General features: G+C 36.9%; 7 protein-coding genes and 3 long non-coding RNA genes across 11 annotated transcripts; 5 read left to right on the top strand and 5 right to left on the bottom strand.

Moving 5' to 3' along the window:
- Positions 1 to 556: 556 nt before the first annotated feature.
- On the bottom strand, positions 557 to 2,109 carry LOC136283423 (uncharacterized). The gene is made up of 2 exons (XR_010718782.1): positions 1,700 to 2,109; positions 557 to 1,415 (listed from the first exon to the last, which is right to left on the bottom strand). It is a non-coding gene; the product is annotated as an uncharacterized lncRNA (long non-coding RNA).
- Positions 2,110 to 2,142: 33 nt separating this feature from the next.
- LOC131770285 (uncharacterized) lies at positions 2,143 to 4,254 on the top strand. The gene is made up of 3 exons (XM_059085999.2): positions 2,143 to 2,390; positions 2,482 to 2,704; positions 2,782 to 4,254. Exons 1-3 carry the CDS (start codon positions 2,175 to 2,177, stop codon positions 3,957 to 3,959), a joined length of 1,617 nt encoding a protein of 538 aa, XP_058941982.1. The 5' UTR covers positions 2,143 to 2,174; the 3' UTR covers positions 3,960 to 4,254.
- Positions 4,255 to 4,265: 11 nt separating this feature from the next.
- On the bottom strand, positions 4,266 to 6,718 carry LOC131770286 (uncharacterized). The gene is made up of 3 exons (XM_059086002.2): positions 6,544 to 6,718; positions 6,168 to 6,433; positions 4,266 to 5,972 (listed from the first exon to the last, which is right to left on the bottom strand). The coding sequence occupies exons 1-3, from the start codon at positions 6,716 to 6,718 to the stop codon at positions 4,914 to 4,916; spliced, it is 1,500 nt and encodes a 499-aa protein (XP_058941985.2). The 3' UTR covers positions 4,266 to 4,913.
- A 21-nt stretch (positions 6,719 to 6,739) lies between these two features.
- LOC136283361 (uncharacterized) lies at positions 6,740 to 8,597 on the top strand. Its single transcript, XR_010718717.1, has 2 exons — positions 6,740 to 6,898; positions 8,432 to 8,597. It is a non-coding gene; the product is annotated as an uncharacterized lncRNA (long non-coding RNA).
- LOC136283362 (uncharacterized) lies at positions 7,617 to 8,492 on the bottom strand. The gene is made up of 2 exons (XR_010718718.1): positions 8,411 to 8,492; positions 7,617 to 7,996 (listed from the first exon to the last, which is right to left on the bottom strand). It is a non-coding gene; the product is annotated as an uncharacterized lncRNA (long non-coding RNA).
- A 9,678-nt stretch (positions 8,598 to 18,275) lies between the features above and the next one.
- On the top strand, positions 18,276 to 22,789 carry LOC131793601 (mitochondrial pyruvate carrier 2). The gene is made up of 5 exons (XM_059111027.2): positions 18,276 to 18,432; positions 19,460 to 19,500; positions 19,973 to 20,057; positions 21,586 to 21,697; positions 22,111 to 22,789. The coding sequence occupies exons 1-5, from the start codon at positions 18,339 to 18,341 to the stop codon at positions 22,181 to 22,183; spliced, it is 405 nt and encodes a 134-aa protein (XP_058967010.2). The 5' UTR covers positions 18,276 to 18,338; the 3' UTR covers positions 22,184 to 22,789.
- Positions 22,790 to 22,923: 134 nt separating this feature from the next.
- Positions 22,924 to 25,188, bottom strand: LOC131793599 (transmembrane protein 242). The gene is made up of 2 exons (XM_059111026.2): positions 24,895 to 25,188; positions 22,924 to 23,730 (listed from the first exon to the last, which is right to left on the bottom strand). The coding sequence occupies exons 1-2, from the start codon at positions 25,186 to 25,188 to the stop codon at positions 23,569 to 23,571; spliced, it is 456 nt and encodes a 151-aa protein (XP_058967009.2). The 3' UTR covers positions 22,924 to 23,568.
- Positions 25,189 to 25,242: 54 nt separating this feature from the next.
- LOC131793699 (palmitoyltransferase ZDHHC14-like) lies at positions 25,243 to 33,652 on the top strand. The gene is made up of 10 exons (XM_059111163.2): positions 25,243 to 25,606; positions 27,890 to 28,050; positions 28,669 to 28,824; positions 29,197 to 29,222; positions 29,609 to 29,720; positions 30,236 to 30,290; positions 30,945 to 31,047; positions 31,550 to 31,659; positions 31,975 to 32,062; positions 32,425 to 33,652. The coding sequence occupies exons 1-10, from the start codon at positions 25,437 to 25,439 to the stop codon at positions 32,572 to 32,574; spliced, it is 1,131 nt and encodes a 376-aa protein (XP_058967146.1). The 5' UTR covers positions 25,243 to 25,436; the 3' UTR covers positions 32,575 to 33,652.
- Positions 33,653 to 34,808: 1,156 nt separating this feature from the next.
- On the bottom strand, positions 34,809 to 41,224 carry LOC131793592 (ornithine transcarbamylase, mitochondrial). The gene is made up of 11 exons (XM_059111016.2): positions 41,057 to 41,224; positions 40,270 to 40,393; positions 39,786 to 39,867; positions 39,618 to 39,705; positions 39,069 to 39,164; positions 38,016 to 38,073; positions 37,690 to 37,812; positions 36,989 to 37,042; positions 36,754 to 36,903; positions 36,381 to 36,518; positions 34,809 to 35,741 (listed from the first exon to the last, which is right to left on the bottom strand). The coding sequence occupies exons 1-11, from the start codon at positions 41,191 to 41,193 to the stop codon at positions 35,661 to 35,663; spliced, it is 1,131 nt and encodes a 376-aa protein (XP_058966999.2). The 5' UTR covers positions 41,194 to 41,224; the 3' UTR covers positions 34,809 to 35,660.
- Positions 41,225 to 41,235: 11 nt separating this feature from the next.
- Positions 41,236 to 50,482, top strand: LOC131793590 (X-linked retinitis pigmentosa GTPase regulator). 2 transcript variants are annotated; one of them, XM_059111015.2, is made up of 13 exons: positions 41,236 to 41,364; positions 41,501 to 41,617; positions 41,810 to 41,902; positions 43,047 to 43,109; positions 43,688 to 43,752; positions 44,623 to 44,713; positions 45,505 to 45,663; positions 45,764 to 46,422; positions 47,260 to 47,422; positions 47,546 to 47,607; positions 47,779 to 48,499; positions 49,082 to 49,218; positions 49,747 to 50,482. In XM_059111015.2, the coding sequence occupies exons 1-13, from the start codon at positions 41,337 to 41,339 to the stop codon at positions 49,939 to 49,941; spliced, it is 2,553 nt and encodes an 850-aa protein (XP_058966998.2). In that variant the 5' UTR covers positions 41,236 to 41,336; the 3' UTR covers positions 49,942 to 50,482. The 2 variants fall into 2 exon arrangements, with proteins under 2 accessions (XP_058966998.2, XP_058966997.2); XM_059111014.2 differs by having other exon boundaries at positions 47,543 to 47,607.
- Positions 50,483 to 56,744: the final 6,262 nt, after the last annotated feature.

Here is a 56,744-nt window from a genome sequence, read left to right as displayed (position 1 = left end):
ATTGGGATAACTTTACACGCCTGAAATCATGCATTTTAATCTCTGCAGACGAGACGCGTTTTTTATCGCACATTTCTTTTACTTTATGTCCTCTTTTTAACTCCAGCTTTATTTCAATGGGACAAAAAAAAAAGGAACCGCAAAGGTCTGTCAGTTGGGTGTACAAGGATAGATTTAAATGGCAGAGAGGTGTCAACTGCGTCCTGAAGTTCCATAATAAACTTGTAGAGTATTTCCCGACATGAAATAGTATTGAGGACCTCTGACCAGTCTTTCATTGTTAGCCGACGCCCAAACGTGCGCCATGCGCTGTACCTAAGGTCTCTAGCCGTCACTTTACGACACTGGGAAGGTGTACTTGTAGTCAAAGTTGGTTTCGCTCAAATTTGGGAGTTGAAAAAGTTGGAAGACTTAAGGCGGGGGTAAACCTGAAAAAATGCCCATTTTTCACTCATTTTTCACAGCTAGGACTTAATTCAAAACTTAGGCAAACTATATATCCCTGGAAAGCTTATGACTTGAAGATCATGAAAAAAAATATTTCAGACTCAACATGTCAATTGTAATAGGATACCACTCATTTAATTGAGCCACCTGCTGGGTTCTACCAGGGGTTACTTCAGAAAAGATAACTCCTTCTGGAATTAATGAAAAATAACGTTTTTAGTATCAATTCAAAGAAGACATGTTGCTTATTGTTATAAGCAGAGGGATTTCTAATATGTTGAAAACATTTTAAATGATGATCAATTAAATTTGACATGGAAAATCAGAGGGGTGTTTCACTTCATAACTTTAAGTACATACATCATATGGAAAATTGCTCTGCTTATAACACAAAACTTATCAAAAGGAACAAATGCTGAAAATTTCAGATCAATTGGATAAATTGTTGTCAAGATATCCTTTCTGGAAGACAAAATTATTGCATAATGAGAAAATGGCCTTTAAACTTACAGATAGCAATCAAACTTAATTTTTTACAATATGTAACCACTATAGTGGCCCAAGTGTCCATATTTTGTCCACAGGAGTATCTAAAAGTAATTTAAAAACATCCTGGTTCATAAGTAACTCCTTCAGCTTCTCGAAGGGCTTCCTCTCGACGAGTCCTCAGAAGTCGCTCCCCTTGACGCCGTCTCTTTTCCTTCTGCATAACCTGCAAATTGGACTTAGCCTATCTTTTACTGTCTTTTGCATGTGTTGCCACTCTTGTACAAACACCACCAGGGATACAAAGCCTCTCCATGATTTTTAGCCTACTAAAAGACTCGGTGGTTAATGTCATATGATTTCCCTAACTGGGTCACACCACTGGATGGTGGAAGTGGACTGGATTCCTCACAGGAACTACACTGAAGGGAAAACTGTAACCCCCACTCTTGCACTTTTATCTTCCTCAAGAGTTAAGGTGCCTAAAGACAAATCAAGTGAAAATTGTTAGATAAATCGGGCAATTTTGTTATAAGCAAAGTAAAGACCTCAAGTCAGAAATACACATTCTGTGATTTTTCCCCATAATTTTTTGTTTACAGTGTATATGCACAATACCTAAAAATCTTTCTCTTACCCAATCCAAGATTTAATAGATAAATCAGTGTATTTAGCAGGGAAAAACTGGAACTATGGGTCGATATGATATGGGAAATAAGTCATAATCGAGAACAGAGAAAGACAGAGATTTAAAAAAATTTCTCACCTTTCTCACACACGTGTGCCTTTGAGACGGCCGTGGATAAATTTTTCTCATTTATTAATCTAAATCCCTCGCTTTCCTCGGTATTGAAGGTATACTCTTCATCAGAGCTGTCTAAAAGAAGCGGCATATTTCATTTTCTTTCTGGAGGAACCAACGGTTTCTTTAGAGTCCGAGTCAGAGAGCTGATTTTCATCCAGCGAAGTGCTCGGAGTTGAGGCGGCGATTTCGTCAACATCGGGAGCTGTTTCTTCAGACTCTTGTTTTGTTTTCGCCTTTCAGAAAAACTTCTCTTTCTTTTCTTCCTGTAGACAGATCTACTTTTCTCTCCGACCATTTTCGATATAACTTTTCCTTTGATTATAACTTTTCCTTTGATTGCTCCGAGTACACTGAGTGTCACATTCGACCAAAACTGCCTCTAAATCTATCCCATAATTCGCCTTTGTCACGGTATCGCCATCTTGAAAATGACGTAATGCTTTTTGGCATGAAAACGAGGTCACGCGTGGTTCTTGACACACTGAACACTCGAGCGATCATGCGGAACAAAGATCACTGTTGTGTTCCTAAGTGCAATAACAATAGATCAAAAGTGCAGTCTAATATAACCTTTCATCAATTCCCGAAAGACAAAGACTTAAGAAGACAGTGGATTATAAAAATTAAGCGTGATGTCGGCCGGTCCTTCAAGGTAAATGGCCTTTTATATATCATAGTTCAGTTTAGCGTCGTTTCAGCGTTGTTTATATAGCAAACCTTATATTTTTTCCGATATCTTTCAGATAACCAACAGTACAAGAGTTTGCTCTGATCATTTTAAACCCACAGATATAAAAAAAACGCTAACAGGAAAAAGTGTACTCGTTAATGGTGCTGTACCATCCGTTTTTGAATGGACAACTTTATCAAAGAAACGAAAGTCACCAACGAAACGCGAATGCACAACACGTACTAACACAACCGAGATTGATGTCGTGGATAATATACAGCCAATCTCCTCTACAGGTATTTATTTTTTATGAAATCGTACTTTAGGCCCGCCCTAAATATTTCTAAACATGTTATTTTCTACATTCCCACAGTCGAAATTGGGCCCATCGAAGATTCAAGCGTAGACGAAAATGTCATCGATACTAGCAGCCACATGGAGGACTCCACCGTAACTACTGACACCACAATCATAACACCTACTGTCAACCTACATGATTATTTATTTACTGAACCCGAAAAGCCTGTAGAAGAGCTACTTGAGGCAGCGCAAGCTCGTATCGAACAATTAGAACAGCTGCTTTCAAAACAATCTTTTTACAGACAACTGAAAGGGATGTCAGACAAACGCGTTAGATTCCATACTGGCTTTTCGTCATTTGCTATTTTTGTGAGTACCTTCAATGCCCTTAGACCCACAGCTGAAAGTATGTTTTCATGGTCCCAAGTACAGAGAGCACGAGCAAAAAGTGGGAAAGATATAAGTAACATGAGAGACACTCTCAAGACATGCAAACTTAGCTTATTTGATCAGTTTTATTTATGCATTACTAAGCTGAGGCTGGGTACTTTTAATGAGAAACTAGCCAGTGAATTTGATATTTCTATTTCAACTGTGAGTAGAGTTTTTATTTCTTGGGTTAACTTTCTCTATTTTGTTTTGGGAACCATTCCTATATGGCCCTCTCGGGCAAAAATTGACAAACATATGCCTAAGTGTTTTAAATTGTTATATCCTAAATGCCGTGGTATTATTGATGCCTCAGAGATCAAGGTACAAGCACCATCTAGTATGGTTTTGAATAGCAATTGCTATTCATCATATAAGAGCCACACAACTTACAAAGGCAATGTTGTAATATCTCCATCTGGGGAAATTATTCATGTAAGTTCTCTTTTTGAAGGAAGTATTTCTGACAAGGAGCTTGTTAAGCAATCAGGTTTGTTGAATTTACTTGAGCCAGGTGATCAAATAATGGCTGATAAAGGATTTACTATAGAGGATCTATTAAAGCCAATAGGTTGTGGAGTAGCAATGCCTGCCTTTTTGTCAAGTAAGGGTCAATTTTCAAAGAAAGAACTTTCAACCAGTAAACAGATACATAATTTAAGAGTCCATGTGGAAAGGGCCATAAGAAGGGTGAAAGAGTTTCACTATTTTGATAAAGTTATACCTCTTACAGTAGCTGGAAGCATTAATCAAATATGGACAGTGGCATGTCTTATTACCAATTTCCAGGGGCCTTTGTTGCATGAAAAGCAATATATCTAAATATGTATACAATTGTTGTAAAATAGATGGAAGAGTAAGCATCATTTAAAGTAAAGTATGTAAGGATCTGTAATACAAATAGTACTAACAACTTTTAACAACTAAGAGTTAGTTGACATTGAGTGAGGGTACACTACGTATTAGGTCCAACCTAGGTAAGAACTATGCCATCTGTTAACATGTGATGTGGAAGGGTGAATAGTAGGGTGGCCCTATCCCCTAGGGGCACCCTTTTCGTATGTACATGGCATATTGGTTAGGCATTAAAATAAACAGTAAAATCAGTAAAAATTATATTGTTAGTACTTTTTGTTTTACAGATTCAATGCAAGCTTTCAAACTAGCTTTTTGGAAAAAAAAATTATGAATTTAATAACTTTACATTTATTCACAAATTTCATTATTGCCAAATATTATAAAAATGCCCTTTTGGGGTTTAAATACAAAACCTGTTGAAGTCATTCATGTATTTTTATTTATCATGTTTGTACAGAATGTTCTGTTTAATAACAGTAAAAAACTATTAAATGGCTTGAAATACACCCAACTTAGTCACAGTATTTGAATGCATGATAAACAATGAAATATGTACAGCTGTTTGTAAAAATTATGGCGCTTACAATATATTACAGACATATAGGCTTAAATGAAACTGAATTATCATAAGTATTGTATTTTTGGAAAAAATACAAAAACTATTAAATTACCAATCATGAACCCAATGTTTTTAAAGTTGTGGCAATAATTTCTGCAAACAGCTGTGTAATGATAATTACTAGAACAAGTTCTGAGTCTAATTAGGTTTGACTTGTTACATTTTAACATTTTAAGAATGCTGATTCAAATGTCTTTACTCCACTTCCCACCAAACTTTGTCACACACAATTAGCTTGTTACTTAGGCACGAAGTTATTTTGTATAAGAGACATACAATAAATTATTGAACACATGTATTCAGGTGATAATCAAAAAAAATAAATTCAGTTTGTCCAGCATTTCAGAAAAGAGAAGTTCATCAAAATATACTCGTTCACAGTGAAATTCGTCCTTGCAGTAAACAAAGAAATCGCACCACTGACTTCCTGTTAAACCAAGGCATCCCATAACTTGATAATAATACTTGTGTGTCTTCTTCAATGAATATGACCCATTTCGTTCATTAAACTTTAAATACTGAAGGTTATCCAGATGACTTGCTGGAGAGCACTTTATTTCTATCAGGCCCCATGGATGTTGTTCAGTGTCGTCAAACACTCTTCTGTCTGGGCTACAGCCTAGGTGTGGGAGACATGGGTTTATAAGAAAACCTACTAGGTGAGTGTCTCTGCCAAACTGTGTTTTGTACATATCAGCAGCTACCCCCTCATTTTGTATCCCATATTTCATGGCTGCAGTTTGGATTACTTTTCCCTTTAGTAAACGCGTAGAAAGGATTTCATGGTCTTTTCTTCTTGAGCATATATCTTTGAAATTTGAAGCTGTAAGCCTAAACTTCCTTAGTTCATGCCATGCTGTTGTAGTTGACTGTTCCCTTGTCTCCATTTCAAAGTCAATAGACTGTTGACCTGATATTGCAAGGGAGCTGAAGAAAAGGTCTTGTTTTTCATTGAGCACTGTATCTGGATAGCTTAAAGATGGAAAGTTGAATGCAGGTAGCTGTATGTTAATATTGCTCTTAACTTTCAATGGCTGTTGATAGCTTATGACACAGCCTTTTGGCACCTTTCCAAAGGCCGAGTCTACTAAAATTGGAGGCTCACTTTGTTCATCTTCCCATATTCTCATAAATCCAGGTTGATTGTTGAGATTTTCAAACTGTGGCGACAGCACACTAGTCAAGTCAAGGCTACTTAATGATTGCTGGAAGGGTTTGTAGATCGTGCTTGCCACACCACACACCTTTCTCTTCTTTTTAGGTTCATGCAATTTATCTTTTGGCTTTGACTTTTGTATAATCAAATCTGTCACTGGCCTTGCTTTAATGCCCTCTTTACGACTGGGGATATGCCATCTCTGCAAAAAAATAATATACAAATATACTATATGAATTCAAAATTGCTTATTGTGTTATGTTTAAAAACAGCAGTGTGATTAAAAGGAGTTTTTAAGGAAAAATATTGGTAAGATACAGTCAAATCTCTATACATTAATGACTGTTTTTTCTTATTGTTTATCATCAAATCTATTATTATTATTATTAAATTTTACCTGTGCCTTTGATGTTTTAGAAACCATTGGCGGGACACTTTTTAAGCCTAATAGCTGGAAATGGGCAAGAGTATAGAGCAATCCAAGAACATGATGGCAAAGACCTTGTCCAGCAGCACAACTACACATATACTTGTTGATGCTAGCCTCAATAGAGGAGCTCTCGAACACAACAGACAACTTGTGAGGATCTTCGTTCTTTTTCATACTTCTGAAGCATTTAGCCCGAGCCACTACTCCTGAATCCTCTTCCTTGCAAAGTTTTACTGTTAAAAACCGAGAAAAAAGAGTTAAAACTCAAAACACTGAGCACAGAAACAAAATATTGGAAAGACAGTCAAACAAAGAAAGCTACCACGAGGTCAACGAGGCTCACCTTCAATATCGTGAATATATTCTTCGTGAAAGAATTTATATCCTCTTGTTACAGTGGCTTTGATCGGTAGGTTCTTCTCAGCAAAATCCTCAACAAAAGAGTTCGTAACTTTGGGTATTTTTGTTATATTTTTGTGCCAAAATTCGAGTTCAACGCTATCGCTACTAGTCGCCATTTTGTTTGTGAACTTAGGTCAGCATTAGATTCCATCCACCAAAACCACCTTGGTCGAGAGGGACTGAGATGGAATGATGGAAAAAAATTACGAAGCTACGACAACATGCCGACTTATCCCGATGACCCAAGTGTATTATTTGTTTGGGAAATTGCGTCAAAACTTTTTACTAAAGAAATGGTAAGTATTAATTTATTGTTCGATTGTAGTATTATAAAACATTTTACGCAATTTTATGCAGATATTTCACGTATTTAAAAGGTGCTTAGATGTTACGTAGTTTTGGTGGATGTCATTAGGGAACATCCACCAAAACTTTGACCAAAACCATCAACAATATATTTTTTAAATTTTATCTATAGCCATTGTTAGATGTTCAGGGAGACAAAAGATTTATACCACTAATTAGCAGTTAGTGCTCTGGCTAATTATTTTTTATGGTGCACAATTGCTGACCGACCAAACGTTCATAATGATTATCATAACTCTTAACACATAGAATAAAGTGGTTTTGGTGGATGTTTCTCTCCATCCACCAAAACCACTACAGAAATTTCTGCTACTTCCTTACAGAAGACTGATGTGACCTGCTATTTGGAGTACATAACCACAATCTATTTCTTTGTATGTAGAGATATTTTGGAAAGTTCTTGAGTCAGCACCTTTTATTATTGAAACCATAATCATAACATGGTGCATAATATAGAATACAAAAGGTTCTGGTGTGGTAATCATGTAATCTTGAAACAGGAGAGTTTTTAACTGACTTAAACTGATTTAAACAAACATTTGCAACAAAATTCCAGGTCCAGAAATTTCTTCCACTATTTCCGCCAAAATCATAACCTTTAAGTACAACAAATCAGCACATTAGTAATTGTTATCAGGGGTCTGAAAATCCTATAAATCTTTCACATTTATTTCAAGTAACCTTTAATTTCACATGGATGAATAAGTATACACTCAACATGCAGAATGTCTTACAGTTTACAAACTATTTCCCTTTTTATGGATAGACAGTGAAAGGCCTTTGCCACATTGGTGAATCAAACCATTGTATACCATGCATTTTGTGATAATTGTTTGTTTTTGCTCACAATACCCAGAAAAATGGAGGGGATAAATTTAAATAGCAAATTCTATGGTTAAAATTAAATAACATTGGAAGATCAAATTAACTTTGTACTGTTTAAAATTCAGTTTTGGTTTCTTGCTTATTCCAGCCTCTTGATATTCAAAAGCATTCCTTGTCATTTTTGTGTTCTTCTGTGTACATAACTTGAAAAATAAACACAGAGAAAGGAAACCACAAAGGATTAAACTTGAAGCTAAAGCAAAGTTTAAGTTGAGCCATAGCTGATCCAAATACTGAGCACTTTGTATTGTAACCCATTTAGCAGTAAAGTTTATATATATGTCTGCCAGCTTGTCACAAGTCTTACCCCTCTCCTTCAAAAGTCTCTATAAATAAATTTTTCTTTGTGGTCCCTAATTGATGATTAGTATATTACAGCTCCTCAATTTTCCTCTCTCAAGTCAAGGTTACTCTAAATTTAACAAAGTAATGGACTTGATAAAACTCAAACTATAACTCAGCTGGCTGCTACTTGCAACCTTAATTTCTAGATATCAGTATACAATAATCAATATGTTATAAATAAGAACCCTAATGCTTAATTTTGCAGTGATCACCTTCCTCCTTTTCATTTGCAGACCAGACTGGAACCTCTATAGGTGTGTTTGCTTGTTTTGAGTGGGGATGGAAGAAAAGGAGTCATGCCGCATATCTGATTTATTAAATCGCATTTGTTCTGTTTATACATGAGTAGAACTACCTTGTTCTCTGAAAAAAATAAAATTTCTCGCATTTTTATCTGTGCTTCGCAGTCAAACTTCCTTGTGTCTTGGACAAGAAATCTTATTTTCTTGAAAACAAAATCTTTGTTTCCAGCCTTCTGTAATAGGTAAATATAACAGTGTAAGATGAGTGACAGTGTATTTCTCAAGTTATTTTTTGGAATGTGACAAAACGGAAGTGTCATAGCGTGATAAGGAGCAAAGATATGATTGCTTGATAGAATGCAAAAAATGCAGAATTACATATATTTTCTCCTTTGTCAGCAGCATATGTTAGTGAAAAGTTCTTACAATTGTTAACTTCTAAACCATCTTCAATTTAGCCAAGATTGAACTGTTATCACATTTGTCATAAAAGTATTCTGAGATCAATGTCATATGACCCATTCATGTATTTGACCTTTCAAATTAGCAAGCCATAGTTGACAGAAACACAAAGGTTGAGGATAAAAAGAAATTATTATATACAGTACTTCTTCTGTATCTTTTCGTTTCCTTTTCTCTCCAGCTGTTCAATCTATGCCGTGCTGGCAATTGAACACTTTCCTTCCCAAAATTAAGAAAGGCACACCAGTAAAAAACGAATTTTTGCTCCTTAAATATCTCATGCATCTTCCCCCAGTATTTTGTGACTTCTGTCCGAGGAAGGAGGTGTAAGCATTAAATTAACCCGAATGATTCCACGATTGTGGTATCATCCAAGCCATGCCAGAGGACTTGAACTAGACAAACTAGTGAGAATGCACAATAGCGATAGCAAAGCTTTGTAATGCTAAAGAGCTATATCAAATATATATATAAATATATGTTCCCGAAACCTTTGACAGCTTTAAAGAAAGAAAACTTCGTCGTCAATCCTGTTTCAAATTCCGCAATAAGTTTAAGCGCCTCATCAACAGAATTTACGTATCTTAAATTATCTGCATGTCTACGATCAATGGTTCGCGACTTAAAATTCTCGCTATGCTGTTTCTGTTTGTTCCTCAAGAATCATGGGATTTACAGCTTCGGATGTTCGGCTACATCACTTGCGGATTTCCGAGAATCTTCGGTTATGTTTTGCAAGTCATTAAATATTCCATCTCAGTCCCTCTCGACCGAGGTGGTTTTGGTGGATGGAATCTAATGCTGACCGTGAACTTACCACGCGTGGCCTCGACCTCATGTACAATATTCAATGACGTAATCCAAGATGGCGGGCCGTGACAAAGGCGAATGGGTTTGACCTTAGAAAACCCTTCAGATAAGACTACATAAAGTATCTCTCGTTAAATCCTGCCCGTTTGAGAGCTTGGTTGCCAGAATAACACATCATAAACAACTGAAAAATCCAAAAAATGCTCTTCTCGTTGCCATTAGCCAGAGCGGGAATTTTGAAATCGCTCAAAAAGGCAAAAATAGTGAAAATAAGTAGAAAATTATTTTTCCATAGCGAAGTTGAATACCCAAAGCTACAAATTCCGAGGAAAACAAAAAACTCAGTTTTTGAGCAAATTTCAGGTTTACCCCCGCCTTAAGGTTTGTTCGTAAGAAACCGGTCTAATTTACTAAGTCCCTTGTCTAAAAATTCACCATTTTCTCAATGACATTATAAGGTCGCGTCAAGTCATTCAGACGCATAAAAACATGGGCGTTGTTGCAATCGGTGACCTTCCGCAGCTCTTCCACTTTGTTAGTTATCGCTGTAGTATTTGTTTATAAGACACAGGGCTATTGAAAAAGATATAGGAAAAACAACCGACACGTACCAAAAACGTATTAGGAAAAAATATTACCGTGGTCCAAAAAGATAATTGCTCAGAACTATAAAGTAAAAGGATAAAAGGGATAAAAAAAAGATGGTGATAACGAGGGGAGAAATTAGAAAAGACAGCAAAAAGAAAATGGAAATTCCACGGGGAGGAGTTACTCGGCCCCCAAGCCAGTTTGAGAGTTACTCCTTGTCCGCCAGCTCCAAATCATACTCGGGGAGAAGTTATTCGGCCCCCAAGCCAGATTAAGAATAACTCCTATAGCGTGATTCGAACCCGCGACCTCGATGACCTCTTTTGTACTCGTTGCGCGCCCACGATTACCAGTCGACCATCTGGAATATGCATCATTAATTAATATAAGTTGTCGGTATGGAGAGTTTTCAAATACCGTGCTGGGGGGGAGGGTGAGGAAGTTTGTTTGACTGAGAGTGCAATCGAGCGTTTCCGCTCCATCGCAATTGTCGGTGTAGAGAGTTTTTAAATATCGGGTTGGATGGGGGGGGGGAGAGTAAGAAAGTTTGTCTGAATTAGAGTGCAATGAAGCGTTTCCGGTCAAGAATAAAGGAAATGAATCAAATAAAGAACTGATCAAAGCGTTTTCACCAAGGACGGACGGCATCGTTTGCCGGGACTCGTTATAAAGGACGATTTGGACACCTCTCAAAGATGCTGTCCTATATCAAGTGCGTGTATCAAATTGGGACAATGTTACACGCCGGGAATCACGCATTTTTTATCTCTATGGACGTATTTATGACTTTACTTTAACTTCAGTGATCACTCTTTACCTGACGCGCCATTTACAGAACTTCATTTGTTAAATTAATCGACAAAGACTTGTAATGTTTTCGACTGTACTGATACACACCAATAAAGCCCAGATTAAAACTCAGGCCTCCCGTCGAGTACCTGTGTAATAAACTTCTCTACAGCTAGTGCTGAGGAGTTTTATTAAAGTGAAGGGTGGAAAATAAACTAGCTAGAATTCCACTCGTAAGCTTGGCTAAATCTATATATTAACGTGGCTAGGATTCTAAAAGGTGAAAAATAATGAAAGAGGTTGAGTCAAATTGCTGACCTAATTTTAAAAACTCCAGCTACGCTCAGTTGGGGAAAAAGGGAGACGTCGATAGAAATATTTAGACACTAACATCTATTGTTTAAGGTTAATTACTTATGCATAACGATTTGAAACTACCTTACATTAACTTGCTATGCAACTGTCGCTCAACGTGCATAATTCAGATATGGAAAATTGTACAAAAAAATTACAAAACAAACCAAAAAACATACAATTTAAAAAGAAAAAGATAAATGATGATTTAAATGATAAATAATAATCATAGCATGAAGAGAGAAAAATAAAATATCTTATTTCGGAAAAAAGGAAATATTAAAAAAAGGCAACCAACCGTACAAGTTCCGAAATTGTATGAGAAAAAATACTGCAATGGCTCAAAAACCAACGCACCCAGATATCAACGCTTTGTGTTCACTGTTGAGCAGTGGAGGCAAAATGTGATTGAAGTGATGTAGACGAGGAATATTAGCATTTGTTGTAATAGCGGACGGTCTCGTTTGCCGGGGCTCGCTTAAAACGACGATTCGTACACCTCTCAAAGAAGCGATCCTATATCAAATGTGTGCATTCAATTGGGATAACTTTACACGCCTGAAATCATGCATTTTAATCTCTGCAGACGAGACGCGTTTTTTATCGCACATTTCTTTTACTTTATGTCCTCTTTTTAACTCCAGCTTTATTTCATTGGGACAAAAAAAAAAAGGAACCGCCAAGGTCTGTCAGTTGGGTGTACAAGGATAGATTTAAATGGCAGAGAGGTGTCAACTGCGTCCTGAAGTTCCATAATAAACTTGTAGAGTATTTCCCGACATGAAATAGTATTGAGGACCTCTGACCAGTCTTTCATTGTTAGCCGACGCCCAAACGTGCGCCATGCGCTGTACCTAAGGTCTCTAGCCGTCACTTTACGACACTGGGAAGGTGTACTTGTAGTCAAAGTTGGTTTCGCTCAAATTTGGGAGTTGAAAAAGTTATAAGACTTAAGGTTTGTTCGTAAGAAACCGGTCTAATTTACCAAGTCCGTTGTCTAAAAATTCACCATTTCCTCAATGACATAATTCGGTCGCGTCAAGTCATTCAGACGCATAAAAACATGGGCGTTGTTGCAATCGGTGACCTTCCGCAGCTCTTCCACTTTGTTAGTTATCGCTGTAGTATTTGTTTATAAGACACAGGGCTATTGAAAAAGATATAGGAAAAACAACCGACACGTACCAAAACCGTATTAGGAAAAATATTACCGTGGTCCAAAAAGATAGTTGCTCAGAACTATAAAGTAAAAGGATAAAAGGGATAAAAAAAGATGGTGATAACGAGGGGAGAAAGTAGAAAAGACAGCAAAAACAAAATGGAAATTCCACGGGGAGGAGTTACTCGGCCCCCAAGCCAGTTTGAGAGTTACTCCTTGTCCGCCAGCTCCAAATCATACTCGGGGAGAAGTTATTCGGCCCCCAAGCCAGATTAAGAATAACTCCTATAGCGTGATTCGAACCCGCGACCTCGATGACCTCTCTTGTACTCGTTGCGCGCCCACGATTACCAGTCGACCATCTGGAATATGCATCATTAATTAATATAAGTTGTCGGTATGGAGAGTTTTCAAATACCGGGCTGGGGGGGAGGGTGAGGAAGTTTGTTTGACCGAGAGTGCAATCGAGCGTTTCCGCTTCATCGCAATTGTCGGTGTAGAGAGTTTTTAAATATCGGGTTGGATGGGGGGGGGGGGGGAGGGTAAGAAAGTTTGTCTAAATTAGAGTGCAATGAAGCGTTTCCGGTCAAGAATAAAGGAAATGAATCAAATAAAGAACTGATCAAAGCGTTTTCACCGAGGACGGACGGCATCGTTTGCCGGGACTCGTTATAAAGGACGATTTGGACACTTCTCAAAGATGCTGTCCTATATCAAGTGCGTGTATCAAATTGGGACAATGTTGCACGCCGGGAATCACGCATTTTTATCTCTATGGACGTATTTATGACTTTACTTTAACTTCAGTGTTCACTTTTTACCTGACGCCCTCTTTGCCCCAGAACTTCATTTGTCAAATTTATCAATAAAGACTTGTAATGTTTTCGACTGTACTGATACACACCAATAAAGCCCAAATTTCAACTCAGGCCTCCCGTCGAGTACCTGTGTAATAAACTTCTCTACAGCCAGTGCTGAGGAGTTTTATTAAAGTGAAGGGTGGAAAATAAATTAGCAAGAATTCCACTCATAAGCTTGGCTAAATCTATATATTAACGTGGCTAGGATTATAAAAGGTGAAAAATAATGAAAGAGGTTGAGTCAAATTGCTGACCTACTTTTAAAAACTCCAGCTATACTGGGGGAAAAAGGGAGACGTTGATAGAAATATTTAGACACTAACTCTTACTGTTTAAGGTTAATTACTTATGCATAACGATTTGAAACTACATTAAATTAATTTGCTATGCAACTGTTGCTCAACATGCATAATTCAGATATGGAAAATTGTTAAAAAAATAACAAAACAAACCAAACAACATACAATTTAAAAAGAAAACGATAAATGATTATTTATATGATAAATGATAATTATAACATGAAGAGAGAAAAATAAAATACCTTATTTCGGAAAAAAAACAAATAAAAAAAAGGCAACCAACCGTACAAGTTCCGTAATTGTATGAGAAAAAAATACTGCAGTGGCTCAAAAACCAACGCGCCTAGATAGCAACGCCTTGAGAACCCGGTTGAGCAGTGGAGGCAAAATGTGATAGAAGCGATGTATACGAGGAATGTTAGCATTTGTTGTAATGGCAGACGGTCTCGTTTGCCGGGGCTCGTTTAAAACGGCGATTCGGACATATCAAATGTGTGCATTCAGTTGGGATAACTTTACACGCCTGAAATCATGCATTTTAATCTCTGTGAACGCGTTTATTATCACACATTTCTGTTACTTTATGTCCACTTTTTAACTCCAGCTTTATTTCAATGAGACAAAAAAAAAGGAATGTCAATAGAAATCTTTAGAATAACTTGCTATGCAACTGTTGCTCGACATGGATAAGTCAGATATGGAAAACTGTAAAAAGAAAATAAAAGAAACACATATGGATGATAATTATTACAACAACAAAAGGCAGAAAAAGACTGGAGCTAATTTTGAAAAGAAGAAAAGGAAAAATAGAACATGTACCAGACCACATTATAAATGGGATCAATATCAGTATCTGGGCAACTGCCCACCTACCCCTCCTCTAACCCAACAGTAACCTTAACTTTTTGTCAATTGACTGTTGTTGAGTTAGGGGAGGGGTAGGTGGGCAGTTGCCCACTGAGATACTGATATTGATCCAAAAAATGCTATACATTGGCAAGATTTCGAGAGCTGTGGTATCATCAACAAATTTAATTCTCAATTTCCAATTTTTCATTACTGTAAACAGGATAACACCAAGTTTTGTCGCCTCAGATATGCCACCTTTGAGGGATTTTCAATCAGACAAAAAAGTTGCGATTCTTACAGCCTGCCCTCTATCGATCAAGAATGCCTTAATCCAGCTAACCAGCACGGGATCAATATTAGAGATCAATGAATAATTGATGGTTCCCTAAAGAGGATGTTATGATCAGTAAGATCGAACCCCTTAGAGAGATCGGCAAAAAATATCCTCACAACATATTTCCCGGTGTCTGTAGCCTTTTGAATAGACTGTAACGGAGGTAGATGAGGGCATCAGCTGTAGACTGACCTTCCCTTGCGTATTGATGGAGGTCAATTTTCTCTGCTATTTTAGTATTAAACCTGCTTCTCACGAATCCTCCATAACTTTAGCTAAAGTACATGAAAGAACGATCGGTCTCAGATCGAATTTAATTTTGAGGAGGGGAGATTTTAGGTAGTGAGTTTACGATGAAACTTTTTTAAGTAGGTCAGGCACACATCCTTCCAGTAATGACCGATTGTAAATATCCATAATAACTGGGGCCAATTTGGGTGTAAATTCTTTCAGAACTCAGTTTGGAATCATGTCAGGACCAATAGCTTTACTAGCGTTTAAACTAGACAAGGATGTGTGAGCTTCACTTAATGATACCAGGAGGTCTGGGGAAACAGGTTGGATGGTTGGCTCGCAGTACTTCAAGGCCTCAAAACCATCCGTCAGACTAACAAAGTAATTATTCACCTTGTTGGCTAAGGACTTTAAATCTGCACAGCTTTCATCAAGAACTTGGTGGAGCCATTCATGTTGGATGTCTTAGTCGGTTTGAGATTCAATTTGCCTCCACTACTTTTTTATGTCTGTTTTTCCAAGGTCTGCGACTTTGTGATTAAAGAAGTGATACTTGGCTTCTTTGGTCTCACGCTAGACCCTGTTCTTCAAAAGTTTGAAGGTAACAGAATCTTTGTCATCACGAACAGAAGTAGCTTGGCGTCTCTTGATAAGTATTTTGATTTTTTGGGGGGTCCAAGATCTGTCAGTTGGGTGTACAAGGATGGATTTAAATGGCAGAGAGGTGTCAACTGCGTCCTGAAGTTCCGTAACAAACGTGTAGAGTTGGTTTTCCTAAAATCAAATGATGATCTACGGTAGCTAAATTTGGGAGTTGAAAAAGTTGAAAGACTTAAGGTTTGTTATTAGGAAACCAGTCTAATGTACCCAAGTCCTTTATCTTTAAATCACCATTTTCTTGAGATTATTCGGTCCCGTCAAGTCACTCAGATGGAGACCTGTTGAAGTGGAATTAACGTCTACAACGATGACAAGCGAATTCGGTTGGTGAAATAATGGTTGGTTCAAATTTAAACGAATGTGATCGCAATGTTGACCTTCACCTGTCGAATGGTAAACAACGTATAAGATTATTGAAAGCATTGGTCTTGGCAAAGATGATATTACCGTAGCCCAAAAAGATAATTGCCTAGAACTGTAAAGTAAAAGGAAAAAGGGAGATAAAAAATGATGATGATAGGGAGGAAAGTAGAAAATGCAGCCAAAAAAAATGGAAATTTCACGGGGAGGAGTTACTCGGCCCCCAAGCCAGTTTGAGAGTTACTCCTTGTCCGCAAGCTCCAAATCATACTCGCGGAGAAGTTATTCGGCCCCCAAGCCAGATTAAGAATAACTCCTATAGCGTGATTCGAACCCGCGACCTCGATGACCTCACTTGCACTCGTTGCGCGCTCACGATTACCAGTCGACCATCTTGAATATGCATCATTAAAAAGCATAAGTTGTCAGTGTAGAGAGTTTTTAAATACCGAGCTGGGGGGTAGGGTGAGGAAGTTTGTCTGACTGAGAGTGCACCCGAGCGTTTCCGGCAAAAACTGAAGGAAATAAATAATGCAAAGAACTGATAGAAGCGATTTAAGCTTCATATATTCAAATACCAGGTTTGGGGGGGGGGGGGAGGGTGAGGAAGTTTGTCTTACTGAGAGTGCAATGAAGCGTTTCCGGTCAAGAATAAAGGAAATGAATCATACAAAGAACTGATCAAAGCGTTTTCACCGATTAATATTACCATACGTCGTAATGGCGGGCGGTGTTGTTTGCGGGGGCTCGTTATAATGGACGATTTGGACACCTCTCAAAGATGCTGCCCTATGTCAAGTGCATTCGAACCCGCGACCTCGATGACCTCTCTTGCACTCACGATTACCAGTCGACCATCTGGAGACTACATAATTTATATGTATAAATTGTCGGTGTAAAGAGTTTTTAAATATCGGGTTGGGGGGGGGGAGGGGGGAGGGTGAGGAAGTTTGTATGACTAAGAGTGCAATCGAGCGTCTCTGGTCAGTAATAAAGGAAATGAATCATACAAAGAACTGATCATGTCAGCGAGGAATATTAGCATACGTCTTAATGGCAGACGGCGTCGTTTGCCGGGGCTCGTCAAAAAGGAAGATTTGGACACTTCTCAAAGATGATGTCTTATATCAAGTGCGTGTATCAAATTGGGACAATGTCGCATGCCGGGAATCACGGATTTTTTATCACTGTGGACGTATTTATGGTTTTAATTTAACTTCAGTGTTCACTTTTTACCTGTTAGATTAATCAATAAAGACGCATTTATTTTTTTCGGCTGTACTGACACACACCAGACACATTTTAAATTTCCCCTCTGACTACAAAACAAACTGTCCAAAATTCATTTTGGCACAAAATTTAGATCCCTTACGAAGAGGCACAGAAATACATTGTCACGTACAATGCTGACACCTTCATAATTTTTACTGATACCCTCTCCTTGGTGACATTGGGTGGCACTTACATAAACAATTAAGTTCTAAATGCAGGTCTTCTGAATACCCCTATACTCCCCTGGCGTTGATTTTTCCTATACTTCATCCGCTTTATTCTGCGCACGCGTACCCTTTACTTGACCTCACGCGTGCCTGGACACTCCTCAAAGAAGCTATCAAGTGTGTGCATTGGGACAAAGTTACGAGCCAGGTCTCACGCATTTCTACATCGTGGATGCATTTATTATACACATATTTCTTTTACTTTAGTTCACTTCTCATCAGACGCGGCATTTGTAGTGCGTCAGTCGTAAGATTAATCAACAAAGACTTGTGCTGATACACAAAAAGTAAATTTTGAATTTCGTTTTGACCTTCAAAAAAGTATCAATATTTATGTTTTGCGCGGGAAGCATTTTGTACATCATCTGTGATGTCGTGTATGCTCCTAAGAAATGAGCTGTAATTTTCTGTGACGCTTACACAGAAAATTTAAGCGTAGATGGGTGTCCGCTGAATACAAACAGTGCTTAGTATCGCATTTTCTTACAAGTATTCTAATTAGTCATTTCTCTTGACTAGAAACCAATCATATTTTGTGTTAGAAATTACCCATTCCCATTCTCTTATACGCGGAAATCCACCCGGTTGTGGTTATCTAATCCCTACTAGTCTCTTTCGAAGTACGTTTTCTTAGTGAAGAAATGGGTGCTGCTAAAGTTGTTTGGGGTCGTTTTCTTGGACAGATCGAGGCGGTATTACCTCGTAAGCTTATTCCGTTTTGGAAAGCTCCTGCCGGTGAGTATTTTCTCTTGATTTTGCGCTACATTACATGGCGTCTGATTTCGGCGACGTAAACATGTCTGGACTTTAGCGCTTCGACGACGTATTTTGAAATGGGGTCAATATGACTACCGGCATAAATTTTAAATAGAAGAGAATCCCTGATCGATTAGCTAGTTTGGTTTGTCTACAAATTGAAGCGTTTGTTTGTTTCGGGATGTACCGCACATACGTACTTAATGGCAGAACCAGAAATATACAAACATGAAATGGGCGATAGTGATTAACTAACCGGTACATGCAAGACATGCCGGAGCATGACGGGACGCTACCCTGCACACGAAGAGTACGGTAATTCTATTTTTAAAGGCGAACAAATTTCCATGGTAAGCGATATGCCAAGGGTTCTAAAATCTCATGCCAATTTAGTGGCTGAAAGAGAGGTCGAGGAAGCCAGACAATTGGAACTACTTATTTTCTTCCGGAGTGGTTGGTTACATTGGTTGGTTAACGGACCCTCCTTGCACGAGGGTTTCGCATGTACTGCCTTTCTCCAACACATGTTAATCCAAACTGAGACATGTACACAGTGAGGCAGTTTAAATGTCATGGCACTGAGAAACAAAGGTCTTTTTCAAGTTATTTTAATTATCAGTATTTCACTAAAGTTTGCAACATAACCCTTAAAATTGTGCTTTGAAGTATTTTAAAGATTTTTCTCAATTTTTATGGTAAGGTATGTGTAGGGTAAAATTTCTGCACAGCCCCTTACTACATTATGCATTCAGTTCTTGGATAGAGAAAACAATGACAAAAACAATACATTGCCATTGGGAAAACAGATTTGTTTTACAATAGTATGGGGCTGTGCGAAAATTTTACCTTGTGTAGCCCCTAAATTGTTCCAGTCAGCCATTGCAACAGTCACAGCCCTTTAGAAAGTTATTAAAACTATGGAACTATGTACATTTTCATGTAAGTACTAAATTTTTTTCAGAGGTATGTAATTGATTCTGCATTTATATATCTTTTTTTTTTTCAGGGCCACAAACTATCTTTTTCTGGGCACCAGCTTTTAAATGGGTAAGAACATGAAAAATTTATATAATGCTATGCAAGTTTTCATCAGTCAGTAGTTTGAAAACTTCTCATATAAGTATACACCAGGCATGTGATCAGTGATGCCTTTCTCATGTTCTGATATGACTTTCTCACTTGGAGGTCAAAAGCAGTTATTTTCTTCTTACTCCTTTAGCTCTCAAGAGTGAAAAGCATCTAATTTCTCCTAAAAGTATCAACCCTAAATTAAATATTAAGGTCATGAGAATAAAGGAAATGATCACCAACCAAAGAGGTTCTTGATTGTAGAACAAATTCTTCTTTCCAGAACTGTTGGAAATGTAGAAAGAACATCATGGAGAATATGCATACCGATATTATGGTGTTAAAGGCTAAGATAGTACCATTCCTAATTTTTTATCAGCGAGAAATAGTTAATAATGTAAGTGATGTAATTATTGCAGCTATTGAAGATGTTGCACTGTTTTTGTTGAAGGGTCTTGTATTTGCTGGTATTGCTGATCTTGCAAGACCAGCTGATAAACTCAGTCCATCACAGTCAACAGCTTTGGCAGCTACTGGTGAGTTCAAATATTCCATTCCCATTTAACCCAACTTGGTTAGCTCAAGTTGTACAGCGCTGCACTGCTGTGTGTGAGGTTGAGGGTTCAAGCCCCAGACTGGCCCAACACCCAGGGTCTTAAAATAACTGAGGAGAATGTGCAGCCTTTGCTGTGTTATGGTTTGGTCATATTATTGTTTACATAGGCCCTGATTCAAACCAGCTTTAAGCTTGAACCTAAGTTTAAACTTAACATCATCAGGAGCAAACACAAACTCTGAGTAAATGTTTTACTTTCTGATATCAGGAATAAGAAAGCAACAGTAAGTTATATTAACCCTTAAACTGCCAAGATCTGATTGTTAATATTCCTCTCTAGATCAAGGTAACAACTTCTACCAGATAAGTTTGAGTATCCTCATAACCTGTTTGCTGGACATGGTGGAGGTATTAAAGGGAGAAGTTACTTGTTAATCACTTCTGGGAGTTAAAGGGTTAACAGGTAACTTCTCCCTACAATATTTATACATTACTCAGCAAACATGTAACGAGAATACTCAAACTTATTTGGTAGAAGTTTTTGTCTTGATCTTACATCAAATTCTCAAAACTGATTAACAAAGATATGTGTTGCAGGGAGAGGAAAGAATAAGAATGAGATCTTGGGAGTTAACCCTTTCACTCCCAAGATCTCATAGGATATTCTCCTTAGTATCTGCCATACAATTCTTATGATTTTAGTTTTGAGAATTTGTCATTGGATCAACTGAAAATCTCCTAATCTTTATTCTTATTTATTCTCATCACCTGTCTGCTTTATATTGCATTAACACTGTAAGGAGAAATCCTCTCTTGGTCACTCATGGGAGTTAAAGGGTTAAGGTTCTAGGGCAGGGAACTTAGTCTCCTTTGGTTTAAATGTATTTTGTCAGTTTTTCCATTCTGTGTAGTGGAATAGGATTGTCCAAACAGTGTGCATACTTGTTCCTCTGGCTGGATAAATTTAAATCAGTTTACATTTTTGGTTGTGCATTGATGTAGAATGCATGTTTGCTATATTGTATGAGTTCACCATAGCAATTTTAAATTCTGTATGAACTTTACAAGCTAGGTAAAAGCATTGGGTAGACTAAACTGATGTAGCAACCTCAAATTCTGCATAAACTGCACAAGCCACACTCCCAGACTTATTTGTTGGTGCATGTACTGCCTCTCTTGCCCCTCTGAATGTTGTGCTGAGAGGTAGCACAGAAAAATTGGCAATTAACCACTTTGTAAATTTTTGTGGATAAGTGTCCCAACTAATTATGTCTGGGAGTGTAATTACAAGCATTAGGTAGAAAAATTGATTTTTAGTTGGTCAGTGAGTCAATTGTTAAGTCATCTGGTATGTTTACTAGTTACTTTAGGATCAAACTCTAATTCTAAATTCTGTAGGTCAGGGAGGTGATTTGGCAAATGTAAGTGTTTTGTTTTACTTTATTTTAGCTTGCTGTTAATATTGTTTGTAATTAATTTATGTTGTTATTGTTATTAAATTATTGCAGGATTGATATGGGCAAGGTACTCGTTGGTAATCATCCCCAAAAACTGGTTGCTCTTTAGTGTCAACATTGGTCTTGGAATCACAGGAATAAATCAGCTTTGTAGAATAGCATAGTATGTGTTGTTTTATTGTGTTGTATAGGATAGCTGCAACCATCTGTGTATTCCCAGTGGTCTTCAGTGTGTTTTTGAAAATGTGAAAACACTGACAGATGTGATATTTATTTCTAAAAGAAATAGTTTCCATGTTTACATAGCTTCACATAGAAACTAAGCAGACTGTTAAAATTCTTAAAAATTTTTTTCAAACTTTTCTTGGATAAACTTCCTCAATTTCTCCCAACCCTGAGATTTTATTTTAGACTTAGTAGTTAAAGAAAAAAGTCATTTGTCACAGCACTTGTCAATAGGATGCAATTGCTTGTGTCCCAAAGAGGTCAAGCACCAATTTTTTTGCAAGAAAAAGCATGAAGTCATCACATCAGAATGTGTGATTGTATTCATTAATATTTCACTTATCTTTTCAGTTACAGGTATACTCTTGAGAAATCAAAAGAATCAAGTGAAATCCAAGCAAGTGTGGAACATAAAGCAAACTGAGGTCATGGTGGATTGGAATAAGGACATTGTAGATATTGAATTTACTTAATCTGAGCCTCACTTTGGGAGTTAACCTGGGAAAAAATTATTTTTTCATTTTGGTTGGTCAGTTTTTGTCGTCAGTCTACACATCAGATCACTATTTTACCCTTTAATTTTTAGTGTAATTCATTTCTAATCCAACTGGTAATAACTCATAGGGAAAATCAGGTTTTATCTATATATATTTAGATATGCTACTGCTCAAGCAGCCTGTAATTAAATTATTCAATGAAAATATTTAGCATTTTTGGTCATTCAAATTTTGTGTAGATCAGGTAGTTGCAATGGGGTAGCTGTGCCTGAATTGTAAAATATTAATAGATATGAAAATGGGCAGCAACTGTGGATTTTTCTAATTTGGAGTTAGTAAGACAAGTAATAGGTATTAAATTAATTGTTTCTCATGTGTATCATTAGTATTTAAAATTAGCAAGTGTCTTTAAGGATGGTATATTTATACATATGGTTTTAGTATCTCACAAGGCATAGAATAATACATGCAGGTGTTGTAATGGTGAATTAAATGTAAATTGTGTATTAAAAATAAAGGTTTTGTTTACATCATTTCTAAAATTTGATGAGTCATATGCACCATTTGGATATGGAGATATTTGAGTCATTTTGCTAGAAACAACACAGCTTGGAAAGTGGAAAAAATCCATGAAACAATGCCATCTTTTCATGACTTGCTTATGTACATCATTTTTATAGAGTATGAGGCTCTGTTCACAGATCATATAAATAAATCTCCAAACACAGTATTTATTGTGCGGTACTGATCACAAGTTTTGAACATTCATATTCAATTGACACTTGTTGCCAGGGAGTCATTATTGTCCTGTATTTCAAGCCAGAAAATTATTGACAGGTACTAGGGGTGACCCAGCAGTCAAAACAATAGGTTGAAAGGTTGTGTCAAGAGCCTGGTCTTAAGTGTGGTCTCAAGATCTTTGGACATGACTCTCTAAATGCACACTCATTGCTTCTTTGAACCAGAGAATAAATGGAATGGGGGCTAAGGTGATGGACAGTAGCTCAGCTTATCAGTAAAGTAGCATCTCAGCTTAAAAGAAGCAGCAATGCTCCCAAGTTCCTTCATTATGGGAAAACAAGATGCTAATTTGGCCAGAAAGACTTCACCGTGTTAATCCTGACCAGAGTGACAATTGTTTTATAGACAAAATTTCTTTTTGATGTCTTCTTTGCCATTGTTTCAATGTTATTTGGTTTCTTCTGAAGTCACTTTTTGTTGTGCTTTCTTTTACACATGTAGCAAATTTGCTATGCCAGTATGTCATCCTGAGGGAGTTTGTTGTTAATTTCAGAATGTACAGCAAGCATAATTATCTTCTCTCTTTTGTGGTGTTTTGAGTCTCTGAAGACCACCACTCCTCGCTGTTCCCTTTACCCTTATTTCTTGGAATTCTCCAGGGCTCAAAGTATGAAACCAACTTTCCATCCTTTGTGGGAAAAATACTCTTCATTTTGAGACCAAATTCTTTCGCCTATAAAACAAATCGAATTAAAGTTTGAGAAATATTCTTTTACAAGATGCTGGAGGGATTTTTTAGCAGAGGAAAGATTTGCACCAGTATCTCACTGGCACTAAGGGCATGCTAGGTGGTTTCACTAGAAACCATAAGCCTTATTCATATTCAAGTGGGATTACCCAATTACCACCACACCTAAGCTTCCCTTTCAAGGTGTACTGGGCTGGTGAAGTTTATTTTGAAAGTATCAGTTCTCAAAACACTGAAATCATGAGAACCCTTGTCATTATTGTTTCTTTCTCTTCTTGTGAAGAAAAGGGTCAGAAATCAAACAATATCCACATGAAAACAATGATAAAGTAGCAAAAATTTGGGGATAATGTGGTGGAAACAAGGAATAGGGGTGACTTTTTAGCAAAGATGTCACATGTATATGAGCTATCATCAATTTTTCTTGACAAAGAGGTGGATTACATGCTCCTTTGGAACCACCCTTCCCAGTATTGCCTTTATGAAATTGAAGTGCAATGGTGAATTTTACAGGAAATGATGGTTGGAATTCACCAAGCAACAAAAAGGGGTTCCAACCACAATAAACACCAAGCTAATAATTGAACATCAACAGTTTTTTTATCCATGTAGGGCCATGGTAAATATTTATTTAATTCCCTGCCCTCAACCAATCATGGACAACCAAATACACAACCCCACTAGATTAATGCCTGTGAGAGGTCAGGCAGAAATTTTTCTCTTAATTCTAGACTATAAGGTTGACAAAAAATCCTACTAAATCTTGAAAACTAGCTATCAATATTTTAGAAGGATAAACTTTTTATATTCAAGATCAATTAATTTTCCTTTCAGTCTATTGAGTAAAATTTAGTAACCCTGCTTCCACTGCACATTGTCGAATACAAAAATCACGTGCAGGTGTGATGATAAGTTATAGACTTTAGTGATTTTCTCTGGTGAGTCACGAGGAGAGTCATTCCTCATATACCTGCAGCCTCACTGCACCTGACCGAAATTAAGAAACAATAAAACATGACACGAAACGATAACTCCAAGTTAGGAAAAGCTAAACTGAGAAAATAACTTGTATCATGACTAAACACTAAGGACAGCGCACACACAAACAAACAAACAAACAAAAAACGTAGAAGTGTTACGTATTCTTACATCCTTAACACCAAGAGCAGTCTTCACTCCAAGTATTAGAAGACCGACCCCACTGACGGCAAGGACAGTGCCCCATCCGAGAGCTCTCATGGCTAGTTTCGCCCCTTCTTGTTGACGTTGGTCAAAAGAGCTTGGACTTCTCCTTCGTGCTTGTCCGATAGCATATCCAAAACCACTAGCCATCGACGCAAAAGTTACACCAGTCAACAACAACGCTCCTGCAAAAACATCACCCGCTTTCATGTTTTGAGAATCGCCGTTCTCGTGCATTTTCTTAGTATTTTCGTCCGCCATTTTGAATGTTAAATCGCGGGCTCATTTGAGCATGCGCTCCTAATCCTCGGTGTGGCGCCTGATACTCGAAGACATTTCGTTCCGCTTGGATATGAAGACAAGCAAATAATGGGTTGTTTCAGGTGGAATTTTACCAGTTGAGCTTGTTCGTGTACTTCGGCACACGGAGACTAGTGCTGGTAATGACTAATTTTGCCCTGCGGAGAAGCTGCGTTTGTCCTTGCCGGTTCTGAACGACAAAAACCTCCATGACTGTAAAGCAATACACACCCATAATGTCAAATCGCAATTGGGAAGTTTTTCCAGGGAGAAACAAGTTTTACTGCGATGGAAGGATTATAATGGCGAGAAATAACGGCGTATTTTATTTTACCGTGGTGCTTATTGTGGTAACCAGTGGACTTTTCTTTGCATTTGAGTAAGTATGGAGCTGAGTCGTTCCTTCACTTCGATCATGAGGTCATTTCTCAAATGTAACGAAAAGTTGGAAATTATATAAACACAACGAATCTTTTAATCTTTTCGCTGTGGATCACTCAGACAGCAGCTTAAACAAGAAAGCGATCGTTTTTCCAGTTGTATACAATTTTTTACACCTGTGTGTTAAAGTGATATACAAACAATTTTAATTTTCTCAGCTGTTTTGCAAAATATTTTCCGTATTCAGGGTATTCAACTTGTTTTGTAGTTTGCTCTATGAAGTAAATAATGCATCTTTGCCCTCTAATTAGCTTTGCATTTGTTCATAATCACTTGCGTTTTATTTCTACCTCCATTTAGGTTTTCCTATATCGAATTATTTTCTTTTTTGAAACTTTTTCGACTCTAGCTGATGTAAGCCGGAACGTCTACATTATATGCATGCGATTTTCTGAGCATAATTTTTAGAACAATAAATAAATTATACTGATTACCCTGTGACCAAACAAAGGTCCATTTTGTTACTCTGTGGCTGCAACAGTGTATTGGAAAAAGATAACCTACGATCTTATTAATTTTTGAAGATGGAAATAATTTTGTGTTTGGTGTTGGATTTATAAATTACTTAAATTTCTAATTTCACATAGAGCCAAAAATGTTAAGACAAAATTGTCTTTTAGCAATGAATCTGATGCTACTATTTTGCAATCTGCTCATATTTATGGTAGCATTGAATGGTATCTCCATTTTTTTCACTGTACAGCTGGAACATTTAGTGGTTTTTGATGAATTATTCCACAGAAACACATTTGCATGGAATGAAAAGTCTTGCAAAATAAATGGAGGGTAAATTTATCATATGTACATTCTGACCCTTGGCTCATAATAAAAACTGTTCAGGAATACAGAGAGGTAGTGGGTAGGGGTGTTGTCTGATTTTAGTTTTCTTGTGTCAGACTTCATCATGTATATGCTCTAAAATTTAATAGAATTCTGTGAAATGTCATTAAGAGGTTAAATGCCGCATAACTAAACAAGTTTTAAGACTTTAAGAATGCATTTGGGGTTAAAACACATTTGCTTAAAGAAAAAAAAAAATCACCAATTTTGCATTCTCTACTGCATGTGAAAGAGGAATGCTTTTGGCTTACCAAGTACATAGACCTTGTTAGAGGGGGATTGATATGTGGGAAGGTATTCCACATGTGACTTCTTTTGCCCAATGCAACTCTGAGGTGGAAGTCAGAGCTTTGCTTGTGTGTAAGATAATGTTTATTTTCTATGCAGTGCTATTGTTATCAATACAATGGTAAATATTACAGATGTTATCTTTTTAAGTTTAAAATGGGAATAGGCTGTAGCATTTTGCACAAGAACTCTTTCCAAAAAGGTGAATTTGTTAATCAAGTGATTGTTTGTAAAAAGATTGACATGGATTTGTCAAAAGCAAATACATTCATGTACACTACAAATATGTTAACACTGTTGCTATATTTGTGACTACAGAAATTTTGAATTATGCAGTATAGTAAAACTAAGTTTTTTCTCATAGTGAATAGGATTTGTCCAGAATACAACCACAAGAAAAGAAATGTTTTCACTTTGTTCTGTTTATGGTGATTTGATAAATTTTATGCTTTGGCCGCAATGTGCAAATCAGTTTTTAAGACCAAATTTGGTAATTGTTTTTGGAAAGAAACTACAAACTTAAAGCAATTACTGGTATATACATGTACATGTACATGTAGGTCTGCATGATTTCTTTCAGAGTAAGAGTTTAGTTTGTCATTGTAAATACTGTCTTGTCTGAAGAGCATTTTAACTTACGAAAATTGTCTTATGGTCTGTCAATGATGTTGTTTCCTGCTCCTCTGGTACCTTATCTGTTCAGCTATTTTCATGACAATTGATTTTGTTCATTTAAGAATCACATAAATGTATGACTTTTTCAGGGGCTGATTATTTTTACTGTCAGTCACATATTCTCTACAATATGAAATCAGGATTGTTGAATGAAATAACATTCTTTAGTTGATATCTTTTTCCCTTCTTATCACCTATCTACTTGATAATATATCAGAAATGTTATGAAAATTTTCTCCTTAGTCACTTCTGGGGTTGTAAAGGTTAATAGAAAAATTTTTGTCATTGAAATAATTGTTTTCCTGTCAGTAGTTACCAGTATGATAATTTGTTAGTATAATTCACAGAGGTTAGTCTGTGTAGAGTTGAATTGAATTAATTTTTATGAATCTTTCCCCCTTGTCTTTTTACTTTGCAGCTCTCGTTACTTGTATATGCATGTTTCTCCAGCTGTCCCATTCATTGCAGCATGGTTATTTATCTTTGTCATGTCAACACTACTTCGCACAGCTTTCAGTGATCCTGGTATAGTACCTCGAGCATCAACCGAAGAGGCAGCTTATATTGAAAAAACTTTAGGTGAGAAAAGAAGTAAAGTCAATCAAATTACTATTGTACTGAAGATAGTCAACTTGAGTGCTCATAATTAGCCTAAGTTTTAAGAAGGAGAAAGGTACTGGGGTACTCCCATTTCTACGAAATCTTGAAAGTTTTGCATCATTATTACCAGTAGGTTCTCCTCTCATGTGCCAGTTTATCAAGTTTGCCTGGTTAGTGGAACAAATTTTGCCATCTGTTCATATGGGAATATTCTGTCATGCTGTATTTTTGAGATCTCATTCTGGTTGTTGTTTTTGATAGCAGAATTTTCAGTCCAGTTACCCAGATAAAGTCTCATTCTCTCCTTATTCATGTGAGTTACAAAACTGGGATGCTTGTAAAGGGAGAAAATCAGACTCCATACGGAGATCTTTTTCACAAAAATACGACATCTTAGATTTTGCGTGGATTTATATAGTTCAGAGGAAAGACCTCAAAAAATCAGCTAGGAAAACCTCAGGAAATAAACAAGCTTTGTTGATTGGGTGAACAAATGTGTGAACATATTGGGAAAATTTCAAGTCATTTTTGCCTATCTTGGATCGAATTTCATTGAAACCAGCTTGACATAGTTTTGCTTGTCTTTTCTTCTTTCAGAAACTCCAAATCAAGATTCTCAAACATATAGGCCTCCTCCCAGAGTGAAGGAGATCTCAATAAATGGACAAACTGTTAAACTTAAATTTTGTTTTACCTGCAAGATATTTAGACCTCCTAGAGCATCACACTGCAGTATGTGTGACAACTGCGTAGGTGAGTAGAAATCAATCGGTGGAGGTTTGGTTGTGGCAATCTTTTTGAGGCTTTCAAGGTTTTCAGCTGGCATCAGACCCTGGAAAATTCTTCAGCTATATGTACAAGAAAGAATTTTTAAGGGAGTTTTCCCTATTGCCTAAGATGTTTTTAATGCAGATGTAGAGAATATTCTCTTGTAGCCGTAATCCAGATGTGTGGGGTCCTGGGAGATATATTTTTTGAAATACATCTATGCTTCCAGTGTGCAGTTACAGTCTTAAGTTTTCATAATATTTTTCATGATTCTAAATACAGCAATGCTTTGGTTGATTGTTTCTGAGGTTTATAAACATGTTTAAACTGCATAATGTTATGTTTTCTTCTTTTTAGAGCGGTTTGACCACCACTGTCCATGGGTGAGTAGTTTGTTAGTTTTCAAGTGAGTTTAGGTTGCACATTAATGCAAGGTCATTTTTCTGCCCTTTTTTTTCAATTCCACTGTTTGGTCACAACCCTTCTAAGCATTATAACTCAATTTCTAGAATTATATAGGAGGTGATTTTTTTTTTTTTTTTTTGCCTGTATTGTATGTTTTGGCCTCTCTTCACTGAGGGGCGTAATTGGGTACCAGCAAGTTGCTAGGAGCTTAGGGGGAGGGAGTTTTTAGTAATGGGTTTGCATCCAGTTTCCAGCGGAAGTACAAAAGCTTTTAAATCCTAACATGATTAGGAAATGTTTAGAACTTGTTTTAATGTAACAACTGGTTGGTTTTGATTGGATTGCTTTTATTGTTTTCTTCTAGGTTGGGAACTGTGTAGGGAAAAGGAACTACAAGTTTTTCTTCATGTTTCTAGTTTCTCTCTCAATCTACTGTTGCTATCTCTTTGCTTTTGTTGTAACTCATCTTGCATTGTGTAAGTTGGACCATTTTTACTTACACCTTTGTTCCTATTCTCCTAATGGTATTTTATGTGATTGCAGCAAGAGACATTCAATATTTACTAGATTTTCATGAACAGATCAAATGTGTTGTGGGTCCATAATGGCAACAGAACTGTTTCAGCTTAACATGTGAGGTCTGCTTTGAGTACAAAAAAAGAGATTGCCAGTGATAATTACTAGGGATGTTCCTTTTTCTGGGATGGGCAAAATAAGGTAATTTCATTTTGGGAGTGTGAGTGGGACAGATAGGAAGTGTAATATTTAAGATGCAGAGAATATTTAACTTGTAAACCCTTTTTATCAGCAAGTTCTCTCTGCTGTGGCCATTTTGGTCTTCTTTAGGCTCCTGCAGGGTAGAAGACTCCAGAGATCCCAAAGATTCCTTTTAGGAGCTGCTGGTTAACAACAAAAGTTATCATTGACAGTTGTTACAAACTAGTAAATCCATTGGAATGTTACTTGAATAGTGTCTGTATATCTTTTACAGTATCTCAAGGAGAGGAAAGTTCATTTATTTCTGCAATGAAAAAGTCTCCTGCTAGATATCCTTTGAATTAAATAACAGACACACAGGCTGAAGCTCATGACTCAGTGAAACTATCTTAACATATGATTTTAAGTTCTTTAAATTACATGTGAAATGTATCGGCTTAGTGGTAAATGCTGCCACCTGTGAGAAAAAAAAGGGGGGGGGGCTATAGCTAGCCAAGTCATTGTGTCAGGGTAGGTTAGTTTTAGTGAATTGTACTGTATTTATTTGGTGTAGTGTAAAGTGACCACTGTATGGCTGTCTCACTGTCCTTTTCTGCACCAAAGAGTAATATTGGATTGCAATGAAAGTGACCTGTCAGGAAAGTTAGGATAATCCTACTCGCAGTTGTCTCTCTTCATGCTTACTGAAGACTGACTGTTAACTGATTTTTCCTTGAAATTCTTTGACGTACCTAGTTTCTCAAGCAAGTAAACTCTTTAATTCAACTGAATTCAAATGACTCTTCTACCCACATACTTGAATAAAGAGATTCAAAGCAAATTTTCAGGAAACTGAATTTAGTAGGTTAAGGGAAAAAGTGTTGTAGCAAGCAATAGGAACAGAAAATGATAAAAATAACTGAGCATATAATTAGATCATGTCACACAGTACTTGCACAGTTACATTTTTCATGATTACTGATTGTGTCCTTAACTTTTTGTACTATCTTAGAGGCTATTATTTGCTTTTTTTCAATCTGGTCAATAGTTGGATTGACTGGTTTTCATTCATATTTGGTTGGCTCAAATCAAACTACAAACGAAGATGTAAGTTCTTCATCAATAATATCAAACAGGTGCAAAGTTAAACCCTTATTATGGCCCACCTTTAAATTTGTTATCATAGAATAAGAGTACCTTCTTGTCTCAAAACTCTTGGTTGCCCAGATTTTAAGGGGTTTCTTTAACCCTTTAGACCCCAACATCAATGATCATAATCTCCATACTGTTCTCCATAAATTTTCTGAGGTGTTGACAAGGAGAATGAGTTTAACAATCAAGAGTTTCTTTAGTTGGTGATCATTTCATTTATTCTTGTGATGTTAATGTGTGATTTAGGGATGGTGTTGTATGGAGAAATTCAATGCTAATCACTCTTGGAGATTAGAGAAATGGGAAAAATTAGTGTCAGGTTGCCTAAGTACAGAAGAGAGTCGCCTGTGGTACTCAGGCTCTGTTTGAGCACAGTCCAGATCCTACAGTGAGATTTTTTAAATTGTGCTTATGTTATGTTAGTAATTATAATTATTTCTTCCCCTTGCTTTGACAGATTAAAGGATCATTTTCCTCACGAAGTGGCCAAGGAAATGTCAATCCTTATAGTCGGGGCTCAGTATTGAAAAACTGTGCTGAAGTTCTTTGTGGACCACTTCAGCCCAGGTACGGTGGTTCAGCAGCTTTCACACAAAAATGATATTGGTTATAATTATGATTATGAGAATGATGATGACTATAATATAATTGTTAATAGTGACAACAATGAGCATGATGTCTGTTGTGATGGGCTGGTTTTCAACCGCTGTAATTGATGGATTCTGATCCTTATGGCTAAGGGACAACTGCTCTAAACCAAAAAATCACAGAAGAGCATGATATTTTATAAGAATCAAACACAGTCAACTTGCTGTAATTTACATCTTTGTTGGGATTGTTGTTGTTTTTGGGTCAAGTCTCACAGCTGCTTTTGTTTGATAGTTTAATAAACAGAAGAGGTGTTATTATCCCTGAACCTCCTGAATCAGACAAGTATGGGGCAGTAAGGACATCAACAACGGCACCCATGGTGAGTGATATAGATAAATCTGTTTTACTTCTTTGCAGGTGAATTGGAGCTGCTGCAGCTGCAGTGTGTAGATAAACCAAAACCCTGGCTGGATTGCCAAGGGTCACATTGTGGTGCATTTCTAAGTAGCCTCATCTTCTTTGTCATGGCAAGGCCTGACTAACTCAAATCATGCTGAAGGATCACAATCATAAGTTTTGTTTGTGTGATTTTTTAAATTTTGTTTTGGCTTGTATCTGCTAGAAGTGCCTTTTGACCAACTGAACAATGTAGTATGTCGTTCAGATATCTATGAAGTACATAATCTACGTGTCTAAACTCTCAAGTACATGCGTTATATAATCTGTTTCTTTCTATTGCAGTCCCCCACACAATTAGGCTCAACAAATGGTGTCAGACATGATGCCAGTAGAGCAGAGGATGAACAAAACAAGTTATTACCCAAGGCACAAGAACAAGACAGTCTCCAAGCTGACAGTGAAAAGGGACTTGTTAAATTAAGCAGTGTGTGAACAATAACCTGTACCTACATGTGTATGGATCTACAGTTTTAACGTTTGTTCAGTGTAACAACAGTTAAAACATGGAATTAAGTTTCAGTATTGAAGGTTCCATCTGTGTTTGTCTCAGGGTCAAGGGTGTTGTTTTACAGGTCCCATGTAATGTACCATTTTGTCGGTAGAAGGGATTAGCACAAGACTGGAGCATTTATCCAAAGGAAAAGCAATGGACACTACTTACAGCAAAGCAGTACACCCATTATGAACTTCAAGTAATGATCAACTAACTAAATCATTAGCCCCATTTTATTACTTATTGTAGGAGTCCTTGCATGTATCAAGCCACGATACCCTTTGACAATCGCAGAGTCAGGGTTTTGCTCTGATTTCTGAGGTGACCTAATGTGTCTGACAAGCAGAGAGCAGTGGAGATCAATAGTTACTGATTCATAATATCTTCTAGGCAGAATATTGATGTGACAGCATGAGTAGCCAACAAAACCATGCATGTAGTAACTGGCAAAGCTCATCTGCCTCTGGCCCTTATTTACAATCCTGCTGTATATTTTAGTTAAGATTATCAAACAACGAGCCTGACATCTACATTTCAGAGAGTAAATCAAGCTTTAAGGGTATCCACACTGACAATAACTTGTAATTTTAGTGGTCAATATCTCACAATTGTACCCAGCTCTTAGTATTTTATGCTGTTTTACAGCTAAGTGTGTGATTTCCTTGAATTTCATCTTATGCATTTCATTGTTGGTGGAAATCAAAATACATGTCTTGAGCACTAATTCAAATACTAATGAAGAATGTCATGGTTCTCAAAGAACTTTACACCCTGAACAGCTTTGGTTTACTCTCACTTGAGAATATTTCAGGCAATCAATCATTTTAGGTTTTTCAAATCAGTAGGAACATCATTAGGAAATACAACTACTGATTGGAGGTTGTCTCACATTTGAAGGAAATTGTGACTCTTTTTAGTATTGTTATGGCCTGTTGATTTACAGTGGTTTCCAGATATTGTAAGACGTGACAAATAACATTGAAAATGTACTTGATAATTAAAGTTTTGGTTTTGGAATTGAGGGTAGTATGTTACTGTTTTTGATCTAAGTGGTCACTTAAAAACTTCAATCTGCAATGGAAAAATTATTTAATTGGCAATATGTAAGGAAATTTAGTACTTCCTAAGTCCATTTTGTCAGCATTTTGATTTTTAATTACAAAGGTGAGGGCTTTTTTTTTAAACTGTTTAGAAATTATTTAAATTTTTTATCACTAATCATTATATATTTAATGGTTAGTAGGCACATTAAGGGATATATCTTACTCTGATTTCTCACAATTCTCCCTTAATGCTGTCCACAAATTCACTCCTAGGAGTGACTAAAGACAAACTTTCCTGCACAAAAAAAAAAGAATCCTTTACAAAAAAGGAAATTATGAACCAGAGGATATGGGTTAATTTGACACCAAATTTCTCAAAGCTAGAATTATAAGAGCAGTTTGGCATGCAGTGTTAAGAATTTATAAGTTGATCTTGGGATTTTAAGAGGTAAGCAGATGAAGAGCAGAAACAAAAGCCTAATTTACATGGAAGGAGGTTTGCTTAAGAACATCACTTGCTGCTCATTTGTGCAGATTGTTCACTTTCTGTTAAATATGGTGAAAATGTAACCTTCATTCATTAACTACTCTAACAACAAATGTCACACTTCTAGAAAACTATTTTAAATACCACTAATAATAGTTTTTTTACTGTTGGTCTACTGTAAGGTAGTCATGGTCACAGTTGCTACTCCAATGACATGATCTATGTTGAGACTGGCTTCAATTGAAGTTCAAGTCATGCCATGGTCCAATGCAAAAGTTATTCTGTTAAGTTTCACCTTGAAGGATCCTATTTCTCTAGGTGTCTGTTGGAAACAATTTTTTTTTCTCCCAAAATTATAACAGGTGGATGCAAACTATCTTGGCTTTAGTTCTTTTATGTCCAGCCAAGAGGACATTTGATACATAAAATCACTCTCTAGCAAGTCCCCAGACATGCCCACAACCTTGGATACATATGCAGTGCTGAGAGGGACAAGCCTGTTTGTGATGCCCAAAACTGTTTGTGAAGCATGGAATGGGAAACACAGATTTGACTAAGTACTAGGGCCACTTGGATTGTTACATAAAATTGAAATATTGGTACTAGTCTTCAACTGGTTTCAAATACACATCAAATGCTACATAATTACAGCTGTTCACCTCACAACCAATGTCTTGCTTTTTATTTTCACACTTTTATTAACTGGTACTGGTCTTAAATTTTATCTTAACTACAGATGCTGCATGGTTGTATGTCTATCTCACAACCCTTGTTTTAGTCTGTATATTCACACTTCCCATTCATGCTAAGAGGAAATGAAGAGAAGTGGTTCTTCTTTCCTGGAAAATCAGTTGAGGTGCATTGCCAACCTAACACGTCACTGCACTAAAAAAGAATTGTCATGGTAACACTTTTTTGGAGGGGCACATTCTCATTACAAGTATATTCATTTGATTTCATATCCAAAATAATGCAGTTTCTAACAACACATTAAAGTGACTTAATCACAAACAAACTTTTAGTATCATCTAACACACCAAATTAAATGTAACTACCACATAAGCTGATTACTCGAGATGTAAGTTATAATCAAAATGCATGTTGTTACTTTTAATTGAATTGTACTTCCATTGTACTTCCATTCACCTGATTGGAGTACATCCAATATACTAATATTCCTTTGTCACAAATGGAAATGCCTACCAGCATCACTAACTGAAACATCCTTTTTTTATGGACCAGATATCCAGGTTGAAGAAGTACTGTGAACTATAGAGCACATATTTTTTCATATGTTTAAAAAGCACTTGAACTTACTTTATGAATTTGTTTTACCAATAGTTGTTGGAGGTTAGGAAGACTGAAGGCAAATGTTGAAAATACACCAACAGGCAAACCAAAAACTAATAATAATAATAATAATAATAATAATAATAATAATATACTTTCATTATCTCTGACAGAGGTAATTATCATTGCTACAGATTAAAATCCCCTAGACTCCATCATCACTGCCTCCAAAAGTTGGCATAGGAGAAATAGGGGTATACTCATTCATCAGACATGCCATCACAGCCTAAGGAAGAGACACAAAAGAACCACAGTTAATGACCAATGATGCATTTCCCCTAATCTAGCAAAATCCTCAATTTGGTGTTGACAATAATCCAGCATTACAAGGCATTAGTGTCTCTCCATCATTTAAGAGTTTCAAAAACCCTTAAGTTTGATACCAGGCTAAGTGCATTTGACCTTTCTAGTAAAAAAATGACTCCTGTTTGGAGTATCGCTACCCTTCCCCTGGAGGGCTTGCTAGTCCATCGCAAGGTTACCCCCAGCATTTCATCAGGCTTCCCTGACAATTTGCTGGTACCTTCTTTTATTCCTGGGGGGAGAGAAGCACTAAGAGTAGAGTAGAATTATTTGCCCAAGAACATAACACATTGACTCAACCAGGTCTCGAACCCTGACCTCTTGACACAGTGTCCAGCACACCATGTGTCCCTCTTCTCATTTATATGGGAATATTAAAGTCATTTTTGTGCAAAAGGCTTTGCACTTACACCTACTGCAAATCAGAGGCTTTAGGTATGTAATACGTGGCCTGATAAGACCACTATTGGCCATCGTTTACCTCCACATAATGAAGAAAGTTCTTAATCACAAGAAAATAAGACTTCCATAAGCAGCGGTCAAACTAACTGATCCAACTTACCATTATAGTCCACTTCCTGTTTTCTGCCTCTTGCCAAACCAATGACTTGTCAGAAAGAAACACTTCATCGCTCACCTCGTAAGGTTTCCGTGGCAGGCAGTGGAGGAAAACAGCCTCTTCCTTGGCAAGAGACATCAACTAGCAAAAGAATAAAGTTTAAACTTGTGCTCATTCTATAATAAGCAGAGTTTGTAGTAACCTTACAGGTTATAAAAGTGGAAAAAATAATGACTTTCAAAATAAGTTTAAAGAATCCATCAGCTAAAGCAGTCAAAATCCTTCACCCCCAAACATGCAAAAACATTACCAGTCAATCTGCAAAAAAGAAAATATGCAAGACTTCACATTAACCTCATTCACTATTAGAGCCTACCTTAGTGTCAACTTGGAAGCCTGAAAAAGATTTGAGTCTTGCTGCTTTTTCTTCTTCCTGGCCCATACTGACCCATGTGTCAGTGACAATCACATCTGCATTGGAACATGCCTCTCTGGGATCTGTTGTGAAGTTCACGGATGTGTTTTGCTAAAAAGAAGGATTGGCACTACATCATCAAAGATTACTGTGTATTTTTATGGTCAACAATCATAGAGAGACCACAGATTCCTACCTCTTGGGCAAAGCTTTGAGAAACTTTTGTGATTTCATTGTCTGGCTCATAGCCCTGATATACAAAAGAAAAACAGTATCAATGAATACATATGGTAAACAAGGTGTCTTAAATATCTCTTGACTTGGTGGGGCAATTAACTGGTCATCACTTTGTTCTTGACATGAAACCTGGCTGCAATTTGACTTTCAAAAAACTGTTGATGCCCAACATTGGAAGTTCTTTGAGAGGAGAGGGTAAAGCATCTTCAGACCCTACCTCAACAAAACTCTCAAATTTGACTTCACAATCTCCTCAAAAATAGATTCGACCGATTTGAGATGCAAACAATTTCAGCTTGTTTAACACTAAACAGCTTCTTTCAGACTCCCAAGATCTCATTAGTGATTCTCCTTATTATCTCCCATACAGTTCATGTGATGTTAGTTTGGAGAATTTGGTATTGGATCATCTAATAATGCCTGAACTGATATTTTCCTTATTCTCACCACTTGTTTGCTTGATGTTGTATTGATATTGTAAGGAGAAATTCTGTCTTAGTCACTCATGTGAGTTGAAGGGTTAATGGGTGATCAGGGGTTTTACTGTAATGACAAATAAGTAACTGTCCCTCTTTGAGATCAAAGGATTCACTTCAACTTGCTACAGATTATGTTTATAAGTGGCCAAGGAACACAAATCTCTATGGAGGCTAACTAGACCTTTGGAGTTGCAATATTCAGGTGCATTCCAAATTTTGGAGCTGCCATCATAAATGAATGAATGATGTTGTTCCCATCTCCAACCCAGGCAATGGTGCGGCCATGTAAGCTGTCAAAATGTTCCTTGGAAATTAAAAAAATGTGATATAGTCAATGCAGGAATCTCTTAAAAAAAACCAATACTATCATAATAACATTTTCACCACATGTGAACTGCCTATGTTGGCTTTAATGAACCTGGAAAATTCAGTTAATTAATATAGATAGAAGTGTGTCTCCAAGGAAGAGTCGTCATAAAAAAAAAACAATTCATGACTTAAAATTACCTGTAGTGTTAAAAGGTCTGCAAGTATCTGAATGGGGTGGTACATGTCTGATAAACCACTGCAAAAAAACAAATTTATACACCTTGGACTCTATTCAATTGATATGAGAACTTAAGGAAGAAAAATCAGAAAAAGAGAACAGGGGAAAGGAATGTGGGAGGAGTGAAAGCAAAAGAAAAGGAGGCAACATAAGAGGAACAGAGAAACCACATGATATTGGCATGGAAATTCCAGACCATGGTCTGTATTGTAAAAAGCTAGCCAATCAGATTTGAGGATTTGAGGATTCTACCTACTGAGATGCTTCAGAAAAATTAAGTATACTGGGTACATTATTTTAACCCCTTTACTTCCAAGATCTTGTTAGTTATTCTTCCTAGTGTCTGCCATACAATTCATGTGATTTTAGTTGGGAGAATTTTGTACTGGATCAACTAATACCCCCAAGATCTCATTAGTTACTCTTCCTACTGTCTGCCGTACAATTCATGTGATTTCAGTAGAGAGAATTTTGTACTGGATCAACTAATAATCCCAAGATCTCATTAGTTACTCTTCCTACTGTCTGCCATACAATTCATGTGATTTTAGTTAAGAGAATTTTGTATTGGATCAACTAATAATCCCCTAATGGATATTTCAAACATTATTCTCATCACTTTTCTGCTTGAGATTGTTTCGGTATTGTGAGATGAAATTCTGTTTTGGTCACTTATTGCATGGAGTCATAGGTTAGAAACTGACTTCTATGGCATAAGGAACAAGATTGTTAATATTAGATCCTGCAACAAGGTATAAAGGGGGTAAGTTCCTAGAACAAAAATTTATCTTTCAAATTGGCACTCTTAATCCCCATGGTATCAACAAGCACTTTTTATTTTAATAATTTATTCTTTTTTTCTTGTTACTACATTTCCAACAATAGCACAGCTCCACTTTCAGCAAATAAACACACACATAAAACCCATAAATCCCCCAATTGTAACTCTTAACAGCAGCCAGTTTATGTTATCAACTCAGTTGATGATACCAAATTACCCTGAATCAAGGTACCTGATAACTGGAATAGTGGCATGTTCTGCCATTACTTCAAGATCCTTCTGTTCATATACCCTTGCCAAGATAAAATCACAGAATCCTGAAAGAACCCTGTAAATAACCGATGATTAAAAAAGGAAGATAGAATACTGACAACAAAACATATAATAATAGTCCTGAGGTATTTATTTCTAGGCCGGTTTATTGCCTCAGCATTCCAATGTATCACTAACTGTAGCCATTTCATTACAGTTGAAAATAAATGAAATTAATTCTTTGCACTATCTCCTTTACATTTCTCATGATTTTATTTCTGAAAATTTTAGTGGATATTTTTTTTCTTCTTGTTACTCGCCTATTTAAAATGTATTTGGTAATATTAGGAGAATATCCTTTCAGGTCCCTCCCATGGGTGAAAAAGTTAAAAGAGAGCAAACATACACTAAAAAAACTGTCACAGCATTATTTATAAATGACCCCAAAACAGCTAAATGGACTTAAGAAATATCATTAAGTTAAGTAAATATAAACATGATCTTTTAGTTAATGATTTTCTCTACATACTTGGCTGTGTCTATAGTTGATTCATTGACTCCAAGATGAATATCACTGTCTGTGAGAAATACAGAATGTCCTCCAAGAAGGGCAAGACCTGAAAGTTTAAGAAAAGTTAAATAGGACTTTGCAACCTGTATTGCAGTCTTCTGGCTGAAAAATCCATCCATAACATACCAGTTTCTGTTGAAACTCTTGTTCGTGTGCTACGTTTCTGGAAAATAAGAGCAGCTGATTTGCCTTCCAACAGCCTCACAGTCTGAAGATCAAATAAAAACCAAAGGGGAAGTGCTCACAATGGACTAAACTGATCAGTGCTCTGTGTGTTTTCATCATTGCTCAGTAAACATAAAGTTTATTGGAGAAATGAGAGTGTCTTGATTTTGGCTCTTTATATACAATTACCTTGAAACCAACAGTAGCATTATTGGATTGCATCAGCATGTCAAGATTCACTTGTTTTGAAAAAGTTAAAAAACAAACGTGCCAGGAATGTTATTAAGGAACAGCTATAAAAAATACAAAACCATTTCAAAAGAAAAATCAAGCATGCTCTGATTCCACAAATTATCTAGACTTTCAGAGAGGTACATGGCCTTTAAAGAATCTATCCAAGTAATAAAACATTAGCCATACAAAGCAAAGACAATCATAGCCCTACCTCATTCCCGTTTTTAATTCTTTGCTTTAGATCAGCTGCAGTCCACAGAAGATATCCAATCTCATCACTAGTAAAGTCTCTCAGAGTAAGAAGATTCCTCCCAACAACAGATGGAAACCCATGGCTATGGAGAGTTCAAAGCTTCAATGTGTTTATAAGACAATACATTTTATCAACCCCATGAGTGATCAAGACAGAATTTCTCCTCACAATATTAATACAAAATCAAGAAGAAATACTATATGAATAAAGAAAGTATCAATCAGGGGATTTTAAGCAGATCCAATATCAAATTCTCCAAACTAACGTCATGAGAATTGTATGGCAGACAGTAAGGAGAATTACTTATGAGGTCCCGACAGTCAAAGGGTTAATTATTCCTAAAATCTCAACAAAATATTTGCTTTGAATATGTTATCTGAACCCCTTATCAACAAAGGGGAAAACGGTAGAAGTTCTCTTAGAGCTAGCCAGTTTTCAGATGCATTTTTTTTAAAGAGATTCCAAATATCAATTGTTCTTAATAATATATCACTGTTCTAAAAAGAGGCTAATATATTTAATTGAAAATAACTTGTAAAGTACAGCTTGATACAGTTAGAGATTGAAAGTGTGACAGAATAGTAACCTGAGATGTTAAGGAATCGCATTCTTTTTCATCGACTAATTAAGAAAACTGACAACTTTTAATTCTGTAATAAATTAAAAATGTTTTAATCGATCACATCAAGGTGAGGTTGGAACAATAGACCACGAGAGGAACATAAAATCCCTAATTGCTCTTTACCTTGTACTACAGTGCCTCTTTGAAGAAAGAGCTGCTATTATTCTGCAATGGCCATTTAAAGGTTCTCTTCCTTTCATAGCTCCAGATATAGAGGAACAAATCCGAAAGCAGTTTCGAAATAATCGATTGGAAGCCATTTTGATTCAGTTTTTGTGACGGGTTTATAAACCGACGTGTCACGAAAACTCGCGAGAGTTCCCGAGCTATACGAATTTTTTTTGGCGGGAGTAACGCATGAAACACGCTGATTGGATACTAGATATTTTTCGTAGAAACCAAGATGGCGTCGGACGACGAGGATGTGCCAGGTTTGTTTATCTTTTTAGTTTCCCTTTGTTGTTAGGTTAAAACTTTTCCATAACTGCTGTACAACTGATAAATCGTTATTTAGGGGTGTGTCACATTTTGCATTTAAATCGTAAATTTTTCTTTGCTTTGCTGCAGATTCTGGCGCGGTGTTTACATTTGGCAAGAGCCGTTTCTTGGACAACAAATTTTGGATTCGCGATGATGCAGTCATCCACCTCTCTTGTGGAGACGAGCATTCCGCCGTCGTTACAGGTAGCCTTGACCAATATATTTTTCTACGTTAAGCTTTCTTATCACCTTTTCCGTTTCTAAGTGTATTAATTTTTTGCGTTTAAAATTCGACAAGCTGTACACAGTGATCAATCTGTGCGATTGAAGTAGAAATCTTTCCTTAAAATACTGGAAAACAATGATTTCAAGGTAACAATGTACTTTATTATGCAGAAAATGGAAAGCTCTACACGTTTGGAAGCAATGATTGGGGACAGCTGGGTCATGGTAGCACAGTACAGTTTCCTAATCCAAAGCTTGTCAAACGTAAGTTTTATTACATTAAGGATGACAAATTTTGAAATGTGGCAGTTGCAGAACAGTTCGAGTAATTAAATTGATCTCATTGCGAAAGTGGAGGAGAGATTATTAAGTTTCATAATTGAAAGCTATAACGAGAAAACAACCCGGTTCTCGTTAGAGATGCGAGTTATTGAAAAGCGGCGTGCAATTTTTATTTGAATTTGTATGTTTGCGTATTGTGCCTCTTAAATGTAACCTATTTTAATAAGTGTTTTAATTACAGTTACTTCTGACATGAATAATTTATCGGGTTTTTTCATTTATGATGACAGTAATATCCTTGATCACCTACGCATTCAATATTCCTTTTTGTTTGTTATTTTTATACTGAAAATATACTCTAGAATAATTGTCTTAACTTTCTAGCCGTCATTTTATTGTTAACAATTTCTTATTTATGGTGAATTTAACATGTTACATCATCCTCTTATTTAAGTGTAAGGAAAAAATTATCATAATAAGAGGCAAAAAAATAGTGAAAGTCTCCCAACCATATTCCTTCCTTAGGTCTCCCACATCTAAGTCTTTACTACTGTCTTTTGAATTTTACACCTCATTGCTAAATCTTGTATTTGTACCTTTTTTTTTTTTTGGAGGGGGGGTGGGGGCTGGGGTGCCATTGGAGTTTAGTCAATCTGGTGTGAGGTAAAGAAGAGTATAGAGAGGGAAAAGTTACTTTGAAATTTGGGGGCTGGATTTGCTCATCTCATTCTATTTTTATGTGGTTATTTTTCTTTTGTTTTTCTTTTGTGCTGGATGCAGACTAATTAGATTAAGAGAGAGATTGATTTCTAACGGGCAAGAGAGGTTTACACAACAATTTTAGTATTGCATTCCCACTAGGATAGGATGTTAAATGATCATACCTTGCTTCTTAGCAATTTTTTAGTGTACAGAAAGTTTGCTGTTACCTTCCTATACTTCTTTGGTTAGAGATCCACAAGATCATTTAAGTGTTTTTCTGCCAAAAGAACAAAGAAACCCAGACTCTGCTCTAACAAGGACCTCCCAATGTAGAAACCATCACTCTCATGACCTCATCTCCCTTGTGAATGCTAAAAAAGGTGAAATGGCAGTGCTATCATTGCTGTCCAACTTTTCTCTACAGGCTTGAAACCAGAAAAGGTTAGGCTTGTTGCTGCTGGAAGGAATCACACAATTGTATCAACTGGTCAGGAGAGACATTTGTTTATACTATTTTGAAATTTCATGATTGTCTTACGAATTTTTCTTGGTTGTACCCCTTTTCAATAGGGCCGGGTTGTTCATATCCGGGTGCAGCTAATCTAGACTTAGGGTGAAATCTTATCTCAGATTTGAAAGTTTTAAGATAAAATTCAGTATATTTCTTTTTGTCTAGCATTTGATCATTAGTTGCTCTAAAAATTAGAGAAAATTATGCAAAAAAAGCCTTTAAACAAAGGATTAATAATTAAAGAAACCTAGATTAAAATTTAATCTTGGAGTTAATCATCCTTCAAACAGCTGGGTCCAGGACTGTTACTCTTCGTACTGCTCTGTAAGTGCACAGTGCACAGTTTACAGCTCATTTACACATAAAATGTTAATGAAACTTGAATGCACAAATTTTGTCTTACTAATCATAGCAAAACTAGAATATCACATTCACTACTTAGCCCTTCAACTCTCATGATGTGACATTAATTCTCTTCTTTAGCTAGTACATATTGCCTCATACAAAGTAATTACTACTCATTTAACCCTAAAGTAATGATTTTTTTCATTCAGAATCTGGAAAACTTTACAGTTTTGGTTGTGGCGTTGATGGACAACTAGGTCATGGGAACTGTGAGGTAAAGGCCCTAGAACTTGCTTCTTACTTGTGACCTCTTAACCATTTACACCCAAAAATCAGGATCTATATTCTCCGTAATGTCTACTGTACATTTCTCAATGATATTGATGAGGCAAAACAAGAGCTTCTTTATTCAGCAATGATTTTTTATTATACTCATGACCTTAATGTTTAAATCAGTGGTGGTACTGTAGGAATGAAAAAGTTAAAAAAATTAAAACATCGTTTCGACAGAATAGAGCTGACATAGGATTGAAAAAAAAGCTAAAACTGGCTTAAAAAAAAAGGATGTCATTGTTAGATTCTTAAAAGATTTTCACTCAAGGGAAGCAGTAAACCAAGATGGCAGTTGTGGCCTAGAAGTGTAACAACAACTCCACTAATTAAGCGCAATATGGAGGGAAATATTGGGCTAATATCAGTGACATTGATTTCTTGAAAATTCTTGATTTAGCAATGTCAGCCTTGAATAAACTATACTTGAGAAAATTTTCATAAAATTATTAGTAAGAGTAGTTCTCTTTCAAACCGAGTGACCATTCTATGCAAGTTAAGGCAAGAGAAACAAGCTGTTGTAATGGGGTTAATAGATACCATTGTTGCTTTATAAGAGGGGCAGTTACAGTTATTACTATAACTGAAAACTTTGGCAGATTTTCTGTTTGTGCCTTTTGGTTGGTCCCAAAATATTAGTTTGTCTTTTAGTCTGAAACAACAAAACAAAAAACTGCTTTGATTCAAAGCTATAATCAAAGATAAAAATGCACCATTAAGCACACTTGTGGAATTCAGGTACATCATATTATTTTGAGAGTTAGGTATTATCAGGAAATGCAAGAAATAGTTTTTGGTTTGTTTTGTTTTGTAGAGTTCTCCAGTTCCTAAAGCTATTGAGTCTTTACCTGACCAGCAGTATACATTGCTTTCCTGTGGGTCAGACTTTACTGCTGCTGTTACTGGTAAGACTTTTAAATTCTTCTCCACACTGCCATTAAGGGGGTGTAAGAGTCTTTTTGTAATTCTGTCATAAGGAAATAATTCATTTGTCACATGATTATTTCAAATTATCTCAAACAAAGATTAAAATTGTTGACTGCTATATAAATTATACAAAATTATTGCATAAAATTATTAATTACCATGTACTTATTGACTGAATGGGAGGGGCAGACAGAGATATTTGGCTGGCAAGGTCTGCATGCCATGAATGAGAGCCAAATATTTTCCCATCCAGCCCAACCAAACTTAGTCAATTAGCATTTTACCATGTGACCAATAAGTGTTGAACATTTGGAAAAGTTTGTTTCAACCTAAATTGGACTTGATAGGTGAGCATATGGGGAACAAACACAAAAAGGATTCTGTAATAAAAATTTATCCCTCATTTCTCCAACTCAGAACACAGTTCATCAAAAAAACAGGACTCTTTTCCTCTTTCCTCTTTTCCTCTATGCTTTTGCAACAAAGCTGTGCAAGTGAAGCAGGGCCAGACAGCTTTTTCTGGACAGGCTCACATTGACTCATCTGGCCTGAGACACATCAGCTGTAACTACTCTAATGTTTTTCTATTGGATTGCTTGTGCAGGACCAGATGGGTTATGATATGGGACTTGATTTTTTAATTGCTGGCATGTGTTTTCAAACACATATAGTCTTTTAACTTGTGATGCAATCTGCCTGATATGACTAAGTAATAGAGGAAAGACCTTGTACTTTGTAAAGACAAATTTAATTGTTTTCCTCTCTACAGAAGAAGGGCAACTGTACTCTTGGGGGTCAAACAGTGAAGGACAAATAGGTCACGGTGATGAGATTGATGATGACAGTTGTGCAATACCCACAAAAGTGAAGATAAGAGGAAAAGTGGTGTCAGTGGCTTGTGGCTATTATCACATGGCTGTTGTGACAGGTTAGTTATTTCCAAACAGTTGTAAAAGGTTGATCTACATGTAACTAAGGATCAACCTATCTCATACATAACGGCAACATTTAATTTACTTCAACTGCAGATGATGGTTCTTTGCTCACTTGTGGGGAAAATGAAAGTGGCAAGCTAGGATTAGATGAGTCACAAACTAACAATACATCAAAACTACAAAAACTTTTTAGTATAAATGAAGAGGTTGTCTCTGTTGCATGTGGTGGAAATCACACTGTAGCAGTCACAAAAAATGGAAAATTATATTCCTTTGGACAAGGAGACCATGGTCAACTTGGTCATGGATCTTCACTGTTAGAGTGCAGTTCTCCTAAACAAGTGACTTCTCTTAGAAATATATGTGTACGATATGTTTCCTGTGGTGAATCGCATACTGCAATTGTCACAAAACACGGAAACCTTTACACCTGTGGAGACGGACGACACGGAAAACTTGGCATGGGGGAGGAATCATTCTCCAATCTATTCAAACTTGAAAAAGTGACTAGATTTGATCAATTTACGGTTAAAACTGTGGCTTGTGGAGGGTGTCATACACTTGTTGCGGCAGTTAAAACAACTGAAAACGGTGATGGTACAGATAGTGAGGCAGAGGCTGAGAAGGATATTCTTGCATCTTCCATTTCTTCAACTAAAAGTCTTCAAGATGCTGTGGATGGACCGTCACTGGCTGCCACTTTCCCTGCAGGAGGCGCAGCGAGGAATAAACGTCGGCAGAAGAACTTAGAGGTAAAGTGTGCATCATAAAATTTAAGAAGCTTTGTTAACATCAGACATATAAGTACATTATGGTGAGAGGAACGTGCGGAGGCCGATTTGGCCTGTAGTCAGACGAGTGATTAGCAAACTCGGACGATTGCAAAACGCGAGTATGATTCGCCAATTGCAAGTATGATTACAGAAATAATTGGACGGCACGAAGTTTTGTAATCAGGTGGTCAAAACAATGGCAAAATGTCAGGACATCATACTTGAAATTACTGTTAACTAGAATTTAAACATTTGACTCTTTACACAAGAAAAGAAACCAAGTATTCTACAACAGGGCGCGCGAATGACGTGTACTCTCCAATTATGAGGGTGACGTTGCGTGGTCTGCTCTATTACACTATCTAAATACAAGCACGATGTATACAGTGTCCCATTAGAGTTATTAGAGTTTAAAATCGGGCTTCTCACAACCAATCACTTTCGATGATTCTGGTATCGTTTTGACTGATACATACGGGTGACCAAAAGATAATCAATTTGTGAATACTTTGTTAACGATTGCTACTGTAGACTGTTTTTTTATTGAGTGCAAATGAATTACCATCACAAATCGTTTAAACTGTAAATTTTAATGCAGAGGGTCAGCGAAAGAGCGGGGCGAACGACAATGCGTTGTTGTGATTGCTAAGGAAACGGTTGAGTTTCTCGCACGCAAATTTTTTCAGTCCACTGATCGAAAGTGCCGTACAGGCTTAGGCTTCCATAGCAGTTAATGTGAGTGTAAGATCATGATCTTACACATATATTATTGTGTACTGTACAGGCCTCACGAACCTTTTTTCTTTTAACGTTTAGAGCCTTGGTAACTCAGTGGGAGGCTCTCTGCCTCCAATTAACAAGTCCGCCCTACCTCCTCTTTTACGAACATTACCGGCTTTGAAGAATGAGGTTTCCAAAGATGAAAAAATGGCTGTTAATCCTCTAGACATGTCTATGTTACCTCAAATATCGAGAGAAGGTGGGTTTTTGTTTATCAGACACTTTACTGCACATCAAAGGTTTTAAGTCTCCATGTTGTGCAATGAGATGTTGTTTAAATCAAACCTGTTCACTTGGACTTTCTTTGAACCGTCAACAGCAGAAAAGGAGAAGAGAAAAGATGAAGGCAAAATTCAAAAGATATCTGGCAGCAAAGAGTCGAAGGTATTTGGTTACTCTTGTTAGCATCGGAAGGATATTGCGGTTTTTTTTTTTAGTTTTTTGATATCCTTATTGGTATTGATATACATGTGCAATTGTTTCTTTCGGAAATGAAATCTTTTAATGAGGATGAATTTATTGTAAGCGGTTGATTTATGTTGTTTCTCTATGTAGGCGAGTAAAGCAGCTAAAAGGACAAGCCACTCGGAAAGCTCGTCTGGCATTTCTGAAAGCGAAGATGAAGATGAGCAACATGATAAGCAAAAGGCTGACAAAACTTCGAGTCGTAAGCAGGAAAAGAAAGAAGATGGTAAAAAGAAAGCTGAGGAAGAATCTGAGGACTTAGAGGAAGACGAAAGCGGCAGCGAAGAGGAAGATTCCTCCGACAGAAAGAAAGCGACAGAAACAAAGACGCAAGTAGAAACGGCTGCTAAAGATGACAAGAAAGAGAAGGCTCCTTCTAAGGAAGACGGCGAAGACGAGGAATCTGATGAAGAAGAAGAAGATAGCGACGAAGAGGGCGAGGAAAGTACAGAGGAGGCTAATAAGCCCGAGAAGCGTGAACAACTTAAAGTTGTTGGAAAGAAAATTGAAGTTGGAAAGGTTGATAAAAAGAAGGAAGACGAAGAAGAAGAAGAAGAGGAAGAAGAAGATTCTGAAGAAGAGGAAGGTGACGAAGAAGAAGATGACGATGATGATAAGAATGACGAGGAGCAAGAGGGACCGAGTAAAAATAAGAAACAGGAGGAAGAGCCTGGCAAGAAAATAGACTCAATAGAGAAAAACAAGAAGGTAGATTCTAAGAAACGACAAGAGACTGAAGAGGAAAGTGAAGAAGAAGAAGATGAGGATGATGAGGACATAGAACAAGATGAAGATAAAGATACTAAGAAAGGTAAGAATATTTTCTCGGTCATAGTGTGCTATTATTCTCTCATTGGAACTTCGTCACGATTTTAAGTGAAAAACGTCAGTTTTTGCCTTTTGCATGATGGAAACCAGAAAATATAAGTTTGGTGAGATAGAAAAGACCAAACTTGAAAGAAAAATCCAAAAAGGAACGCGAATAAAGATGGAAGAGATGACGAATGACAAATTCTGAAAAAGAAGTCATAGGTCTTCGTGATGTGCAGAACAGGAAATAGCTTTGAAACTGTCGCCTCTCGCTTGAAAACGGCCAGTTGCAGAGGATTATGGGAAAAGTTGTCTTAACCATGCCCTCTTAGCCTGCAGTTTTCTCTAATGAGGAGATTTAGGGCGGGAAAGATAAAATAAAGGAAACATTTACGTCATCTCGGATCATTTCTTACCAATCAAAGTGAGATACTTTTGACTCAGTGTTAACTCTGATTCAGAGTTTACCGCGTAAAATCTCAGATATTATTTATTTATTCTTTATATTATTTAGACAAATGAGAAATGTTCTGTTCCTTTAGATCTGTGTCCAAAACTCACCATTTTGTTTTCTGTTTATCAGGTAAAAAGGTTAAAGAAAAAACGGAGGATAAGAAGAAGAAAAAAGGTAAAGAAGAAAAGACAGGAGATGAAGATGACCTTGATAAAAAGAAATCTGGAAATAAAAAAGACAAGAAAAAGATGGATAAGAAAGCAAAGGTGAGGGTTGGTTGCGCCTTTCTTTATGTTTTTTTCTCAAGGTTAGTCGTTGCCAGGTGTAATCTAGTCCCGTAGAATCGAGAAAGTGAATGGTTCATTGGTAATAGTATTCATTTACCTTGGAAACAACAAGAAGTCAGAATCGCGGGTGGCAAATCATGTGCGGCGAATCACGAGTGGCGTAAAGTTGCATGGATTGCGTCGTTTCACGTGACAAAGACGTAGAACAGTCAGATACTAAGCCTGGAAAATCTTCCCATGCAGGGGGAAGATTGAGAGGGAAACAAGGGTGTATAAGAATTCGACGTTCAAATGAAATGCAGATAATGAGCCTGAAAAGTTGAACTTTCCCAGTTGTGAAAACTTCCACGTAGTTCCTTTTGGAAGGGGTAGGTCGTAATGGATCCTTGACGGTTAGTTTGGCGGTCAGAAATTTTTATCGATTGATTTTTAAGCTGGAACAAGGCGTGGCGTAACTTTTTTTAACGGCACGAGTACTGATGACCTTATTATTGGTCGTACTTGTAGGAGAGGGCTAAAGAAGACGAAGATGAAGATGAAGACCAAGCTGAAGAAAACGAAAATGACGGAGACAAAGAAGATGACAAAGATGAGAAGGATAAGGATGAGAAAGATGGTAAAAATAAGAAGGACGAGAAGGAAAATGGAGCCGAGGCAGGAAAGAAGAAAGCGAAAAAGTCTGGCATTTGTATTCTTTTGTGAACGAAAGAGGGAAATTACTAAATTAGAAACTCTTTAGTTTGTACTCTTGCTTGCTTGGTAGTCACCTTTACTAAACCATTTCCACAGTATACCTTTTGTCTTGGAATGAAATGCTTTTGACGTCGTGACACATGCGACAACTATGAAATACAAAAAAGAAACGTCGATTTCGAATGATCCTTTGGAAACTGTGTGACTTCTTAAATTGGAGATTCGAATGCGTATTGTTGAGACGTTATATTATTTTATAGACGTTTTTATGAGGCGATTTATGAGAGGCGAGGTAACAGACGTTGTCCCTATTTTCTGTTTTGTAGCATATTTGGTATTGCAGACCGTGAAATGTTTCCAATAACTTAGCAAACTTTCCATAATTGCCAGATAATGTACTGAATTTTTTCAACGCTGATCATGTTAAGTGACCAAGTGATGTCAAAGTGAAGAAGACTCCTTAAAACTTAAAAAGGTTTTGAATTTTTTTTTTAATACATACCACATAAACAGTTTATGAAATGAAGAGTTCGGTAAATAAATTATTTTCCAGTTGTCTTACTCCTATACCTTGTCTTTATCTCTGCAGAAACTTCTGACGTAATTTCTGACACTCATTTAGACCTAGGATTCACTTCCTGTACATTAAGTACCACAGTATTACATAAACTTCTCCATAGCGGCTGTAATTATAGCATATTTCTCCTTTCCTCTCCGGACCTATTCAATCGTTTTCAAGAGCCGTTGGGATAAGAAAAACCTGAAAACGAAGTTGTGTACAACCTCGTTTTCAGACGTAATGGCTTGACTTATGGCTTCTGGTCGACTCCTGCGTATGCTCAAAGTAGAGCATACGATCCTCTACGCCGGCCGAAGGAGCCGGTGCACTTGTGTACGTGAACTAAATTCATCGTATCTAATCGAGAGGGCAAATTATAAACCAGAAAAAGATACTGAGATCTTTTTCAGTGTGTGCCATCCAGTGCTCCTGGAAGTTTGGAAATGAAAGATGAAGGGATAAGCAATGGTCTTTTACGTTGCTTTTAGGTTTCCGCGCGGGTTGCATCGACTGTAAGCTTGTTAGTTTGATAAAGATGGACTTTGAGAAAGCAGTCTCATTTTCTTTAGAAGAATCGGGCTCGGAGGAAATAAAAAAGGATCAACAGCAAAAGCCGAGGATTGTACACGTGACTGCACTCGAGCTGGGATGACTGCAAGAGAGAAAAAAAGCAATGTTTTGGGAATATGTAAATAACGACATAATTTCTTTTAATATGTATAAAGTAATTCAAAGTATATTCAGACTAGACAGACTATGTTAATGGCTGAAAATCCCACAGTTTGTAGTTTGAGGTCTATTACGAAGTTCTTATGACACGCGTCCTGCATACTGTTAGGATCAGCAATGTCGATAGAGTTATGTTTGTAAATAGATTAAGAGAGATGGTAAGTTTTGAGCTCGGTAAAGAAATAGAGAAAGATGTTTTTCGTCTTGTCCCACGCTCGTGACAAGGCGAAAAACGTCCACTCTATTACTTAACCGAGCTCAAAAACTTACCATCTCTCCGGCTTATTCTATTTATAAGAATACCCATTTTGTCGCCCCTAACATACCACATACATTAGACAACTTTTCTAATTTTTCCTTATCTACTTAAAGATGAAAACACGACTAATAAGTTTTTTTTAACAACTATTGTACTATTTACTTTTCCTAAATAACTTGGGGAGGATCGAAGCACGTACATATATATTAAAAATATCTAAAGATCAAGCGGAACGGTGAAGCAATGATATAATTTGAACCTTGAGAACATCACAAGCTTTGAGTTCGCTCTAGCCTCTTTTGCATGATTCAGTTTGCTAAATCAAGCTAGCTGTAAGTCACAAGATTCATAGATAAATCTGAAAGGAAAAACCTCGGTGCTTCCATTGGAAGAGTCTTGTTGAGGTACCCAAGACGTGAGTAAAGTGGATCTTTTTTTTAATTAGTTTACTTGCGGCAAAGCAGATAGTGAAACTGTGGCCTGAGACGGCCTTTGAATAGATGGCTTTGAATGGCGACAGATCTCCTTTTTGTCTTTCAAGAACGGAACCAGGCCTTTTCTTCGCGATTTCCTTTACATATCTAGGAAACTTCTCGATGTCTTCTTTGATGCTGAATACAAGACTGTAGTAAGCATATCCGACTTTTTTTATTTTACGCTATTCTGATGTCGTACTCTTTTGCATTACACTTCCATACGCTAGAACGGCCTCTACAATGCCTTCAATTCTGCTTTTACTCCAAACAAAGAGATAATATATATTTCTACTTATATACGTCTATTACAACAATGACAGCAATCCATTGTTCCATGGAGAATAGCTTCCCGCTGAGAAACAAGAATAAATTATTCGAACGAAAAGCGATTTTCGTGCAACTAATTTATTAGATTATTGTTTTTCTCGTTACCATGTTCCCACTAATAGCGTAGCTCCATTTTCTAACCACAAACACACACACAACTCACAATTCTTCCATTCGCTCTGACGAAGGGCTTATGTAGATAGGCCAGTTATGAAACCCTCAACAGTGGTTAATTTACGTTATCAACTCAGTTGATAATACGAGATTACGTTTACATCATGCGGGCTGTGGACGCAATTTAACCCCAACTGTGCATAAACCTATAGTAACAAAGCATTCCATTTATTTCCCTACGCAATGGCAGCGACGGCGTCAATGCTATCTTCATACTAATTCCGTAAGTCATGACCTCGAGCTAAATATTTTCCCGTCCGAAAAGTCAGGAATCGCTGTTGCTGGCCTTCCCACTCAATCAATAAGTACATAGTACACAGCAAATTTCTAACTTGAAGCAGAAGAATACAACGATTATCGAGGTTTTGTTTTCCCTCAACTGAAAGTTTCCTTATTCACGTCTTAGTTGATGGGAGTACGTGTCTTTCCCATCCCTTCTCAAAGTAGTAAGTGGTATCAACAAATAACTTAATGAATGGCTTAAAAATATTCTCGAAATGTAAATGATGAAAATCATTTTGATATGTGCCAGTCCTGAGCAAATTGACGTGCAGACCTAGTCTCGTGCCCAAACCTTTCACGGTCAAGCGGTTACATTTCAGTTACAGTTACACGGTAGAATCTGGGTACGAGATTAGTGTTGAGCAAGATTGATAGGGTCATTCCCAGGGCTTTTCCTTGGCAAACTCCACGGAGCGAGAAAATCCCGAAGAAGAGGTTCTGCATGATCACAAAAAGAGTGTTTTCCCCTTTTTTTTATCGATTCCTTTCTCCATTACAAAAACAATAGGAATACATGTGCAGAAGTGATAAATGAAAGGTCAAGAGATTGATTAACATGACTATACCCTGAATGATACATCACATTTATGATAATATGAAGGAAGTGGAGAGGATGATATATAGAATAAAAATAAAACAATAGAAAATAATAATAATCTAAAATACGATGGAAGATAAAATTAACATAAATAAGACAAACAATCTTCCTATATTTTTTGAGGACGTGATACGAATACGAAATTGAGACGGAAGCTTGTGAGTTTTTTCGGAGTTTTGCGGCTCTTTGAAAAAAAGGGTCGAAAGAAGATGACCGCTTGTCAACGTTAATGACTAAACTATTGTCGCCAAGGAAATAAAATAAACATTAACCAAACAGTCGATGAAAACTGCTGTGAAAAATTACGATGAACTTTGAATTGTCCGTCGGAAATCTTTGCGAATGATTTTTGACGCTCACTGGTCTGTTTGCTCATTTATCTCTGATGGTTTATCTTTGGTATTTGACATGTAAATTTTCTTCACAATTTCAGCATGATATCCGCCGTAAAAGCTACGTGCAAAAAATATATGATGGCAATCGTCATGATCAAACATTGTAGTTATTGAAGGTGGTTTCTTTTTTTTTTTCATTTTTGATGTGATATAGCTTTAAATTATCTTGACTAACTACAAGGAATCTGGAGCGATTCTGAGCAGAATTAGAAATTAACCGATCATGGGAGTTGAAGAGTTGTAATAGTGACACTAGGTTGGTGTCTCCTTGGTCTCCGTCTCATCCAGCCGTTCGCAGCAAGAGGCTCAGTATTCGACAGCAAATACAATGAGTACATTTGAACCGACCAAAGTTTTTATTTTATTTTGTTGATACATCAATGCAATTAGTGAAGAAAGAGAGAAGGCACTAACTGGGAAATCAATTGTACAATTCAAGCAGGACGGTTCCTTTTAAGTCACTGTGCTGCGACCAATGTTAACTGAAAATGCCAACAAATAGATTTAAAAAGCTGAGTATTATATTACATGACAAACTTTGTACTGGAATACAAACAGCTCGTTAACCCGAGCATGCAAAAGCAAAATTGAGGTCTTTAAGTTAAGTTCAGTAACTATTATTAGAGAACACATCGATTATTAGTCTGAAATTCTTCTCAATACAAAACACTCCTATAGATCTCGCCTTATGTGTTGAATTTGATCAATGTACATTTGAGATCTTCCAAGTTGAGTCCATTTACAGCAGTCCCACTTTTTCTAAAGTGTGGCGCAGAATAAGTTGACTTCTTAACTCTGAAAGAGCCATCCCATGGTGTCTGTCTTCTTCCTCTATCATAGAACAAATCCCCATCCGCCTTGTTGACTTAAAATTAGATGGCGGGTGACTGGAACTTTCTTCTTCATTTGAATGCCTTTCTGCAACCTTTCTGACTCCACTTCCCGCCTTTATGTGTCTTTTAAAGGCAAAAAAATTCTTTAGCAGACAGATTACGATGCTATTCTTTTTCATTTGGTCCTTCTCCATACTGTTGCTCTGAAGGTTCCTTCGCTCCGGTGTGGGGAAAATACACGAAATCTGCTCGGCAAACTGGCCTTTATATTATATTACATCCGTAATCCGGTGTCGTGGGCGATGAATAAGGGATGGTGCAGCAACTGTTCCGGTTCTGCATCTGAAACATGTCCTTAAAAAACGTGATCAGAAAAACACGAGCGGCAGTAAAGCGTGAACATGGACTTCCCCTAAGAAACATCGTGATCTGGGAAACTTTCCAGCATTTAAACCGGACTTACTACGGATGAAACTAGTTATGACACTCTGAATTTCCTATTTTCTCTCCATATTCCAAATTTAGCGTGGTCGCTATCCTGACCGACTCACTCTATTCTGATTTCCTCATTCATCTCTAACTATCGTGCGAAAAATTCCCAAAGAGAAAACAAACGATGGTGACAATATTGATAGTAGGGGAGGGGAGAAAGGGGAAGATACGTTTGGAGATTGACGCAACAGTGTTTGCCACGTTCTGGGCGCCTTCTCCCCGCGTTTAACCACTTTTCGTAAAGAGTTTGAAGGAGCATTATTATTTTCCCCAGTTACTTCAGTGACATTGAAAGACTAAGGCCTACGATCGACGACTGACTGACTGCTATTCTCGTTCCCAGGACTTTTCCATTGCAAAGTTTTGGTAGTCACTTAATGGAATGGACGAGAAGGCCCTTTAAAGTTGTGAGACTGGGACCGATCACAGGTCATATTTTAGACAATTCAATGTTCCATTCGTTTAGGAGCTACGCTAAGTGGCGGCAAATTTCCGTTTCACACGATTAGTGTCCCATTAAAAAGGACTTTACGTTTTGGCCAAATTTCTTGTGAATGATGTTTTTAAAATATATGCCCCAAGTCTCAAAGAAATGGTGTATTTTTTTTTTCTTGTGCTGAAGTTAGCTTAGTAGAAAAATTTAATTGTTAAAATTAATATCTTAGTTGGCCGGCGGCAAGTTCTTGGCGGTACCATTTCACTCCAAAGGTTTCTCGAGATAATTTTTAGATTAGTTTTTTTAGTTCTAATTGGTCTAGAATTCGTTTGGCCAAATAAAATAAAAATCAAACAAACAAGGTGGCTCGTGCTATCTACAGTTTCGAAGTGTGAAAAAATATTGTGCTCTTTGGGGCTCAAAAATCATCGTGGACTTGGACCGGACGTTATCCCGCTAACCGCTGTCATCTTTAAAACCCTTCCAAAAAATTATATTTCTTAGCGAAATAAATAGATAGAAGATAGGAAGATAGGAAGGGAAAAGGTGACCATTTCACTCAAGGGAATACGACAGAATTGAATGGAAATGGGTGTCTAAAGGTGTTTGTTCCGTAAATTCAGATCAAGATACAAATTGTTTGGAGAAAACAGGTTCCGAATAAGTTTTGACGCTGGCTCTATGTTCATTCATTTCCGAGGGCTGATCTTCGGTTCCGAGGAAACACTAATTTAACTTCTTTTTGACAATTTTAGTACGTTATTTAACCGAAGGGTGTGTTGAAGTCCTAAATGTAATAACTGTCCTAAATGTAATAAAGTCCTAAATGTAATAACATTTGGTCCTAAATGTAATAAATCCCTAAATGTAATAACGTTCGGTCCTAAATGTAATAAGCCTCCTATGCAATCGTTTAACTGCGCTAACATTGAGATGTTAAAGTGACAGCTGTTACACCAAAGAATCCTCTGACCAATATTTATGGGATATTGCGGGCTCACTGATATTAATCAGCGGCTTTTTATTTGTTAAAGACGTAGGTTGAGAAGCATTGGCTACAAAACCTTATTCTAATACTGATGTGCTTTTGGCATCAAATTGACGGACGCAGAAGCAACGAGAACGTTGACTAATAGCTCTCTCTATATCATTGGCTCAGACTCTTAAGTGTAACAGATTTTGACGAAATACTTCTGTCCTCAGTGCTGAAGTTAACACTTGATGAACCAAGTTACAAGGAAAAAGAAGTCCA

Source organism: Pocillopora verrucosa, chromosome 9 (assembly GCF_036669915.1).
Source record: "Pocillopora verrucosa isolate sample1 chromosome 9, ASM3666991v2, whole genome shotgun sequence".
Taxonomy (NCBI): Eukaryota; Metazoa; Cnidaria; class Anthozoa; order Scleractinia; family Pocilloporidae; genus Pocillopora; species Pocillopora verrucosa.
Note: the sequence above shows the minus strand (reverse complement) of the source record. Positions and strands in the feature narration are given on the sequence as shown.

Coding starts and splice junctions, on each gene's coding strand:
- LOC131770285 (XM_059085999.2), top strand. CDS start 2,175: ATGCTTTTTGGCATGAAAACGAGGTCACGCGTGGTTCTTGACACACTG. Junction 2,391..2,481: donor ATGTCGGCCGGTCCTTCAAG/GTAAATGGCCTT, acceptor GATATCTTTCAG/ATAACCAACAGTACAAGAGT. Junction 2,705..2,781: donor ACAGCCAATCTCCTCTACAG/GTATTTATTTTT, acceptor ACATTCCCACAG/TCGAAATTGGGCCCATCGAA.
- LOC131770286 (XM_059086002.2), bottom strand. CDS start 6,718: ATGGCGACTAGTAGCGATAGCGTTGAACTCGAATTTTGGCACAAAAAT. Junction 6,434..6,543: donor ATATATTCACGATATTGAAG/GTGAGCCTCGTT, acceptor GGTTTTTAACAG/TAAAACTTTGCAAGGAAGAG. Junction 5,973..6,167: donor CTAAAACATCAAAGGCACAG/GTAAAATTTAAT, acceptor ATTTTTTTGCAG/AGATGGCATATCCCCAGTCG.
- LOC131793601 (XM_059111027.2), top strand. CDS start 18,339: ATGGGTGCTGCTAAAGTTGTTTGGGGTCGTTTTCTTGGACAGATCGAG. Junction 18,433..19,459: donor GTTTTGGAAAGCTCCTGCCG/GTGAGTATTTTC, acceptor TTTTTTTTTCAG/GGCCACAAACTATCTTTTTC. Junction 21,698..22,110: donor CAGCTTTGTAGAATAGCATA/GTATGTGTTGTT, acceptor TTATCTTTTCAG/TTACAGGTATACTCTTGAGA.
- LOC131793599 (XM_059111026.2), bottom strand. CDS start 25,188: ATGGCGGACGAAAATACTAAGAAAATGCACGAGAACGGCGATTCTCAA. Junction 23,731..24,894: donor CTGCTCTTGGTGTTAAGGAT/GTAAGAATACGT, acceptor TTTGTTTTATAG/GCGAAAGAATTTGGTCTCAA.
- LOC131793699 (XM_059111163.2), top strand. CDS start 25,437: ATGACTGTAAAGCAATACACACCCATAATGTCAAATCGCAATTGGGAA. Junction 25,607..27,889: donor GGACTTTTCTTTGCATTTGA/GTAAGTATGGAG, acceptor TTTACTTTGCAG/CTCTCGTTACTTGTATATGC. Junction 31,660..31,974: donor TGTGGACCACTTCAGCCCAG/GTACGGTGGTTC, acceptor TTTGTTTGATAG/TTTAATAAACAGAAGAGGTG.
- LOC131793592 (XM_059111016.2), bottom strand. CDS start 41,193: ATGGCTTCCAATCGATTATTTCGAAACTGCTTTCGGATTTGTTCCTCT. Junction 39,165..39,617: donor TCAACTATAGACACAGCCAA/GTATGTAGAGAA, acceptor GGTTATTTACAG/GGTTCTTTCAGGATTCTGTG. Junction 37,043..37,689: donor TGAATATTGCAACTCCAAAG/GTCTAGTTAGCC, acceptor TTTGTATATCAG/GGCTATGAGCCAGACAATGA.
- LOC131793590 (XM_059111014.2), top strand. CDS start 41,337: ATGGCGTCGGACGACGAGGATGTGCCAG. Junction 44,714..45,504: donor CTTTACTGCTGCTGTTACTG/GTAAGACTTTTA, acceptor TCCTCTCTACAG/AAGAAGGGCAACTGTACTCT. Junction 49,219..49,746: donor AGATGGATAAGAAAGCAAAG/GTGAGGGTTGGT, acceptor TCGTACTTGTAG/GAGAGGGCTAAAGAAGACGA.